Source organism: Mus musculus, chromosome 13 (genome assembly GCF_000001635.26).
Source record: "Mus musculus strain C57BL/6J chromosome 13, GRCm38.p6 C57BL/6J".
NCBI classification, from domain to species: Eukaryota; Metazoa; Chordata; class Mammalia; order Rodentia; family Muridae; genus Mus; species Mus musculus.
The window spans coordinates 101,585,899-101,655,046 of NC_000079.6; the positions used below are offsets into that span (position 1 = coordinate 101,585,899).

At 41.4% G+C, this 69,148-nt stretch overlaps 1 long non-coding RNA gene across 2 annotated transcripts; it reads left to right on the forward strand.

Annotated features, from left to right (window-relative positions):
* The first annotated feature begins 3,934 nt into the window (after nt 1-3,934).
* Gm36553 lies at nt 3,935-27,384 on the forward strand. 2 transcript variants are annotated; one of them, XR_382830.1, is made up of 2 exons: nt 3,935-4,216; nt 26,935-27,384. It is a non-coding gene; the product is annotated as a predicted gene, 36553 (long non-coding RNA). The 2 variants fall into 2 exon arrangements; XR_001780847.1 differs by lacking the exon at nt 3,935-4,216 and adding an exon at nt 25,917-26,204.
* Nucleotides 27,385-69,148: the final 41,764 nt, after the last annotated feature.

Consider the following 69,148-nt stretch of genomic DNA (forward strand, 5'->3'; position numbering starts at 1 on the left):
AAATGTATGATACCTTCTAATATAAGCCAATCTCATCACCAGAGCCCTTGAGGGCACATTCCCAAGTCCTGTGTAAGGACAGGGGCCTGTCTTTTTGGAGACCTTTATCTAACCACGGCAGAGTCATTCCACACGAGTAGGGAATAACCTTACTCTCTGAAAAAGCTGTGTAGTATTTTATAGTAAGAATACATTATGCTTAAAGATCTCACCATTAGGGCATGCAAAAACATACATTGAGACTAGAATGACAAATTTGTTCTATTTGTAGCTTTTCTTTGGGACTGCTTGCCAAAATACTCTTCAGCAGCTCCAAGGTTCTTATGATATTGGACGCTTTAAAAGGGGCGGGGTTGTAGTTCATCCAACATACAGATGAGAGTGCCCCAGGGAGGCTTCCAGTGTGCCTGCTCTTGCAGAGCATGAAATCTCCAGTAGAGAGGTGCTATGGCTAAACATATCTCACCTCATCAGGATTCTGCCTAGATTGGAGGAGTAGCTCCAGGTCTCTCTGATCAGACTGTAGGCTGGGTCCCTTGTTGGCTCTTTCTCATCATTCTTTAACCTTGTCAGGGGACGTGAGCTGGCTTAGATATGAGCTGATACATAAAGATTGCTGTGGAATTCTTGAAGAAAGACTCACAGGTGAGCAGGTATGCTTACATTTAAGGACAGCCTCTTATCTCTGGGAAGGACAGATGTCCCCAAACCTGTTTTCTGCTGAAGCTTGTGCTTGCCCAGAATGGCAAGTATCCTGCCTCATCTCCACACTATCTATAACTGTGAGGACACTACTCCACAACAGGTGGCATTTGGCTACATCTCTGTCCACGTGGGGCTTCCCAGGCTGTCTTATGGTCACTTATTATATACCTGCACCAATTGACCTGCTGAGAATTTTGGAATGGAAGCTTGGCTGATTTCCTCTTCCTTTTCCCTGCAAGACACACACCCCTTTAAGAGAAATCACATCAGGTGAGGAGGACTATTGTGTTTCTCAGGTGAGGCTTTTTAGATAAAACCTTGAGGTGAAACACAGCCTGCTTACAGTGGCTTCTAGCCCAGAGGCAGTTTAAACAGGTTCTATTACACAAAGGCATAATTCAGGTAGGGCTCCTGAACAAGGGCATATTGTCTCATTGTCACTGTGTCAGGAGACCTGTTAATGCTTTGCATGTACCACGTCCTCCAATTTAAAGCTATGTGTTCCATTTGGCAGGCGAAACAAGAGATCTCCTGACCATCTGTGTAGACTGGCCAACTTCAAGGAGCCCTTAAAATCTGGGTGCGCAGGCTGCCTCTCTCCTTCCCCCAACTGCTCACTCTTCATTCTCTGTGCATGAGGCAGCAATCAGACTCTTATGTCCGTCTAAGCCTTCAGAGTCCCACTCATAGATCAGAGCTAAGTGAGTAAGTAGGGCCCAAGAAGTGGGGTCTCAGCAGCTCAAACCAAATGAGAGAGCAGCCCTGTCTCCCACAGCCAGGAACTACTTGCTTAAGTCACTAGTTAGATGTGAGCTTCTGGCTTTTGGAAAGCTGGGATGGCCTGTGCTGTGTTCTCTGCAGTTTGTCCAGTGAGGTACTTGGGTGACACCACAATGTTGGATTCTACCTCCTACTCTTCGGGAGACACTCAGGCATCTTCCCCAGAGCCAGGTCCTTCGTGGGCATTTTTCCAATTCATCCTCACAGGAATATGTGTGACAAGGGAGGTTCTGTGACTGACATAATTGGTGTAGAAGAAACAACAACAACAACAACAACAAAAGAGAGATTGAAAAGGTCACCTCCTAATAAGGGGGAGTTCTGGGGTCAGTGCCCATGGATGGTGTAGAATGGGGCTGACATCCTCACACTGGTCTTGGGTGTCCCCATTGTCTTCCTCCTCTTTATTCCAAGGTAATGAGTTGGGGGGTTAAAGGTCACGATGGGCACAATGTATCCGTGAAGTTCTTCTGCATTGCACACTCTGTTCACAGGGAGCTGGGCCCCCGGTGACTTCCACAAAAGATAGGGATGACGAAGAATCTTCTCTTTGCAAACAGGCTGCTGATTTTGAGTATAGCTTTTTCTTCCCATAATGCTCTTTGAGTTTCTATTAACATAGAATAAAAATCAGTTCCAAGACCCTCTTTTTATGGAGCAGCACAGTCCTGTTCAGAGGTCAGAGGTATAAAAAGAACCTTTTTTGGTCTTTCATGGCAAGAGAGATTATACTTGCAAAGGCTGGCCCATTATTCATGGGAGTAGCCCCCATGCCTTTCCCATGATTAGTCACCTCCTTAGAGTGTATCTACTCTTGGTGGCAACAACTCACACCATTAGTTGCCAGTAAAGTGTTTTTCTAATGAGCCCCTTGGTTCAGAACTAGGACATTTATGTGTCCAGGAGAGCCTACAGTATGTGAGCTAAGAAGAAGTGGCAAAGTTCTCATTTCTAAATACCTCATCACTTCATAAGACTCCTAAAGCTCTCAGAATGTTGAAAATGAATGCAATTCCTAGGTTAAGCCTGTCTCTCACCAAATCTTTTATCAGTTAAGGATGAGTTAGTTTGTATGCAACAGAAACCCAACTTTGTAATAGTGAAATGGTAAATTCAGAACTCATTTATTTACTTATTCATGGCAAGAAGCCTAGTTATAACCAGTGCCAAATGATGCCCCCACCTGACTCACCCTTCTTCCAGCTTCCTACCCAAGCCCCTTGTGTGTGGCTTTGCTGCTGTCACCCATCACAGCTGGATTCTGGGTAAGAAGAGGGGAAGGAACAGAAGCAACACTGGCCAGTGGCAGCCAAGCTTGTCTGTTTTTATTAGGCAGGAATTTCCTTCCCCAATCCCCACCCCTCCTGTTTCATCTCCTATTCATCTCTACCTGAGAATGTTGTAATGTTTTAAAGGGTCAGCATGTGTAACTGGGCACACTGCTTTCCCAATCTAGGGATTCTGTTCTTAGGCAGAGAGGGGAGAGTGGCTCAGATGTGTGGAAGCCGTACCATCTGAGAAAGCATCTCCCAAACAAGAGAAACGTGTTTGGGAAGTCGGCTTGCTATGTCGTTAATTCTGCAACGTAAGGTGGAGTGAGGTAGGCAGATACTGTTTTCTTTCAACTCAAGGCTGCATCAGAACACTGGACTCTTTGTCAGGAAAAGGAAATAAGTTAGAAATAGAGGACGACAGTGTTCCTCTCCGCACAGATTTGCTTAGGGTGTGGGCCTTCCTCTAGGATGTGGTTAAGGTTGCTCTGATCTAGGCTTCTAACCCCCACCGCCACTAACAATCTGAACAGGTCGGCTCTTCTGTGGAGTTTTCCTGTGTTCTGTAGGTTGTTATCCTGTCCTCTGCCAAAAATGATGCCATTAACATTGCCTCTTTCCCTATAGCTGTTATAAGTGAAATCAAAGCATCCCCCAGGCAAGTACCAAGATGCGCCCAGTTAAAATTCAGTAATTGGATCTATTCTACCCCACTAAACACTGCTGATGGAACACAAATCTTTTTCTAGTTTTAAAATGAGAAAGGTAAGAGTCACTTACTTACCAGTTGGAATTCCCAACCACTGAGCCAGTAACTGGGGTGCCTCCTAGCAAAGTTTAAGTATTGTATCTGGACTGGGCTTCTACTAACCCAGCCACCATGGCACCTATAATACAACCTTCGTATTTAAGACCACCATCTCATGGGCAGAATTTACAAAAGCAAAACAAGCTAGCGGTAAAGCCACTTAGCAAATAGAAGCACAGGATGGATAGTTTAATTCAAATCTTAGATAGCTGTACGAAAGAGAAATCCATAGCAGCCCCAAATGGGAGCAACATACATGTTCACACATTCAGTATAGATAATTCCAGGAATTAGATTTTCTGGCCACACTTCATGGATGTTCACATAGTCCAGCAAGTACTTTCTGAACCTATCAGCAAATATGCTGGTGCCAAAAGCTGTGGCCAGGCATCATTGTATGTGGGGGGTGATGCCAAAGATATTGGGCCCTGAGACTATAGCACTCATGTCAGATCTTGATGTGAAGGAGGCCCTTTCCTTTTTGCTCAGGAGATAACTTAACAGTGACAGTGGCTTACTCATGCAACTGCATGCTAGTCTTTGTTTTCTGTGTCTAGGAGGCAAAGAGACTATGAGACCTGGGCAGTGAGATGCCATAGAAAACCTGTATCGGCATCTGAACCTCAATGGCCTGAGTATCAGCCGTGAAAAGGTAAGGCCCATTTCTTCTTCATGTGCAGGGATGGAAGTCCTACCTAAAGATTCTCCAAAAGTGTTTCCAATCAGTATCCCATGATGGTTGAGCCGGCTGGTATGCTGTGTAGAGTAACTGCCTATGATCTGCATTCCACAGTGCTGATCCAGGGTGTTGTGTTGGATATCAGTGTGTGAAGCCTGGAGAAAACTAGCTTTAAAGAGGTCTACACCAAGGTTTCTCAGAAGTATCTGAGTCGGATGTTCGGGCATGGTTAGTAACTTACTAGAGTCCACTTAAACATTCACTGCCCATGCCAATGATACACATAGTCATAGACATTTGACAAATATTTATTATGTGTATATACTGTGCTGACCCAAATGTTTAAGGTAAGAACATTTGTTGTTTTTTAAATTATTAAATCAATTGTACATATTTAATCACCTATAATTATGTTCTCAGCACCAGAATCCCCTTGCCAAAGCTCTGAGAGGACAGAGCAATGATCCTCTTCGTTGCGATTGTGTCACTGGCTCCCAATTATTCAGTAACTATTGTAAATGCTCTAGATGGATGAGTTGAGTAGAGGGCAGTAATGCCCAGTCCGCACTTTGAAAATTTCCCAGCTGGTGCAATAACTCCTCTGGGGCTGCAGAACATACTCACAGGAGAGTGTGTTTGAGAACCCAGGGCCTAAGCCATTAGCAGTGGAAGTTACGCGAAAAGACAAGAAGATACTACTCAACACATGAAGCTTAGGATTGAAGCAATAGCCTGACTATGGCACACACACACACACACACACACACACACACACACACACACACAATGCTTTAATTAGAATTCTCTTTTTTACCTACACAGATTTTGTGTCTGGGTCTAGATTGTGCCCTAAGAGACCTCAGGCAAAAAGCCACTTGGTCTGGCTGCTTAGGAGCACACTGAAGGACAGGGAGCTTTTCTTCCTAAGGGACAAGGATGGAGCTTCTCTAAAAGTAAAACTAAAATATAGCCTACCAAAACATGCTGGTGTGGTAGAGATGGAAATGGTAGCTCACAGTTCTAAGAAGGCACTTCATTAGTCCATTTGAACAAGCCTGTGTGCTTCAAGAATAGAGACGGGCTCTGAGCTCCCTCTATCCATGTCATTATCCAAGAATGCACATGCCGCTGTACTAACATGTGAAGAATTATTAGCTTAATACTGCTTCTGAGTCCTTGCATCCTCAATAGCTCATTCCTTGGAGAGGGCTAACCCTTTTCCCTTCATTATTGCCACCTATTGTTTTCTTACACAATTCCTAAAAAAGAAAGAAAGAAAAGTAAATAGGTTTCTAGTGGTTACTAAACAGTCGGCATTCACACAATTCCTAGGTATAGATTCTAGCAACAACGTAAAATGCCACTTAAGCATTTGGAATATATTTTTGATATAAACCGAAATATTTTCAGTTGAGCACTCTTTGTTCTAGCCAATTTCCCGTATTATAGTCAACATGGAAATGGAAGCAGCTGCTCTACATGGCTCCTTCTTTTGGTGTTCATGATTTCTCAAACTTTAGGACCTAGTAGGCACTGTCATTGGCAAGGGCACCCTATACATTGGTCACTTAAGAGACAGAATGAGGGCCCGACCCTGGGCAGTTTGTGTGTGGTGGTATCTGTCTCTTGAGGCAGACCAAGGAGATTTTGTTTGTGATGGCTGAGAAGACCCTGTACTGCTAGCTCCCTTCCTGGTGGCAACAAAGCACACATGCCAAGCCCATTGGTCTCCAAAGACTCCTTTCTTAGCTTGATCCTGGGGGGAATCTGATCTCATGAGAATCTACTGCTGGCCTTTCTAAGAGCACAGTAGCCTGGAATCCCTTAAGGTATTCTGCAATGCTCAGTAGCATACAGCAAACGTGAATATGTAAGAAGCAATCTCTACCAGTTTTCTTCATTAACTTCTTGTTTGTTCTTTCTTAACCACCTTCTTACTTTGGGTCTAATGTGCCCTTCCATTTCTGGCTTCTTCAGTATAAGTTTAACTATCAATCAACTCTACGAATCAGTGCTATATGTTCCTATGTGTTTCCATAACTGTATCCACAGAAGTTGATGTGTTTGGTTTTATTTCAAGGGTTAAGAAATGTTTTTCATTTCCCCTGAGCTTTCCTATTTTAGCTCCAGGTTATTTAGAAGTGTGTTGCTTAATTTTCAAATACTTGTGGATTTTCCAAACTCTCTTTCTGGTTACGACTTCTGCCATCATTCTGTCATGCTTGGGGAGAGTACTCTGTGCCAGGATTTCTCATCTTTTAAGTGAGTCACATTCAAGCAATGGCCCAGAATATAGCTTGCCTTGGTGACAGTCCATGTACACTTAAAAATAATGTGGCTAGATAGCGTTCTTCAGGTCTTTGTTCTTAGCAAATTTGGGCATCACTTCTGCATCATTTCATAAGAGAGGAGTTCCTCTTCAACACTGCAGGTCAGTTCCTGTTTCTCCTTCAAGCACTCTGGTGTTGGGGAAATTCAAGCCTAACTCTTGTCTGACCTTTTCTTTACTATGGAATGCTCCTCTTTATTGCCCAAGGAGAGGGCTCCTGTTTGCCCCAGGTTCAGCAGGTTCTCAGAGTTTAAGGTCTAGCTCCCAGCACTGTGTATCTTTCATGTTATAGCCTAAGAGTCTGAGCAAAGCCACAAGCCTTGTTCCCAGTGCCTGCTCTCCTGGCCACAACTCCAGGGATTACTTCCAAAGATTTCTGCCAGTCTTCTCTGTGAGTGATCCCTGAGTCAGTACGGGACTCCATGAGAATTTTTCTTATGGCGATGATCCTCACAGTTCTATGCTGCCCTGTATTCCTATATTTTTTCATTAGTTATCTTTTTATTGCAATAACTAAATACCTGAGATAATCCACTCACAACCAGGAAAGTTTTATTTGGATTTGTGGAGGTTTTTTAAAATTCTTTAATTATTTAATTAATTATGCTTTAATTAATCTCATATTTATTTATTTTCATGTTTATTTGTTAGTACATGATATTAAAACATGATCATATTACTTTATTTCCTTTCCTCTTTCTAGCTATTCCCCATAGGCCCCTGACTCTTTCCATGTCCCCCACTCTCAAAGTCATACCCTCTTATTCCCTGATTATTGTTACATAAATATATATTGTAAAGATATGTATATATATGTATATATACATATATACATTTAAACAAATATATAAATACAACTTCCTCAGTAAACTTTTGTTATTTGTGTGTATATATTATTTCAGGATTGACCTCTTTGTACTGGATAACCAATTAGGGAGATAAACCCTGGGAAAGGCACAGTTTGAAGATCTTAGTTGCCTAGTTACAGTGGAGACTGTGACAAGCCTATACACAGTGATGGAGATGTTAGGCTGAAGCAGCCCTTTCCCCATGGTCAGAAGTTAAAGCAAGAAAGAGGAATAGGTTGGACCATAATCCTTACAAAGCCATGTTCCCAGTGACGAGAAGGTTTCCCACTCAACCCCAAATCATAGCATGTCCACAACTCTCAATAGTGCTGAGAGCCAAGACTTCTACCTATGGGCTTTTGAGGAACGCTTAGCCAAATATCAGCCAGCAGTTGGACACCACTGATGTATTTATCATTCATTTTAGCCGAATCATCCTCCAGTGATATCAACTCTTTTTAGTGAAGACATTTTATCTCTTCTTGTAGCCATTATCTACCATAGATATATCATAATATACTTGTCCCATGAACTCAGTTCACCAATAAATTTATAAAACCATGCAAATGTACAATTGTCTGGTTTGTTGTTGTTGTTGTTTTAAGAATGAGACTGAAGAGCATTTTAGCCTTATATCCTATATGTAAACTAATATATGGACTAACATTTTTAATGGTTATTTCCTTTCTGAAGAGGAATTTGAAATGACAACTTAAAATGACTGTCAAAATGCAGCCTAGTGTGTGATCTATTCCTTTACTCATAACTTTGGAGTTAGACACTCTGGAGGGAAGACAGAAGAAAACATGCAATAGCTACTAATGCAACTTTCTGCTTAGTTTTCCTCCTTTCTTTCAGAGATCTTGAATGTAATAGTGTCAATATTTAAATCTCTCAGGCTCTGGGAACAACTTGGCTAAGCTAGGAAACCCAAACAGTGTCTAGCGGCCAGAGAGAAATTGAAAAAATTCTTGCTACATCTAAATGAACTGAATGAGAACTGTCAAAATGTCTTTAAGGGATTCAACGTGTAGGAGAACAATTACTACTGTGTAGATATTTTGTCTTCCCTCCCTTGATCCATCCCCATCCCCACCCAGTACACATGGGGTCTAAATGTGTTTCCCTATGGGGAAAGGTCTGGTGTCAGGTCAGAGTGGGAGATGAAACACTTTTCCCTTCTGCCACTTACATCTGTTACGGGGTAGCTTCCGGCCATTGCATCACAACACACATCATTGGCTCGCCTTGACCCCGACACCATTTTTATCGGCTTAATAATAATAAATCTATGTCCTGAAATAGTTTTGCAGATTACAGCAATCAATCACAATTCAGGGAGCCCAAGACCATTAATGCCATCAGCAGTGATGCAGACCCCGGGAATCCATCTACATCAGCCATTACGATGGAAAGTACACCGGGAGAGCCTGAAGTCGGGGGCATAGATGGGAGGGTAAATTGCAATTCTATTTTTATCAGCCATCAAGAGATGATTTTCTTGGGGAGGCTTTGTCTCTTTGTCGTAGGAAATGCTTTTGGGACTTGCTAATTCCTGTTGCAAATGATCAACTATGAGGCTTTTGCTCGCTCTGGGGCTGTGCACTTAAATGCTGCCTATTAACAGTCTATAAGCCAAAGCCCTAGGGAGGTTTCTCCACAACTCCCCAGTGAGCTAAGTCAAGGAATTATTCTCCACCTCTTTTGAAGATGATCCCAGCTGTTGACATATTGCCTTGCCCAGACAAGTCTAAGGGGACACTCAGCTGGGAAGGACTTATAGCCACATGGAAGCCCCAGGCCCCCCTTATTGATGAATGCACCTGATTACCAAAACTCTGAGGAATGAGGACTGTGGAGAATAAAAGGGTTATTCATTAGACCTGGAGTTTAAAATGTTCTCTAAAATCTAAGGCTTATTTTCTCCTGAATACAGCATGGTGAGGTGAAAGCAACTGAGACAAGACCGGAAAAGTGAGTTCTTTGCTTGGCTCTTCTGCTAACTAGTTGTATGATGTTAGGCAAGCCATCTGAACTTAGTAGATATTATTTCTGTTTCTGTTGTGGACAATTTTCACTAGTTCAGATATTGTAAGCCATTGGCCCATATGGCCATTTGGGTTGGTGTGTATGTGGTGTGGTGTGGTGTGTGTGTGTGTGTGTGTGTGTGTGTGTGTGTGTGTGTGTGTAGGGAGTGATTTAAACATGAAAAAAATGTCCATTAAAATTGCATTTTCATTTTCAGAAAGCTCAAATGAACCATTAATACCAGACTGAATCTTTAAGTAGCAACAGTGACAACCCTAGGTAGGTGCTCCTGTCTATAGACCTCGTGTTCTCCCAGCCCCTAGTACCTGACATGTTTTCCTCAACTCTAGAATGTATTCATACTAACAACTAATTGCTGGCAGCATAAGTTTTGGTAACTCCTGAATAAGAGGATCTACAGACACAGTTCTACCTAACTTTAATCTAACAAAACAAAGCTTATATTTTTTAAAAATTTTTAAGTAAAGTATTTTAAAAATAAAATAAAAAGTAGGATCCCAAATAGCTAGGTGTGGTCTTCATCTCACCTTTTTATCCTACCATGTGAGTACCAGTACGGACTGCCACTTACCAACTTCTGGCTTCTCGATTTACAATCAGAAAATTAGAGCTATTTCCTATGTATGGCTTCTTTCATTTTAAACCAGGCTCACACATACTAAAACACCGAATCATAGGCCCAAGGACATATGAAAGTTGGATCTTTTCATCAAAGGTCAAGGTCTTAAGTCAACAGGACTGTGCTCTACACAGACCTTACATGTCTCATGTGTCTTCTGCTGGTAGCACTTGCTAAAGAATGCTCTGGTCCATGTCCTCAGCCTCTGGGGTGGCTTCCTCTGCTGGGTCATATGTTTCTGCTCTTCATATAAGCTAGTTAGGTGGTATCAGACATAATGCTTTTACATTAGTTTGGTGCCAAGCATAGTCTAGAACCATCCTGAGTGGCCAGTACATATATGATGATGAGTTGAGCTGCCTTTATAGTGAGACTGTCCCTCACAAGTAACCAGCCAAAATATAAACCCAAGGCTCTTAAGTATCTGTGTATCCAAACTCCACGTGTACGTGCATGCTTAGGAACCCATTCTGAGAATCCACATCCATATTTAAAATCAAAGCCGTACGTGTGGGGGCTAATTGTGGGTCTAATGATAAATATCCTTGGACTTGCTGAATATTTTACTGTCTTCTGTAGCTAAGCTGTCTTTACCCAGTAAACCCCATTCCCTTCTGCCACCTCAAAGCCTTCCCTTCCTCTGTCTTCCCTGCGGATTTATAGTAGCAAGGTGTGTAGAAATTTTCATCTAAGAAATGAACATAAAGATAAATCATCTGTCTTCTCACTCCTTTACCCCTGTAACTGTTGTCTCAAGAGAGCTTGCAAGCCTTTATGCTTTTTCTGATTGAGGGAAAGATTGATTCCATGGCAGAGAGTGGTGACCTTGACAATGTCAAATAATTTAATATGCCATTAGACTCCAGGCCTGACTTTTGGGTTCATTCGCAGTCATTGAGGGCTCTGTTTTCTCTGAACAATATGGCTGTTGAGAAGGACTTGGGAGGTGGTCGTTCATGCAGTCAGCTGCTAAAGGGGTCTTTCAATTTCACTTTTAATAGGAAAATAAAATCAGTTACTGTATCAGCAAAAGCTTTTCAGAAAAATCAGGTCATTCTATGGTCCGTGGCTCTTTTATTATGATTGGAATCATGTCAGTAGATCCACACGTAATAAAATGCTGCCTCGTAGGTCTGCAGAAACAGGCAAGAAAATTGGGTTTTCAAGTTTCCCCCAATGTTACTTTCTTAGGACAACAAACTATGGGAGTTTTAGGAAGAGAACAGCCATGAAGTTGAAGTTACGATGATCTTTTTGTGGCCGGGAAGAAAAGACAGGTAAAAGCTATGAAAGCACACAGCCTGCTTCCCCTGTCTGGCAAACCAGGAGTAGCCACTTGGTCAAACCTCTGTCTCTCTCCAAATTCCCACTGGCCACCAGCCCTTCCCTTGGGTTTGCAGTCAGCCACATTGGACTCTGCTCATGTGCTCTCCCACTGACTGGGTGACCTTGTGCAAATGACTTAGTCCTTCTGGAGCCTCTATAGGAATTAAATGAGATCATGCCAGGAGAGCGAGCTGTGCTCACAGGATCTGGCTCAGAGCCAGTGGTCAATAAATGGAGCTGTGATTAGCATCATTATTATTATTGGGCTTCATCTTCGGTGCCTTAATTATCTGTGGGCCCCACCCTATCCGTGTCTCTCTGCCTCTCAGAACAGCCTTCCTTCTGTGCCCAGGTTTCACTGTTGGGCCACTGCCAACTTCTCCCTTCTAAAGCAGTGAGGGAATGGTGTCGTCTCTGCATCTCTGGGTTATGGATAACTCCCAGGCACTTTCAGATTCCTCGAAGTCGAGCTGTAATCTAACAACAGCTGCTTCCTGGGCTGTGGACACTCAAAGTCTGAAGGTACATAGCAGAGCATAAACTGTCTGAGATCTTTTGACCACCCAGGTTGGAAATTACAGGTCTCTGAGCGTTCCCAGGAGCCCTGCGCCTCTGCAAGGAAAAGCGTAGCCGAGTATCTTTTGTTCCTGCCCATGAATGTACTTCCGAGGTGCACGTGGGCTTTCTGTTGTAGCTGCAAGCACCTGTCAACATCTGTTGAACACACAGCTCCGTGTGACCTACTTACATGGTGATTGCTGGTGGCCAGCTGTGGCTTCCCAGAGCCTAATGTTGGAAGTTATTTTGTGTCTCCGCGAGTGCTGTTGAATGTCACTGGAAATCGAGATTCCCAACATTAAAAGAAAACCAAAGATTTTTACATTTAAGTTTGGATTTTTTTCCAGGAGATCTAGCAATCCCGAGCAAAGGTCAGGATTCATAGACTTGGAGTCTTGTTGCTGCCTAGCAACGTAAGCACTCAAACTACAATCATCTTACCCCTACTCCTGACCGAAAGGTCAAGCAAACAAAACTAATAGCAGAAGAGTGACTTGGGTTCATAGGCTCATCCCTTTCTGAGACGTCATATTGTCTGTATAGCTAGAGATAAATAATGTTGGAATGAAGTTGCCAGTGGAATCCAGGTCAAGCAGGCAAAGAGCAAAATCTTCCTTCTTCAATGTCCTTTATAGAGGCTGTCACCAGCAGGTGTGGCCCAGATTAAAGGTGGATTTTCCCACCTCAAAAAAAAAAAAAAAATCCAAATTAGATGTGTGTCTTTCCACTTCAAATGATTTAATTAAGAAAAAGAAATACAAAAACAAAATCAAGGTGTACCCGGCCACTCGGGTTTTAGCTAACTCCACAGGTAGTCTAGTTGACAACCAAGAATAGCCATCACGGCTTTCAAAAGAACTCCCACACTTGGAATCTAGGTGGGTGACGTTGCCAGCCATGACTGTAATATACCTCTCGGGGCAGATTTTTGACACATGTAAGGAGTTTTCAGTATTCAAAAGTAGTCACAAGAAAATGATATGCGGTGAATAAACAGTAATTTCAAGACAAGAGAATTGTGGGTAGATTTGCCATTCTAAAGTATGATACAGACGGTTTTCAGAGTCATAACTGCCCAGGAAACTCTGTGTGAACTGAACAAAGGCAGGTCTGTTTTCCATTGACCATCACTCGTGTGTGTGCATGTGCGTGTGCGTGTGCGTGTGCGTGTGCGTGTGTGTGTGTGTGTGTGTGTGTGTGTGTGTGTAAGGAGCACAGCAGAGATGAGAGGAAAGAGGAGAGACATACATTCAATCACCATACCTTTAGACAAAGGAGTTCGCCTCACAAACAAGCTGCATTGCTTGAGTGACCGCTGTGTGGAAATGGCCTGTGTGTAGAAGCTTTCGCCTCGGCTTTAGTCTGACAGGCCATGTGTTGTTGGCTGCTTTGCTGGGGCGACAGGAGATCACATCTACATTCTTCTCCCAATAATGAATCCCTTAAAGGTGGATTTCAGTATTCTCCTATATTGGCCATTTGGGGCTTAAGACTCCACGTAGTTTATCAAATTCCACTCCACCTACCAAAAGTGGAACTCACCCATCTGCTTTGGAACACACCATGCTCTATCTCCCAGACAATTGTATGTGCCCTGTGAACATTGTTCCTTGTCAAAGTTCTCCATCCTCAATCAGCCTACTGTAAATTCGGCTTCCCAGATGTAGCATCATGCAGTTCAGATGTCTCCACAGTCTTTCTTAGATGCCTGCATCCTCCTAGTCTAGGAGAATCTTGGACACTTTATGCATCTCTGTAGATTTTTTAAAAAATGAATTTTTAAGCTCTGTGTACTTCCTTGTAGCCTTCTTTTGGCACTGGGTAGCCTTTATTCACATCTGTGCTGTCTGTTTTCCCTGTCATGAAAGCAGAGTTGTTTATCATCATATATGATCAGTAAATACCTTTCGCACACTTTGAGGTACTGCTGTTGACAGTCACTGTGGTCTCTAGTCATTTATGAAAACCATGACTAAGTCAAAGACTTTCGCGGGGAAGAATATCTGTTATTTCCCAGTGCCACTTTAGAGACCTGAGAGCCAAAAGATATGCCATGATTCTTGTTTTTAGGAACCTTTATGTTTTGCTCTGGCAAAGATCTATGAAGATCAAGGACTGACCACCAAGTACCCCTTAATCCTAACCTAGATGCCAAAGCCATCCAGATGCCTTGCCCTATGGCCTCTGGTGGTGAAGGTGTTATTTCTGACAAACACTGGAAGGTGGGCTGTGAAGGAATTCCAGGAACTGCGTTATATTTAACATCTAGGTTCTTGTGCTTTAATTATAACAACACAACAGACACAGCTTTGGCATATCCATTCCCATGTGCATGCTTGTCTGTTGGACTCACCAATAATCTCTGTGCCTACAATGTCAGAACAGCAAAAGTGTCAGAGGAAGAAGTGGAAAAGAGAAAGCTTAGACTGTTCCTCCATGAGAGTTTAGAGTTTGAAACTCTGTTGAGAGTTTGCTGCAGTTTCTTTTTCTTTCTTTTTTTTTAACAAACAAATACACCATTCCCTCCCACCCAAGACCCCCAGATTCAAAGCCTTTGTTTCTGCATATAATTTTATAAAAGAAGAAAAATCAAAAGCAGCTCCATTTCCCCTCATAGACATTATCTGCTATTAATCTTTTCTTGTTTCTCTTTTGGAAGTATTTTGTCTCCACATTAAGGTATTTTGCCCGCTTCCGAGAGAGAGAGAGAGAGAGAGAGAGAGAGAGAGAGAGAGAGAGAGTTAGGCCTGTCCTCGGAAATCCATGTCAACTGCATCTTATCAGGCTCCGTTCCCTCAGAGCCTTTTGCAATATCACAGTCCTAAAAACTGCTTGTGTTTTCTTAGCCAAGCTGATATACATGCTCTTCTAATTCTAACAGTTTGCTAATAAAATGTGTTAGGCTCAGCATTCACTCCTAGCTAATTCTTGGCCTTTCTAGCCTTCTCTGTAATTGGCTTTGAGGCTGATTGTCTGGAACTCAGCCCTAGGGTATGAAGCCTCAGGCAAGATCTCTCTCTCTCTCTCTCTCTCTCTCTCTCTCTCTCTCTTGAACAGTGATGAACTTTGCTTAGAATGGCCAAATTTTGCTCCATTCTCAAGGGAAAGAATTGGGAAGCAGTTTGAGTGAGTACCCCTGGCTATTACGAGGTGGCTTGACCTGGAATTTGGGATGTATCACTGTCTTTTCTCCCATCTCCTCCACTCTCTCAGTCTCCCCCCTCTCCTCACCCGACTTACGCACATTTCTAGAGACTAGAGTAATAATTCTTGTCCTGATGTGGACCATCGAGCATTTTAGAGCCAAGAAGATCTGATTCTGAACACATCATTTCACCTAAGTTTTGTTTTCCTCACCAAATAGGGGCAATACTACTTTCTGGAAGGGACTATGATAAAGGTGTGGAATAGTGACTATGGAAGTCTGGATACATTGGCAACATTAAATTAAGAACAGCATTGCATCATTACAGCCAGCTCTTCTGTTCCATTCAAGCCCTCCATGAACAACAGCAGCATCTATAAAGCCATTATTATGTGGGACCTGCTTTGTGTATCCTGAGTCCAAACTGCTGTTGTATAGTGATCTTTCTTTACTGCTTTGCCCAGCTCTTCTTGGATCTGCCTTTTCTCCATTATTTTCTCCCAAAATGAGGTCTTCCTTCAGATTTTCATGTTTCAAAGCCGTAACAAAACAGAAAGCAGAACTTATTTTGGTTAAGCCCATTCACCCAGTGCTCCCTTTGATCCAGGGTATTGGTCATATCTGCACTGTGGACCAGCATTCTTCAGCCGCAGCTGCACTTGACCATCATACATAGAGCCTTTCATTGCCTCCATGCTACACCAAAGGAGCTGACACCATTGGGAGTGGAACCAGAAAAAGCCTGGAGAATCACCTCACTGGAGGGTCTTGTTTGAATGTAGGTTCTGTTCCTCCCATGTTGAGCAGCAGAAGTGGGGGCCTCAGAGAGAAGTAATGCTATAAGCAGCAAATCCAAGCTGGCCTGACCCCTTTGCTAAACATTAGCTTCCTATTGACACAGTTGTAGACTCTCAATGACATTTCTACTCTTGTTAACAGCACTCGAACTCTAGGTTCCAGGGGAAGGATGGATATAACTCTGGAAAGGAAAGATGGCAGCTCCAGTGTCAGTGAGCCAAAGATTTCAGTTAGGAACTTTTTACAGAACCGAGGACTTGTAGATCAAGGACAGCCATCACCAAATGCATGGGGACATCTTAAAATACGAACTTTTCTCATCCTACCTTTGTTCCTAAGTTATGGACCATTCTTTACGAGGTCCTTAAAAATAGCCCACAAGGGAGTAGTGAATTCTAATTTTGTAGCTGTCACTTTCCTGAAGCAATTGATGCCAAAAGATTGCCCTTTGTGTGACCTCTATTCTGAATTTAGCAGTAACCACCTAACTCACTCTTTGTAGGACTCTGTTCATCACTTGTCTCAGCAATGTTCATGGGTGTCCAATATAGGCACATCTGTTTGCAGACTTCTTGAGTCATTTAAGTTCTATTGTAAGAAACAAACCTAAATCCACCTCCCCATCCCACCCCAGGAAAATGCTGGGGGAAAAACTATGATACTCCCTAATACAACTTCTTCATTTATAATCTGAGATGCTAGACTCAGCTTTTCTCTGAGGATCGCTACCAAATGCATCTTTGTGTATTTTGAGCAGAGATCAGACATCAATCATCGTATAGAGGCTTCAACAACCACAACTCTGAAGGTACTCATAATTTCCCAAATGTACATGGCTTGGTTCTCTTCTCTCTCAAATCACTCCTTTCCTTAAGGATGACAGAGAGAGCTTGTGGGTATACGACGGGGTACACATCACAGTTGGATGATCTACGAAATCTTAGTGAACAGGTAATTCTGGAAGAAGAAAGCTTGATTCTGGTCCTAATCATGCCTTAGCTATGTCCAAGGAGGAACAAAGTTAGGTTTTTCATAAGTGAAATGATTTTCCTTTAGCATTTAGAGTCCCCTCTCCATAAATAATAGATTCAACCAGGTAAGGCTAAAATAAAAACAAGTATATACCTTTTTGGTTTTTTTTAAAAGCTGACTGACTCACTCACCTACTCAATCCATCAAAATTTTTAAAAATTCATCTTACACGTCGACTCTTCTAACACTTGGCCCCTTAGTTTGAGACAGTTTATATAGACACATGATGACATATTTCTTTCTCCTTACTGGAAGAGCAGTGGTATAAGGAACATTTCCTGTGGGATGAATCTGGACTGTCCAGATGAACTAAGACTTAGTTGACCTCTTTCAACATTTCCATAGTACCCAATGTGATTCAACATGTGATTAGCGCATGTCTAATCTCGTTCAAAGCCAAGCTCCTGGGAGGAACCTGGTGGAGGCAGGAAGTGCTAGGAAATTAAACTCATATTTATTTTGGAAGCAAAGGGCCAATACAGTCCAATTTTTTGTTGTAGGGAGGCAAATCTGGATAAAATTGTAATTCTGGATCTGTGAGTGTGGAAAAGGGGAAACAGGTCTTTTGGCCAACCCAAAAGCCCTGGACTGAATCCTGGGCAGGCCTCTAGCTATTTTCCAGACTGAGTTTTGTGATAACAGCAGTGGCATCAGGTAATTTTTAAAGACACACAATTAGGGCATAACCAGTAAGCATTGCTATGATTCTGAAGCCTTGATTATATAAGTGCAGCCTCTCTAAAGTGAGGAGTGGGGCTTTATATTACTATAGTGAATACTGTCGTGGAAATGTTTTAATCCCATCCCAGGGTTTCTACCCTGACTTTGACCATTTAGTTCCCAGATAAAAGACATACGCAACCTTTATATTTACAATAAGCCTTAAACAGCATAAGAACTGGGCTGATACCAACCTTCTGTGGTATTAGAATCTACTTTTCTATCAATAACCCCACATTATTACTTACTTTGTTTTATCTGGGCTGCTCTTAATTCCAATTGGCCAGTTCTTGGGGCCACATTTTTATGGCTTATCTAACCCATGGTGGCTTCTCTTTCCTCCTCTACCTTCTTCTTTGCATGGTTCTCCTCCTACCCCAAACCTGGGTAACCTAAACCTCATGCCTCTTCTATCCAGCTATTGGCCATTGACATCTTTATTTACCAATCAGAAATAACTTGGGGTCAGGGTCACAGGTCTATGTGCAGACTCCAGATCTTGGGAACCTGCACTTAGCACTACAATAGACAGCAAGACCAATCCTCAACAGAATACAACAATTCTCTGAGCACCTCCATGTTTTAGCATCCTTTCCCTATATTAGAATATCCACCTTCACCCTCCCTCCTTCCATAATAAACACGAAAATGGACAATATCATTTTGACTCTCAGATTTGGGCACTTGCTTAGTAAGGAGGAAATTAAATCTGTGAAATTGCCTTGGGTATTACTCCTACTTATTACAAGTGAATAATTTAACATAGAGGTAGGTCACTATAATTAAGCAAGACTCATAGATAGCTACTCCAAATTTTAAGCTGTATTTTAGGTTTCATGTCTGCTTTTAACAGGTGAAATTCAGAGTAAATGATAGACAGTCCTCTTCCTAGAGAATGCCTACTCCCAAAATAAATTTTATTTTGTTTCTATGTTATGAAATCTTGAGCTTTTTAGCATATAGGTTTTTTCGTTGTCCTCAAATGGAGAAAGTAAACTATTCTGTGTTGGTAACCGCCTCTTCAGGTCCTGTGTGTGATGTACATTGACCTTAGCGTAGAACTTGTGCTCTGGTTGATATGTTGAAAGGTTCTGTGAGGTTCTAGGTCAGTCCATGTATCTAGTTTGAGTTACAGTATGGCAAAAAATGGAAAGAAAATTCCATGTAAAATATGTAGGAATTGTCTGGGAAGAGAGTCAGAGTCAGGGCTGGAGAGATGAGTCAGCTCTTAAGAGCACTGGTTGCTCTTCCAAAGGACCTGGGTTCAATTCCTAGCAACACAGGTGGCTCACAACTGTCTGTAACTCCCCTGCCAGGGGATCCAACATGCTCACACAGACATACATGCAGGAAAAATAACAGTGCATGTAAAGATAAAAATAAATAAATCATTAAAAAAATTAATGGGATAGCATTTGAGAAGTGAATGGAATGATTAATAAAAAAAATTAATTAAAAAAGGGTCAGAGTCAGCCCTCCGCAATCATCATGACTCGGAGTCTCTGATCTCCTACCAAGGAGTCCTTTCCCAAGGGCTGGTTACCTGGAAGGGGCTGGGCATGAGCCTGCATGTTACCCTCTCTGCTTTGTAAGCTGGCCTTCTTCACAGAAGAAGCTGGCCTTTCTTTTCTCTGTGCAGCTGTAAACCATTCCGTATTCCTTCCAGGTATGGCTCATTTCCAAACTCTTTCCTCACCTTTGCCGGCTCCATCTCTGGCTCATCCAACTGGCTCTGCCCCACCTCCTCTCTGGGTCTCAGACGTGGAAGCCAGGAAATAAATAGCCCTTCTATGGACTGGGAAGAGCAATGAGAGATACCTTCCTTGTGCTACTTTGAATGGGCTGCTGGGGGAGGGAAAGAGTATCCAGTGAACACTTGTACCTTGCTCCTCTTAATGGAAAAAAGGAGAGAGCCATACTATGTGAAATTCACACCCTTCTCTGAAATGCTGATCTAGCATGAACATGCATATGCATGTGTTAATAGTGTGAAGGGCATTGAGATATTTGACCTATCTAAAAGATAAAAAGAAAACCCATATGGATCAACCTGCAGCCTTCCCAACTTCCGCTCCCTTAGCTCCTTCTGCCACCCCCCAGGGAGGTGAACGCTGGATTCATTTGAATGTGCAATCAACAATGCTGTTCTTTTCCTTCTTATTGTCTATGCCAAAGACAATAAGAGGTGTGAGGTGAGGTGTGATGGGATTAAAGGCACACAAATAAAAACCAGCCTAGCATTAAGGTTAACTGCCTCTATGATAATCCCCCTAACATCCAGAGAGAGGCAGGTACCTTCCAACAGCTGTACAGGCCATAAATAAAGCTTTTCTGACTTTTATGCCTGTGTGGCCTCAATTATAAATGTCTCATTAGCATCTTTTTTGCATAGCCCATGAGAGACGAGTTACTCTTCTGACGGCTTTGTCCTTTTGTGGATTATACCTAAGTCACATGGAGCTAGATTTTGACTTAAAGTTTTGAACGCCCTTCGAATTGAGAAATTTCTTGGAATACTGGGGTAACTTCGAAAGAAGGGGGTGGGTGGAGAGCCTGGTGGTTAGGCAAAGAGCCAAGAAAGAAGGTTCCCAGAGACTGTTATATCTACACTCCACCCTGCTGGAAATGTTGTCTCTTTGCTGAATGTGTCCATGTGATGAACTATTGTCTTTCCCAAGTCTTAAAAGCTTTCAGACTTTATGTATTTTACAGTGCTTTAGAGCTGAGATGCACATGGTTTGTTCTTATAATACACAAATTAAAACAGGAACAAACACATAGGGAAGGCAGAGTTGGCTCTTGGACCAGACTCTAGCTCCCATAGTCATAAAGCTACAGACAGGTAGATCTATCACTTTAATTTAAAAATGAAAATCCCTTCAGAAAACTGGCAGTCATTCAGCCCTGACCAAATGGATTTGAAAGCATTGTGATTTCTCCTGCTGTCAGCTGGCTCTGGGAGGGTTGCAGCTGGCAGGCCCACTCATGGAGTGATTTGCAGCAGTCACTAGTGAACAAGCACTCCAGACTGAGAGTGGAAAGAAATGGGGCTATAACTATGGGTGTTTGCTGAGTATCACGTAGTACTGCTTGCATCACCTTGTTACTTTTCATTTAAAAAGAAAAAAAACCCACTATTATTTTAATAATGATCTTAAACAGGTGCCTCTTGTATTGCTGTTGTAACAATCACTACAAGATGATCTACAGCAGCATAAAGATCTCACAGTTCTGTAGAAGTTGGTCTCCAGTTTCAGTGGACAAACCTTAAGGGATGCAAAGGGTTCTGTTCCTTTCTAGAAGCAGTCAGAAGTATAATTTCCTTCCTTGTCCAGCTTCTAGAAGCTACTTATGGTCCTTGGTTCTGTGTCCCCCTCCCTCCCCTCATTTTCTGGACCAGCAAAGATTGGTTGACCGTGCATTCTGTCACTGAGTGACCTCTTCTCTATTCCTGTTCCATGTAGAGGGACTTGATGGTGACATGGCCTTGACCAATGTGGGCAATGTAGGGCAATCTACCCATCTCCATGACAACTGACTCAAACCCTAAGCATCTTCAACCTCAGTTCCATTTTACCATGTAATGCTCAACTTTAACTTTCTAGGGTTTAAGATGTGGACATGTTTGGGGAAGGAACATTATCCTGTAATCACAGACAACACCAGGCAACTGAGGGTTTAGGGCTCTTTGGCTAATTAGTATCAGGGTAAAGACTAGCTCTGAGAGTCAAGTCTAATCTGAAAATAAGACATGCAAAAAGAAGAGATGAGAGAAAAATAAAATCGAGGGTGCATTTTCTACATGAAAAAAACAGACATTTATAATAAATGCTTTGTTGGTTATGATTCACTGAGAAAAGAAGGAAATGGATCTTTATGAATGCCCTTAGCTAGTTCTTGTATTCCCCTGTTTGACCTATAAATAGTTTGAATAATTTGTAGTTCACCAAAGTGCATTGGCTGCACTCAGGATGTTGGTCCTTCTGGTGCCATAAAACACACCAGGGCAGGGAAATTGACCCCACAACAGACCACACACAGCTACAAAGACCAGTATGAAGGTCTTTGTAGGTGTGTATGTGCACACATGCGCTCTACCGGAGCACTTACCACAATGCAAGCTAAGCAAGCCAGGAGGTTCGATACAGCCCCGGAGCAGAGGGTTTGAATTAATAAATGTAAGGTACAGAGAGGCATGGTTAATGCCAAGTCAACCATTTCTACCAATCAAATATAAAATAAATAAAATAATATAAAATGAACCATCTAACAGGACTGTGCCTCAGGAATTATCAAATGGATGTTGTGGGACCTGGTAACCCCAACATTTTAAAGCTACGCTATGTGTATTTTCACGTGGGTTTTGCCTTTTTCTTGTCTAGAAGGCATATGCAAGGAGGGCAAAAAAGAAAAGTATGTAGCCTTCTTGTAGCTCCCCCTCTACCAGGTACAATTCACAGCAAAATAAGAAAATTTAGAGACTTAAGATTCTGCCATAGCCCCACCCCCCTACCCCCACGCCACACACACACACACACACAATAAAAATATTGAAATTTAGAATGTCTGAGAGATGTGGAGCCATACCACTGACCTCAGCAGATTTGGTGGGACAAAGGTCCTAACGTTCAGTCTGCAAGAGAGGAGAAAGCCACATGAAATGTGTGCCGACGTCCCCTGAGGAGGCGGCCAGCTGGAATCTAGTGGGAGCTTTCTGGGAAACTCCAGAACAGTAGCTTTTCCCACAGTGTCCACATACGTGACTGTCTTTGACGTATTTTAGGGGCTAAGTATGTGTAAATAAAAAATGCCTGCCCTTAAACATCTGCAAATGTGAAATCTACACTTCATATAGGAAAATCTTGCTCCAGCAGACACTCTTGGGAGCTCAGCCTGAAGGCTGGTAGATATGAATCCCCAGGATAAGACTTCTCACTAATACTTGAACCATCCCAGAAATCTTCGTTCTATGTAGTTTCCAGTCATCATAAGACATAGTGGGGAGAGGCTCAGGGCCATGGAAAACATAAGTTGGCATTTTAAATTTTTTCTGTTAAAGATACTAAAAACAAAATGTACAGGGTGTAATAGTTTCTCACATAGCTTAGGGACTTTGACTCAACAACAGGTATCTTGGGAGCCATCTGATCTGGCTTCACAGGACAGTGCACTAACCCTGGAAGTGGTGGTTTTGACATGCTTGCTACAAGATTTTTTTTGTAGATTATGCTGACCATCAAAGCCTGCACCTTGCTCTTGCCTTTACCAAATTATGTTGGAAAATATTTGGTTTCTAAAAGGTTCCAAGCTCTGAATTGTACTGGAAATCCTCATGTGCAAATGAATATATTAGTCTGATGTTTATATTAGTATATTAAACATTTACATTCAATTCCTTATTTTGTCTCATCATAAAAAAAATGTTTGCTCACAATGAATATTTCAGTATCCTGGTGGTATTGGTTGCATAAAGATTGTGTCCCTAAATTCAAACTCATTTAGTTTCCCTCCAGGTGAAATCCGCATTCACCCTGATAGTGGCAATAACTACACCCACCCCACCCCACCCCTGAGGGAACTCACAGGATTCTAATCTGCTATCTAAGTCAAAGGGGAACTCCTCTCTTTGCACACCAATGGCATGACAGGAGCCTTTCAGTCATGAGTACATAGGGATTATCCACGGAGTAACATCAAAAAGTGTCTCCAAAAACAGATTTCTCCCAGGACACATCAGCCAAAACAGATTCCAAATGGAGCAAAGTCCCCAGTGTATGAAGGGACCCACCAACATGATCTGCTGGCAGTCCAGCCCAGCAGGTGAGGTGCTGTTGTGTGGATGAGTAAATTCTATGCCTGGGCCTCGTATTATGCTGTACTTGCTCTGAAGGGTATGAACTCACCCGATGTGGTATATGAGGATGGTGGCCTTTTTCTCTCCAAGGTGGAAGGATGGAGTCTTAATCTAGTCAGGAGGTAGAGGTGAGGGGACTTTCAAAGCTTTATAAGTCTACTCTGCCCTGTTGACATCAGAAATTGTAGACTTCTCTCCTAGAAGGATGGGACACTTAAATGGAAAGGGGAAAACACTGTGTGAGTCTCATAAGTGACCTCTTAATTCTACTTCTGGGTACATATCCCAAATAATTGCAAGTGGAGTCTTTCGAACATAGCTGCCTTCCCCTATTCCTACCAGTGTTAGTCACGAGTCAAGAGAGAGAAGCGATTGGTTTCCATGATTAGGTGAGTGGATAAAGGAGATGTGATGTACACATTCAGTAGAATATACTCAACTTTAAAAGGAAGGTCATTTGAGCACGGGCTACCAGGTGAATGAACCTTGAAATCATGTTTAGTAAAATAAGCCAGTCACAAAAAGAGAAGTCTTCTGTATATCCACTTGTTGAAGGTTAAAGTGTCAACTTCAGAGAAATCATCAGTAGAAGAGCAATAGCCAGGGTTGGAGGAGGGACAAGGGGAGATTGTTGCTTCATGGGTATAGAGTTTCAGTCTTGAAATATAAAAAGTTCTGAAGGATGGTTGTGCAAGTCTATGAGTGTGTGTGTGTGTGTGTGTGTGTGTGTGTGTGTGTGTGTGTGTGTGTGTGTGCACAATGGGTACCGTGTTGCTGTGTAGCCTAAGGGGTCTGAAAATTTGCTATATAGCTCAGGCTGTCCTCAAATTTACATTCATCCTGCATCTAACTAACCAAGTGCTGAGATTGTAGGCATGTACCATTTATTGCTGTTGAACCATAGACATGAATGATGGTAAGTGGTAAGGTTTTTGCTTTGTGGGTTTTTCCAAACTGAAGTTTAAAATAAGATTACCAAAAAAAATTAAATTTTAAAAAGCTGGGAAACAGAGCAGGAATCAAGCAAATCAGGAAACACAAGCAAAAAAAAAAAAAAAAAAAAAATGCCATGGTCTTTCTAAGTTGAGAGAAGTTTGAGAGGTTGAGAAGTGATTGTAAACTCTCTGGCCCCTTTCCATGATCAAGCCTGAGGAAGTGGGCTAAGGAACACACAGATCCATGCTCCACACCTACACACTTCTCTGTCTCTGCTGGTCTCTGTCTAGGAAGCCTAGGAAATGTGGTGTGTGAGTGGACAATGTTGGCTTCTTCAATCTACCCATCTATCATTCTAAATGTACAATTTCAACTTCATCCTCTCTAGGGCACCTACCTGCCCTTCTCTATACTATTCAACATATATTCCTGTCTCCACACTTCTTCCACCATTCTATAATTACTTGTTAGTCTCTGGTTCTCCGATCTTTGAGTTCAACAGTGGAGTTTTTGACTACCAAAACAATGTCAGGCATATGGTTGGAGCTTAATAATAAATGGCATCTCATGGTGTCTTGGTAATTACTTTTATGTTCACAGACTAAGGATGGTTTGTGAACTAAAATTCCTATTCTGCTCTGGCTCTAGTGTTGTGTTCATACTTAGATGTCTTTGAGATCCACTCTCAGTTTCTATGACTTGCCTCATTTCAACAGTCCCTCGTCCTTTCCCTAAATGTGTGTATGTGGTTTCTGTTTGATTTGTTTGGATTATACATGTCCTTATTAGTCCTGTGTGGTAGGGTGTACGTGTGTATACAATAGAGATTGTGCACAGTAGGAGAGGCATAGAACAGTTGTCTAAGAGAGGCTGGACTTGGAGAAATGCGATCAAGAGAGCAAAAATAGAAATATTCTTCGATTTCCTTGGACTAAAAGCCTCATTGTGATCCTGTGTCTTCGTATTTGTTCTATGTTGCTTCACCCAAAGTTTGGTCTTGACTTCTAACAAATATTTTCACACAATATTTCAGTTATGTCCTTCTTGTTTACCTCATTATTTCCCTCCAGTGACTGACAGCCAGACTGGGGCTTTGTGTGCCAGGTACCATCCCTGGGAAGGAGGGTGTAAAGGAAGTGGGATTTTGAAAAGATTCTAACAACTTGTTGGGAATCAACAGAAGATCTTTCAGTCCATTAGTGATGTCTATTGTGGCTATAAGAGTGTAGAGCTGTGGTCCTGATGCTGAACTTTTGCTATTCCGGACCAATATAAATGCTTTAGTCTTAGTGCTTATTTGTTTCATTTCTTTCTCGTTCCATGTGTCCTACCCAATGAGCCAAAGTAGACAGTGTAGCAAGGGAACCTCTGCATGGAGCTAGCATCATCCGTTTTGCAGCTTACAGTGGGAGCCTCTACTTCCTTCCATCTCCAGGCTCATTCATGCTTAGGAGCTGAGTTTGTCCAGATGAAGCTGGGAAGTCTATCAGTTAACTCAGTCCCTCCAGAGGTGGGGCCTGGCGTTTATCTTAGCAACCCAGAGACACTCTGTCTGCTCTGCCCCAAGTGAGCCCTGGGTGTCAGCTGAATCCCCAGGTTACATCATTTCTTATCTTCTGCCTGCTTCTTCGCCCTACTTGCTCACCGGCCCATCGATGGTCTGAAGCACTGCCTCAGGTCACATGTCTATGCCTACATTTGACCAGAATTTGCTTGTTCCTGCTCCCAGGAATGAAAGACTTACCAGGTACCTCACTCCCGCTTCAGAATGGGTTCTGTCCACCGATGCGCAGATTGCCCACAACGGTACTGGTATTCCTCTAACAGTGGTCCAGACATCAAAATAATTCCCTTCCTAGTTTTAGAATGTTCTAGTCTCTGCATGAGACAGTCACATTGTCTAGACTCATATGTGTAGAACCATTTATCTCGGGCCTAGAGAAGCCAACAAGTTCTCTCCCTCCTCCCCGATCCTGCTTAGATTCTTTCCTACAAAGACCCAGAATATCCTGTGCTTGAGCTGGGCAATGCTAAGAGACCATTTGTGGAGCACCTGCTATATACCCGAACCCTGAAGCACGTGCCTTAATGTGTTCCTTCTTCTCAATGGGTCTGTGGAAGTATGCAACATTATCATGCTCACATTGCAATGGAGGAGATCCAGGCTAAACTATTTTGCTTTAAGGTAACCTACATACCACAAGATGCATGAATCTGAATTGATATTCACTGAGTCTAATCTATTACTCTCCTAGAGGTTGCCATCAACACTCTAGAGATTGCAAAGTTACAGAGCATGGTAAAATGCTGACCATGGTTCTATTTGAGAATTAGGGATTTTTGTTGGTTTTTTTGTTTGTTTGTTTTTTTGGTTTTTTTTTTCTTTTTTTTGCTAATTTTTTTTTAATGAACGTTGAGCCTTATTTGTAGTTATATAAAATTGGATCATCTGACAGCATGACTTTGATATCTTTCAGGACAGAAATCAAATGAGCTAAGAGATGTCTGTTCTTCCCGTGGAAATAACCCAGGCTGCCTGTCCTGGCTTTTCCCTGTTGCATCAGTTCTCAGATGTTACCATCCATCAGAACCATGTGGAGATAGCTGGGCTCTTGCCAGAGTTGGATTCAGTAGGTCTGAGGATGGCCCAAGAACCTGCCTCATTTCAGTTCCATCATTACTTTCTATTTCTTATAATATTAATGCTGTCACCACGTTTACACTTGATTCATCTGTCTACAGTGTTGACTGTGGGTGTGTTGTAACTAAGTTATACCAATGCCAAGGAATTCCTGGCCCTTCCATCTTTGCTGAAATGAATCTTAAAGTTAACTTGGATTGCTTATCATTCCCCCTTTCTCTTCCAAGTCTTTAAAAAAAAAAAAAACAATGTAACAGATTTATTCAGTTTTGCAAGGGAAGAAGAAGAGGAGGAGGAAGAGGAAGAGAAGAGGACAAGAAGGAGGAGGAGGAGGAGGAAGAGCTGGAGAAATGGCTCAAAGCTTAAGCACACTGGCTGCTTTCCCAAAGGTCCTGAGTTCAGTTCCCAGTAACCACATAATGGCTCACAACCATCTGTAATGGGATCTGATGCTGTTTTCTGGTGTGTCTGAAGACAGCAACAGTGTACTCATATATATATATAATATATATATATATATATATATAAATTAAATAAATAAATCTTGAAAAAGAGGAAGAAGAAGAAGAGGCGGAGGAAGAAGAAGAAGAGGAAGAAGAGGAAGAGGAAGAAGAGGAAGAGGAAGAAAGGCACCAAAGCAGACATGTTACAGTTGCTTCTTTCCCTGAACTGGCAGAGTCCAACAGAAAGAGGGCTTTCTTACACATGATAGGCAGGACCTTCTGCTAGCAGCTATCCTGTAATAGATTTCTCGTCATAGAGTTGGGCTGGGGATGGAGCTGAGTGGTAGATTGCTGACCTAGAGCCCCATAATTTAACTTGCAACTACCTTACCATTCTGTTCTTTGGGGAAAGTCTTAACTAGCAGTCTTCTCTGGCTATGGAAAAGTCAACCCATTTCAGTAGAAACCTACTTATCCAGTTATTCAGGAAACAATGCACCAAGTCAAAAATTTTAAAAAGTGTGTACCAAGTTTCTGCTCCACCCAGAGTGCTCTGCTGTAATCCTTAAGGCTCAACTCAGATGCCCTGTATTTGAAATGTCCTTCATGCCTAGACAGGGCAGGAATAATTCTTTCCTTTCTCAGAACTTCAGAACTTACATTTTGGCCACTTCTACAGCAATTGTCTCATATGACTTGGGAATAAAAATGATCTTGTTTCTCCCATGTCTTCTATAAGATATTGTTAGCATAAGGTGAGACCTGTATAACTAACTTCACAGTCTGCATGGTGCCCACTATACTGCTATGCTTGGTGAACAGACATGGTGCTTGGTGAATGGCCGGGCTGGAGAACAAAGTCATAAAAAAGGCAAAGAGCAGAGAAGACCTTTAGAGCATGAGATAACTTGAATTCTCAGTGGCTAAGAGACTATTATGCGTCCAGGGCAGCTTGGGTGCTGCTGGAAACAGTTGTATAAATTAATGATCTGCCATGAGAAAGCTTGCAAGAAACATGAACAGGGCAAGGAACGGAAAGCCACTTAAAATATGAGAGTTATACTACATGGCAATAATTTCAAAGAAATAAATACACATTTAAAAGGGGGCATGCATAATCAGAGTGGGGTTGTGTTCATGGATAGGACAGCTGAGTCAGGTATTTGACTAGGATTGACCTTTGCTCCCAGGGTCAGGAAGATTTTCTCCCTTGCTACCTTCTGCGTATCATCTCAATTGTTTGAAATGTGTTGATACCTCCATTAGAACCAACATGGAGTCATGTTTAGGCACTATCATAGATTTACCTGATAGGAGTGTTCATTCTGCAGTTGTTAGACATATCAGCTATTCAGCAGGGGTGTGGATTTGTTCTTAGAATTTCCACTTCATCATTATTCATCTTTTAGTCCACTTGTCCTGTATTTTATTGTCAGAGTTGAGTCTATTTCAACTTCTAGATTGATCAGATTCCCACATATGTAAATTTAAGTATCTCATGGCATGCCATTAGTACATATAAATGTATGTCTTTATCAATGTTTCTTCCTATGAAGTGCACTGAATTTGATGTGACTGTACTCTCTATTTGGTTTCTATTGAATATTTTGCCTTTTATTCATTTTTCTTTCAATCTTTTTTCTGTCCTATGAATAAAATGTCTCTTTTGTGAGCAGAATTAATTTCATCTTAACTATATTCATTATCCATTAATTGGGATATCAAGTCATATAACTTAATATGATTATCAATATAATTTTATTAAAAATTTCCCCTTGCTGCCTTGAAAAAAAAGCTTTGTGTCTGTCTCTCCATGCCTCTATTTCTTCCATTCTCTATTTTTCTATTTATCTTGTTTAATCTGTATCTTCTTGTACTTTTGGAATTATTTTGATTTTTCTACTTTGTACTTTCTTATTTTTATAGCTCCTTGTTATTTTAGCCTTTCTGCTGAGTTTTTCATTTTGAAATCATTACACTAGAGATTGCAAGAAGGTTTCTTGAACTATTTCAGAATAACATTAATTAGCACCTTTATCTGGACAATATATAAACTTTCCAATACAATGCAATATATACAATACAAAATATCTCATTTATCTTTTATCTTTATACTTATGCTAATTTTCTCATTCATTTTAAATATACCAATTAAATCCCCCAAGACTCTAGGATTCTTCTTTTTTCTCCAGATGCACTTAGATTGATTATCTATTGCTATTGCCTTTCAGAGTCATCTTCATCCTTCTTGTATTACCGTCCATCATCTGGAATCATTTTCTCTGGCTGCCTGGAGAAATCCCTTTCACGTGTCTTTTGGTGTACTCGTGACCAAACTTCTTGGTTGCTGTCCTAAACATCTTAATATATCATAACTTTTAAAAAGTTGTTTCTTTTAATATATTTAAATATTTTTAAAAACATATCATTAAGACTCTAATTTATGTTATGCACACAAAAAAGATCGTTAGCATCTTAGCTGTCCCTTTGGAAATAATGTGTCATTCTCCATTTTCTTTCGGCTGTTTCAAAGGTTCTGCCTGTATATCTGTGTGTCTGTTTCTCCTTCTTGAGTTCCTTCCCACCTTTCACTTGTAGTTTTACTACAATGTATTTACCAGTGATTTTCTTTTGTTAATTTTAAAGAGTTTTTTAATGTGGTTTTTATGAGGGTGTGTGTGTGTGTGTTCATACGCATGCATGTGCTGTGTGTGTGCCCATGCCTTACAGGCCAGCAGAGGACAATTTCCACTGGATATGGAGTTACAGACAGTTGTGGCCTCAGGTAAGGGTCCTGGGCACAAACTCCAGTCATCCAGAAGGGCAGGAAGCTTCCTTAATACCTACTCCATTTCTCCAGCCTTTCTACATTCTTTGGTTTGGGATAACTGACTTTTTAAATTTATAACTTGATATCTTCCGAGAATGTTGAAGAATTGCTAATAAATATTTTCTCATATTTCTTCTGCCTCATTGTATTATCTTTCAATTTTTTGATTGCACCTACTTTATACCTTTTCATGGTGCTCTGTGTATCTCCTTTCCTAACTTTTTTTTATTCTTACTATTTTAAAATCCTCCTGTGTATCAGTTGATACATTTTCTACTGTGTTTTCTTCTGTCTCGTGAGCATTGCCTTCTGCTATGTCTTTTTGTGTTAACAGCCACATGTTAAATCTTCGTTTTGATTATCATCTTTTGTAGTTGGATAGCTTTATATGTTCTAGTTCCCTAGCAACACTCTCCATCCTTTCACCCATGCTTTTAAATGGTTTTAAACACATATTTTAGCAACTGTGCTCGATAATTTCAAGAGCTGAATCATACTGAATCATGATTCAGCCATATCTACTCTCATATGATTCCTTCCATATCTACCCAACATCTTCCCTTTAAGCATTTTCCTCCCTTGTGGTAGCATATCTAATGAGTTTTTCCTGGCAGGTCTATTTTATAGCATTATGGAGCTTATAAATGAAAGTTTGAATGGTATAGATGATGTTAGAGTTCTCCACAGAGATTTCTTTCTCCTCCAATAGCCTGAGATAGTCTGTGTGACTTGTGGGTTCACCCATTAAGGATCTCTACTGAGTGCATGGTACTCCTTGAGACCATTCCTCGATGGCGGCCCTGATCAACAGTGTTCTTCTTAGCTTTGCATCTTTTCAGATGCCACCTCAGGCTTGGTGACTTAGCTCTTCCCAATCAGCCAACCTTTGTGTGGGAGAGTGATCAAACAAGATTTTCACCTCTCTGTGTCTATACCTTGGTTACTCTGAAGCGCAATTTTTTCTCTCTCTATTTCAAGGGTATTGATGCAATCACTACACCATAGCATTTGCTCTTCAACAAAACACCCCAAGAGGAAAGGTTAAAAGGGGGCTTGTCAGTGTTCCTCCCAAAGCTTTTCTTTTTTAAATGTACTTTTATTAATCATTCCATTCTTTTACATCTCAAGTGATATCCCCCTTCCTGGTTACCCCTCCACAAACCCTGCACCTTACATCCACCCTCTCCCCCCTCTTTGCCTCTATGAGAGTGTTCCCCTACCCTCCCATCCATTCCAACCCCACCACTCCAGCATCCCCCTACACTGGGGCATCAGTCCTCCACAGGGCCAAGGGCCTCCCCTTCCATTGATGTCAGACAAGACCATCCTCTGCTAGATGAGTATCTAGAGCCATGGATCCCTGTGGAGAGCCGTGCGGTGAGCAATCACCATTATAAGATGGCGCTGGCTTCCGCTGTGCCTAACTAGTAAATAAGCCTTGTGCGCAAGTGTGAGAGTGAACTCATGCCTAGTCACTGCCCATCTCAGGGTGTAGTAATGAGGTGATGGGCGAGCAACAAATCAGGAGCTGACACGCCACATCAGGTGCTGAAACGCCATGCTGAGGGCTATATAAGCAGCACCATTTTCCGGGGTCTGGGTCTTCCCTCCTTAAGAAGCAATAAAGTTTCTCTACTTTAAAACATTTCAATATCATTTAATGAGGATTCAAGAATTTTTTAAAAAGATATAAATGTTGTTACTTAAGGCAAATATATTTATCATTCATGGGAAAAAAATGTTTTGTATGTATATTTTGACCTAAATAGTCTAGACCAGCAGTTCTCAAGCTGTGGGGGTCATGACCTCTTTGGGGGTTAAAGGACCCTTTCACAGGGAGTTACCTAAGATCATTAGATTAGAAAACACTTTTTTTTCCTTTTTTCTTTTCTTTTTCTTTTTTTGGTTTTTTGAGACAAGCTTTCTCTGTGTAGCCCTGGCTGTCCTGGAACTTCACTCTGTAGAGCAGGCTGGCCTCGCTCGAACTCAAATATCCACCTGCCTCCGCCTCCCAAGTGCTGGGATCAAAGGCATGTGCCACTACTGCCCGGCAGAAAACACATTTATAACCATAGCAAAATTACAATTATGAGGTAGCAACTAAAATAATTTTATGGTTGGGGGTCCCTACAACATGAGAAACTGTTTTAAGAGGTCTTAGCATTAGGAAGGTTGAGAACCGCTGGTAAATGAAAAAGTTGGCCTGGGGGAATAGCAAGAAGACTTTTAAATGTCATGTGCTGTCAAACACCATTGACACTATTGGCCCATGGGCATTCAAAGCGATCCATGGCTTGCCTTGATGAAAAGAAAAGGAGCAAAGGCTCAGATGAGGCCTTTTTTTGATAATAAAATCCTGTGAGTGCTGTTGCTTTGTAGAGTTTTGATCTGTTCCATCTGACCTTATAAAATGCATCCGATCACAGTTACCTGAGGTGGATGTCCAGCAGTAGATAACAAAAGCAGGGAATACATCTGGGCTTGTTTATTTTACCAGAAGAAACCCTAGCCAAACTCTTGTTGATGAGTTTTGCTGTATCCTTTATTCCTGAATAGGTTGGCATCAGGGCCATTGATTTCCAATTAACTATTTGTCTATCCTTATGATATTTTAAAATCTATGGCTATGTATTTCCTGATGAGTAGTTACTGAAGGAAACATTAAAACTCCACTCTCCAGAGTGGCTGAACTATTGAAGTATTACCCATGGGGTTGAATGATGTGTCAACATTGAGAACCATTGTTCTAAAAGAGTATTTAAAACAATAGTTTGTAAAGTAGATGCCATTCCTGTTAGAAACCTGCCCAGCATTCAAATTGCTGAGCCAGTAAGTGGGAAGGCTCTTTTCAGAGAAGGCTTACTTATTGGCTTAGAAAACAATGCCATTCAGGTTTTGTTTCCCTTTGATGGCCCTGGCCTTTCCTCCAAGGCTTCATGGAAAACATTGAGACAAGGAAGACTCCTATCTCACTGCTTTAAAAAGCAGTGGAATTTGGGAGTGGTCTTGGCAGCTCCTTGGTAGGAGTAGGAGGGGATTGGATGAACAGAAGAGCAGAGGGAGTTTTGGGTGGGTGGTAGAGCAAGCCACAAGGAACAGGTGGGGCTGGGGAAAAGAGGTTGCCCAGTGTAAATTTTCCTGTGGTGGGAGTGGCTAAGAAACTTTAGGACACAAATGTCTAATATTAAGCTTTGTGTTGTTGTCTGTGCTGGAATGAGAACCACATGCAGTACATTAGAACTGTTAACCTAAGTACCTCCAACATGCTACAAATAAAATAGCGTTGTTAACTCTTACTCTCTCTACCAGTTGAATTAGTGAAAACTCCAGCCAACCTGTAACGTCAAAAGTGTGTCAGCCCTGGTCTAGCCCACTCCCTGTCTTTTCATCCTTGTCTTTGTAGAACCCTCTTCTGCTCTGTCCCGTTCGTATTCTTTATAGCCAAGTGCAAGGTCCCTCCCTACTCAAAGATTGTTTTTTAACATTAGTTACAAAGAGTGCTGGCTTTGGTCTGACAGTGTTCAAACTCTATGTCTTCTGTCTCACTTGTGTTCATGCTTTTTACCAAAAGAATGGATTATATCCTGGAATTCTGGCTAGAGAGAACAGCTTCTCGTTTCTGACCATTCCCCATAAAACTCTCCTTTAGGAGTTAGTGGCTGTGGTAAGGCAGAAGCAAGTATTACCATTGCTGCAATTTTTGGTGCAAATCCTGTGATCACATTTTAATCCAAAGTAATTCTTTAATTAGCTACTACAACCTAGACTCCTTTCCTTTCCTGTCTGGCCCCTGCTATTCTTGGCTGTGTTTATTCTGTAGTCACTACAGATGTGGTTGCTGGTGAGCCATAGCATGTCTGTTGTCTAAAAGCTTTCAGCTGCTGCTGGGATCCCAAAAAGGATCCTAGGAAGTGTCAGGGATGAAGGCCTACAGATAGATGCAAGGAAGAACACACGGGAAAGAAAAGATGCTACCTCTTTAATTTTTTCTGTTTTCCTTTGTTGTAAATCATCACTATCACACACCTTCACCACCATAGCCTTGTTCACAAACAGGAAGGCTTTGTTCAGCCTCCTACTGGTCCCTGGGTGGAAGATGGTGTTTAGTACATCACCTCATCTCACTATCCAACCCCACCTGACTCTATGCTTTAGGATGCCTCTTCTCAGCATTTTGGTTGTACTCTTAGCTGGATTCTGCTTTATTTCTTTCTAATGATTTTATCATCAATCTCCTGATTACAGTTCAGCACGCTGCCCTGCTTTTCAGCTCTCTCCCTTTCTCTCTAAATATAGTTCATTTACATCCCCAGGCCCCCAAACTACAAACTGGAGTAAATATCCTGTAACTTGTAGTGCTCTCCAGAAAAATCAATTGTTATATACCAGGCAGTTTCCCCTGAGAGCTTCGTTTGAATGAGATCTGAATATTAATTTTCACAAGGGTGGAATAGTAGCAACCTCCATAACATTAGCACATTGCCTTGGCAGGAGTCTGTACCCAACACTTTTGACCTGTTATTCCTGTGAGGTTTTTCAGTAATAGAAGCTGTCACTATGAGGCAAGAGGAGGGTTTGTAAACTGTTCCTGTTTGGTGGGGTGGGATGGGGTAACGTCACCCAGAGCAGTCCTTCTCAACCTGTGGGTCACGACTTTTCACAGGGCTTGCCTAAGACCATTGGAAAACACCAGATATTTACATTATGATTTATAAGAGTAGCAAAATTATAATTATGAAGTAGCAACAAAATAATCTTATAGTTGGGGGTCACCACAACATGAGGAACTACTAAAGGGTCGCAGCATTAGGAAGGTTGAGAACCACTGCTCTAGAGGCTAGAGCAAAGGCATCAAAGTGACTAACTTTTAAGTATAAGTTTTAGACTTAGTGTTGCCTTTTTGCAGATTTTCTAACTTGGTGCTAAGAATACATTCAAAATGCATTCGATGGGAGGAGAGGCCCTTGGTCCTGTGAAGGCTCTATGCCCTAGTATAGGGGAATGCCAGGGCCAGGAAGTGGGAGTAGGTGGGTTAGTGAGCAGGGGGAGAGGAGAGGAGATAGGGGGTTTTTGGAGGGGAAACCAGGGAAGGGGATAGCATTTGAAATGTAAATAAAGAAAATGTAATAATAATAATAATAATAATATGAATATGAATATTAATATCGAGCCAGGGACCATAGAGCATTAAAGGAAGTGTTAATCCATTCCAAATGCAGGTGATCACAGGCTACATGCCACTCTGAGTTTTGTTAGTAAAGCCCCTGGCTTTGAGAAGTAGAGTAAAGCTAGACGTGTCCCTGGTTTGGTTATAGACTAGCATCCATTCATACAATGTCATTATGGCCCCATGACTGGAATTATGATTAAATCTAAATGCTAGTAGACCTTTTCTGAGTTTTATAATCTATCTTTTTAAATTCTTTATACAAAACAAAAGCTAGAGATGCAAACTGCTCCCTCTTCTACAAGTCAGAGTAGAGTGTTTTCCTTTCAGGCAACTCTCTATGCACACAGTGGATTCCATCAGAAAGTCTTGCTTGGAAGCCTCCAGGGCATCTTTATCTCTTTTTCTCAATTACCTGGACTAAGAAAGCTAGGTGGTCTCTAGAAGCTCAGAGCAGGCCAGATCTGTTAGCCTTACAGATTCGGCATGTTTGCTGCTTGATCCCTGAGTCAGGTTAATTGAGGGGGAAGAGCCTTCCTCTTTGAACACCAACACTACTTAACCCACTATGGGCTAAGACATAAAAAATTAAAGGGTCTCTTCCCTCTCCATTTGGGCCTTAGATTTCAGACGGGGCCTGCGCTGTGGGCTTTCTGGTTCTGCAGTTCCTAGATTTACACAGAACTATTCTATTGGATCCTGTGATACTCCAGCTCAGAGATGTCTGTCGTGGGGCTTCTGAGTCTCCATGATTCTGTAAACCTACTTCCTTAATGGATTTCCCCATCGTATGGCCTATTGGTCTGTTTCCCTGGGCAACCTTAAATGATACAATTGGTGACATCTTGCAGAGAAAGGTAGATGAGTGACCCGGTGGCACACACTGTGGTAGTGAGCGTTTAGCCCAGAATTTGCTCAGGAAAGCAGAGTTATTGGTAAATGAAAGATGTGAACACCTCTGAAGGTCACAGAAGCTGGCTTCGTTAGACACCAAAGCTCCACCTGTCACATGCTTGCTCTGATCCCCACTGTGCCATTCTCCACGCCTGAAGGTACTCTTTACAAATATCCCCATGCTACTCATTTTCATGAGGAACATTGAGAGTCTGCAAGATGAAACCAGCCAGCCAGGATGTAAACCAAGTGTTTGGGCCTCTAGTTCCTGGGCTCCTCATTTCTACATTCTGCTTTCATTGGAGTTGAATCAAAGTTGGCAGGGTCCATACTTTCAAACTGTGATGAAGCCTCAGTTTAGATCCCAACAGAACTCATTCTGTTTTATTTCTCCAATGCAGAACATATATTCCTGTTTCTCTGTCTTGGCAGAGTTCTTATGGCTTTCAGTATAAGAGGAGATAAGGCCCTGGTGGCAAAGCCTGCCAAGGGATTGCTAAAGGACCTTCTCTCAGAGCTGGAGAAGTGACAAGGATGGATGGTGGCCATGGCAGAGGTTGTGAGGTAGGATTGTTTAGATGCCCCGCAGGCTATGCTAGCTGCCCAGATGCCAGGGCAGAGGTAGACTCTTCTGAATACAGCTTGAGAAACTCATCCCGAAACTTCAAGGTTGTAAACCTAAAATGAATTCAGTTCACTTCAGCATAGCTAGGGTTGTTTGGGAGTTTTCTGTTTGTTGGTTGGTTGGTTGGTTGGTTGGTTGGTTGGTTGGTTGGTTTAATGGATTTTATTATTTTTTTGTACTAGAAATGACCCAAGCTGGTCTTGACCTCATGATGCTATTTCCTCTTGCTCCCAAGTACTATAATTGTTCAAGTATACTACCATACTTGGTAACCACTCGTTTCATAGCCCTATATACGGCTAATTATGAATGAGAGGGTACAGGGAATATCAAGGTCTTATTAGTTCTTAGAATCCCTGACAGTCTCGCCCTGAGCAGATCATTCAGTGGCTCTTTGTACTGTTTCATCATCCAGCCCACTGGACATCCCCCTGTGGACAGCCATTATGTGAACTGTTTGACAACTGAGATGCCTCTTTGGAATGGGAAGGATCTTGCTAACTCTTCTATGGTGATGATATTGAGATCAGAGATGAGGAGCTGAGAGTCACGGGAGCTTGGAATGGCAGAGCAAGGCCCTGAACTTCAGCAGGAAACAGCATGTACCTCCTCCATGCTATTCAGCTTCTGCTGCGGACATTTCCTCCAGGTTTTCTTGATTCCAGACTTCACCTGAGCTTTCTTCCTTTGCTGCAGGCTCTGAGGAAAGCAGATAAATTCTCCATTGGCCGGCATTTCCTCACACACACTGTAATCCTTCCATATGGACCACTGCACATACTGATAGCTGCTTTATGGACGACACAGAAAACCTCCTCTTTTTGACAAGGGCATGCCGAACTGATGATAATAACAACCTAGTCTGCTCTAAAGCATCCATTAAGTAGATATCTTAATCTTATATCTACATTTACCAATAAGGAAGCCTATGAAAATAAAGGTTTAAAAGATCTGCCAGAATCATGCTGTATATGGTGATGTTAGATTCCCAGTCTCAGTTCCCTTAGGAGTTCCCTCTGTCTCTGTGCCCTGAAGATACCATGATCTTAAAACCTCGTTCTCATCCTTGTTATCTTATCAATTATTTTTATAATCCCATGGTGGATGAATTATTAATCCCATTGTACAGATAAGAACAGTGAGTTGCAGAGGTCAAAGGCTTAGACTTTTTTTTTCCTTTTTGGTAAGGTGCATTTTAACGAATGTTCTGCTACAGAACATCATGAGGAGAAATGGGAACCGGTTGGTTCATGAATATGGAAGAAGCAACTCGAGAAACCAGTTCAGAAGAATGACTCCTCCTTCCTCACCTCCACCCCCAGCAGCAAGGGGAAATAAAACTTAATCATCTGTTGGGAAGTGCTGTTTTCAACTGAAGTGAGAAAGGCTGGACCCCTGGGAGCAGAGAATTCTCTGGTGGATTTTACAGAATTAATGAAGAGGTATTTAAATGGGAGGAAATGGGAGGGGGAGAGAGAAAGAGGCCTTCATTCCTGCGACCTTCTGCACTGTGCCTTGCCTCACAGGAAAACCACATACACATTCTTTTAATTGAATTGAATCCAGCTCTTTGGTCCGCACTTTCCTCTTGAGCGACTAATGCTAATTCAGGAGTAAGAACAGCCTGATTCCTAACACATCCAGGCTTCTGCAAGACCTAAGGTCCCTCCGACTCCTACAATTACCCTCATATTATTGCTACATACCAATTTAGTGTCCAGATTGAAAAATGTAACAAATGATTACCAGAAACCCACATGTCAACCTCAAGAATGAGTCTGGGATGGGAGACAGTATTCTCTGAGTTGAGGGATGTAATTTTACCACCCGGTGTTGTCGGCTCTTCATCAATTGAAAATCAATAAACTTCAATCAGTGCCTTAGAGCCTATTGCCTTAACCTTTGGATGGCAAAAGGGACCCTTTTTGTCCCTGACACTGCAGGTCTAGTACAGCTTTGCCTTTTCTGCACAATAAGCCAAGCTCAAACTGTTTCCTGATGGGGGAAAATTGTTCTGCAGCCTCTGGCAAATGATTGGAAATTGTTTTCCAGTGTTCAACAATGGCACAGGAAGTGAATTCAACTGGAGGGGTCAGGTTCTCATCATCTCTGCAGACTTTGCTGTTCTTTTCTTCTTGCTTGTGATTCATCCCCCCCCCCCCTTCTCCTCCGTGTTTACTGTGGTGACAAGGCTATGTAGGCCACCATCTCTTCCTCCCAGGGATAAGATAACCCAAATAGAAACCAGATTCAGCAAAGACTTTGGCTTGTAGGCACCAAAGTTTCCACTGCCCCAACCCCTAATGCACTAGAACATGCCAAGATCCTGGTCAACCTGCTCAAATGTAAGTGGAGTTCTTGTACTAGCTAACTCTAGTCAACTGCTTTTGGGATAGTCAGGTCTTCCGTGTGTCTGTTCTTGTTGCAGATGACCACAATGGGTTCCCATGTCAGTGAGTGAAAGCCAAAGCAGCAGAATCAGGGTCTCAGAGTGAAGGAAGATTAGTCATCACTATAGCTGGTAAGGTGGGCAGCACTGGCATTATTTGCAATACGATGCCTTCCCAGAACAAAGGGAACACGTGGGGAATATTTTGTTAAGAGAACCTATATGTATTTATAGGGAAGCACTTTAGGATGGACACATTACTGAGCATGCTGAGTTTAATGAGTATATTCCTGAACGTGCTCAGTTTAAGCAGAATGAGAGGTGTCAGACACAATACTTGACAAGATCACCTAAGAGTTAGGGAGCACATGTTCACAATGCTAAGATGACGTATGTAACAGAGTGCTCCCAGGGATGCTCAGCTCTCCCCACCCCCCAGAATGCCTTCAGCTGAAATGAAGAAGGAAAGGCACTGAAGGTGGGTTAGTGTGCGCCTAAAGATGCAGTGTGCACCTAAAGATGCATGCCACACTTTGTGGGCCATGATATGTTTATTATTTTTATCTGAATGCTTCCAGGTATTCTCCAATGAACAGAATTCTTTACCTTTTTTTTTTTCAGAATATCTTTTCATCATATTCACATGTTTTGGTCATTTCAATAGGAGCCTGGAGAGAAAGGAACAGCTAATGTGCAGGCTCAAATTTCCAACGTAGAGCGGAAGTCTTGACGTCCGTTTCAGAAACAATTACTAATACAATTTATAGTCCTGTTTATGGTATAAGAGTAAAAGGCCCATGTACATGCTCAGCGCTGTAGGAAGTGAATAGTTTATTAAACTGTTGACTGTGCTCTAATCCTGGCTTCAGAATGATTAACTAGCAAATTCATCATCTAGAGGAAAGCTGGCTTGGCAGAGATTAATTCTTAAACTATTCTTATGAGGGGCATTGTTTGGCTTGAATTGGAGAAAACTTCAAGAATTGTTGAAGGGCATTGTATGAGTGTATATTTTTAAGTTAAAATAGAAGTAAACTGCATTGCTTGAATGACTGTAGATACAGCCTTCACTGTTTTAAAAACTGGTTTTGGTCATTTAAATAGTTGAAAAGCACAAAACTTCCAACAAGGATTTCTCAAAGTACTTCATCTGGGCTGAAAAGATAAATAGGTATCAGTTAGGGTGACTGGCAGAAGGTATCAGAAGCCCCCATGATAACTTAGGTGCAAAGAGTAACTTATTAGAAGGCTATAATGGGTGCACAGAAATTGCAAATACAAATGACAATATTGGAGATCAGTGGTTATCTATTCATCTGCCAAACACAAAAAGCTTTGCCTAAGGAACCTCTACTTGACTAAATTAAATTAAAGTTCGGAGGTTGGGGGAGGGATCCTGTGTCAGTTTGATGTCTTTAAGTGACTTGTAATAGCTGCTTAATTTTCACAGGATGACTTTATATCTGCTTTGCTTCCCTGGTCATGAGATGTACCAATGATTCATGAGATGATCGCCTCCTGTCTTTCTCAGTTCTCAGAGTATAAAGCAAACCCTTGTAGCAAACCTTATCAGAGGCTGAAATGTGATTTGGAAAGCAAAACGAGATAGAATGAGGGGCTGAGTGGACATGTCAGTTGGTAAAGTGCTTTCTCATAAAGTTGAGGACCTAGATTCAACTCCCAGCATCTATGTAACAGATAAGCTGGCATGCATCTGTAATACCAATAGTGGGGAAGAAGAGTCAGGTAGTTCTCTGGAGCTTGCTGGGTAGCCAACCTAGCCAAGTCAATGAGCCACAGGGCCTAGACAGATACCCTGAAAGAACAAGGTAAACCCTGTCTCAAAGAATATCTGTAGATACATGAGCAGAGATGGGGGGGGGGGGAGGAGAAAAAGGGAGACGGAGATGGAGATGGAGACAAAGAGACAGAAAAACAGAGAGAATGAGATAGCAAGGGAGTGGAAGAAAGAAAATAAAACAGAGAGGCTTCAGGAAGTTTTTGTGAGCTACTGTGTTGGGACTATCTGGGAGGGCACAGCAGGAAAGTCTGTCTACCAAAACTTCCTGTGCCTAGAATTTAGCATAGTCATTCCTATGTGATCTAAACTCCCCCAGTTTCTGACCATATACCCAGAGTTCTCTACCATGCGAGCCATGGCCTGCGCAGGAGCAGTAGGGCCAGCACATAGGTACTGTCTTAGTTAGGGCTACTATTGCTGGAATAAAACACCATGACGAAAGAAATGTGGGGAGGAAAGGGTTTCCTTGGCTCATGTTTGCTCATTGTACTTCATCATTGAAAGAAGTCAGGACAGGAATTCAAACAGGAAAGAACCTGGAGGCAGTAGCTAGTGCAGAGGCCATGGAGGAATGCTGTTTGTTGGCTTATTCTCAGGATCACTAGGTCAGGGATGGCACCATTCACAAAGGGCTACGTTCTTCCCATCAATCCCCAATTAAGAAAATGCACTATAGGCTTGCTTATATATGGCCCCATTTTGTGGAAGCATTTTAAAATCTACATACCTTCCTCCATGATGGCTTTTAGCTTGGGTCAGGTTGACAGAAAACACGGCAGAATGGGTACAGTTATATCCTTGCTGGGTTCTTTGACTTTGGCAACAGCATTGGTAGCAGCAAACCAGATCTTTCATTTTGGGAACTATGTAGCTGTTGCTGGACTCTTGTTGGTCTATAAACAAAGAATATCATAGATTGGTGACAGCACAGAACCCAAGTCCAGTTAATCATCCTTATCCGGGATGATGCTTCTTCCAGAAACTTCTGAAGAGCAAGGAAGACCTTTTCTTTGAATCCTCATATATATGCCTTGCCCTGTTCAGTACCTTGATCTGTCTCTGAACCAATGTGTGCATCCAGGGAGTAGGAGTATATTAAATTTATACTCTAATTTTCTATGCGTTCTCGAGGACTTTTGGAGTAGCTGTGAATCTCAGAGTGAAGACTGGAGCAGCGTTCAAAAGAAGAAAGAGAATATTATGTAAATGTAGTAGATTTGGGGCTTGGGTTTAGGTTTTTTGAGACAGGATCTCAGGGCATAGCCTTGGTTGTCCTGGAACTGACTCTGGAGACCAGGCTGGCCTCAAACTCAGAGATCTTCCTGCCTTTGTTTCCCAAGTGCTGGGACTAAATGAGCACACCACCATGTACAACTGATGTGGGGTGGTGGTTTAATCCTAGCATCGAGGAGACTGAGTGGGGAGGATTGCTGAGTTTGAAGCCAGGCTGGGTTATACTTGAGAACGTGACTCAGAAAAGATAAAGCTCTATTTCCCCTCATACTTCTCATGCTTTCTTTCATATCCAGGATATAAACTATGGTCAGGAATTGGGAGTAAATTTAATTGTTACAGATCTAGTCATATTTGGTGTGACCAAATCTTTCCTTTGTAGTATACTGACACAATTCAATTCATGGCTCCTTCTAGACCAATCCAATTGCAGCCCAAATGTGCACACCCAAAGAATGCCTGGTAGAAGCTTACTCCCACAAAGGAGCCATGTGGCTAGGAAGAGTGTGACTATAAACAAATAATATAACATGCTTGAAAGGGCCATTTTTTAACTTTTTTTTTTTAGATTTATTTATTATATGTAAGTACACTGTAGCTGTCTTCAGACACTCCAGAAGAGAGTGCCAGATCTCATTACGGATGGTTGTGAGCCACCGTGTAGTTGCTGGGATTTGAACTCAGGACCTTCAGAAGAACAGTCGGTGCTCTTAACAGCTGAGCCATGTCTCCAGCTCCATTTTTTAAGTTTTAAAGATCAATAAATTCAACTATGCATTGCCTACAACACAGCCTAAGCATCTCTGACTCTGTTTAACCTTCCTGGGTACTGACCACATGCAGCTGAGGATTGTTGGGTTGCTTCAATTTTTATTTTATGAATAATGACCCAACACCCACCTATACCTGAAGGTATTTACTTCAAACTTGGGTTGTGCCTGCCTCACAATTTCTTGAAACATGAGAAAAGCTACTCTTAGTCTGAGTGGTCAGTATATTGTGAAAAATCTAAACACAGTATCTTAGAAATGCAGACCATTGCCTTTAGAGACCAGGATAACAGGTAAGTTAGCACAGGTGCACCACCACTGTTGACCGAACATATTCTGAACTCTATCATTTCCATGTTGAATATATGACCATATAAAGGACTACAGTTATGGCTGCCCTATAAAGTGAAAGTCATAAAGAGACCTGAGGACAAATCTAAGAACAGAGTGTCCTCGAATATGCTAGTGGATAGTATTATACTCTGTTTTGTTCCACTGGGAACAATAGTTCCACAGACTGGAAAATGTGTAAAGAACTTTGCTTAGGAATCAAGGAGATAGAAAGATCAAGGGCCTTCTTGTCTAATGATTTCGTGATATAAAGCAAGGGGGTCAAGATGGCATGAGGTAGGGTCAGGGAGGAAGCACGCCACACTTTTCTCATTACATGGCTCCCTCTTCCACAGTAACATCAATCCACTCACTAGGATGGCTTCCATGATTTAATCACAGCTTAAAGTTTCCAACCCTCCAGGGCTGCTATCTAGGCAATCCAGTGTCCAACCCGTGAACTTGGGAGGATTAATTTAGACAAGTACAGGTAAATATACTGCACTCTAGCTACACAACAGAATGCTATTTGGCAATAAAAAGAAGTGAGCTGTAGAGCCATATAAAACAGAAGAAGTATAATTGCATTTTGCTAACTGTAAGAAACCTAGCTTACAGAAGTAAATACCACATGCTGTGCACATCCATTTTGGCCATTCTAGAAAAGTCCATAGTTATAGGAATTTGGGGGAAGAGAGAAATGAATGAACAGAATACAAAAAATAAAAAGGAAAGAAAGAAATATTTTAGAAGGAATTATTCTGTGATGATGGAGACATGAGCTTATGCTCTGTCAGGACATCCAACACTAATGGTGGACCCTAACATAAACTATGACTAGATTTTCTCTCCTGGCTCATCAATTATGGCGAGCATATCACACACTGATATAAGGTGTAATTAATAAGAAAAATATATACTAAATGTCATATGGGGATTTTCAATTTTCTGCTTCAGATTTGTCTTTAAGGATTGATTAAATTTATAAAAATAAAAACCTAATACAACAAGGAAGAGAGGAAGGAAGAAATGGAGGAAAGAAGAAAGGAAGAAAGGGAGGGAGGAAGAGAGGGGGGAAGGGAGGGAGGGAGGAAGGAAGGAAAGAAGGAAGGGAGGGTAGAAGGAAGGAAGGAAGGAAGGAAGGAAGGAAGGAAGGAAGGAAGGAAGGAAGGAAGGAAGGAAGGAAGGAAGGAAGGGCTGGGGCAGCCTTTCTCTGTCAGCCATTATTCTCTGTCCTTTGTCTCAGATCCAAAACCAGGCACCAAAATCTCCCATGAAACCATGGTTCAAAATAAGTATATAAGCCTTTCCTCTTTCAATTTGTTTTTTTCTTCAGGTGTTTTCATCACAGACAGGAAAACATTGACTAACACAGCTGTATTCCCTGTTCTCTCATGCTCTCCCATCTCCCATGGTTTGTGAAACCTGGCTTCTGACAGCGCATCCTGCATGGACTCCATTCCCTCTGATGCGGTTGGGTTGGTGGTGGAGAGGATTTGTGGTACAAAGCCAATTAGACTCCGGGATTTCACCTCTTGATTACAGGTGCACTCGAATTTCCATGAACAAAAATCTGGTCTAAGCAAGAACTGTGCTGTCAGGAAATAGATAGTGCTACCCTTTATAAAGGCCATACTGTTTTCCTTTTGATGTTTTGCCCGATCTAGTATAATAATAACACAGGGAATATATTAATCCAGGTCTCCAGAATATAAGCTCCTTGGAATGATAATTTCACCTGCATTGTCAAAAAAAAAGTCTATGATAGCCATGAAGCCCGTCTTTGATTATGATAGAGGAGTAGGCTGTTCAGCCATTTTTAACCAGTCCTGCCACTTATAGAAGAATTTTTCTCACCTTCATCTTTTCATAGATGTCAAAGGGATGAAGCTGAGGATTATCTCCATCCCCACCACCCCACCACCCCACCACCACCCTACCACACATAACCTATACTACTACTCAAATCTGAGCCAGAGTTAGAGGTTAGAAGTCAAACGTCACCTTTGTTCAGCATCAATATCTGCCTAGTGTTGGGTCACTGCTGCTGGCAATGGGCAGATCACTAAGATGAGCAACACACAAACTTGCCTCCTTACAAGGTCATCCCTGGGCTTATTATTTCACTTTCTTTCAAATGGCTGAGGCTCCTGCACAATGCGTACTGTCTCTTCCTAGTCTTCCTTCAAGACAAGGAGCCAAAATTCGGGAGTCTTCGCTCATCTGAACAATGCCAAGGCTTTCTTTCCACGGTTCGCTGGAGAGAACTCAAAAGCATCAGCAGCCAGATCTGTGCCCTCCCCCACACCACGCTGGCTGAGCTTCTGGGCATGAACAAGAAGGCGTCTCAATAAACAGAATGTGGATTGGGAAGACAATTGAGAAAATGGGAGTAATGGCCTACAAATGAAAGACAATTGAAATGGAAAGGGGAATGAAATCTGCACTTTTTAGAAAGGAGAGGAAACCATGCATGACAGCATCCCCTTCCAGCTCCCACGCTACATCCCTCTACCTTTGCACCCTCCTTCACGTTTTCTGATCAGAGTTGATACCACTTTAAAACTCTGCTGCTTCTGCCAGTGCGTCATTTAAATAAGGACACGGCTTCTAGGCATCCATGATGATACCATAAACGAGACTAAACTTTATCCTGTTTGTTCTTGCACAGAGCCTGCTGGGTGTCCAGGGAACCTTGTAGAAAATTGAACATATAGCGGTGTGTCAGGCAAGTGGCATGGCATTAAATGATTTGTCTGATGCCAAATTATTTGAAGGTGCAAGGTGGGTGGCTGGCCATAGGGTGGAGTTGCTATAGGAGAACCTTTTTTTTTTTTTCTCTGCCCTAAGAGAGTCAGGGTACAGTGTCCGCATTCTGGTTACTCCAGCTTGTGGGGCTTAGATTGCTCCTTCTGGGGCTGTGTGATTAGGTTCACACAAAACTAGGTGGTGGCTTAGCTAGGGATTACTAAATTTCACAGATCATAAACATCCCCCTGGTCTTGTTGAAGTGCAAAGTAGAGTTGAGTAGGTCACATGGGACTAAGGATCCTGTATTTCTAATAAATACTTCCATTTCATGTTTGCTCCACACTTTGAATCATAAGTACACAGCGTTTTGATTAACTATTAGCATAAAAAGAGAACAGAAGGGCACGAACCCCCATAAGAGCAAAACAAAACGAAACTCTCACGGATGGACTCTCTGTGATGCTCAAGAGTAAGGCCTTCCTACCAACCTTTGGTCCAAGTACCTGCCAGTGAGAATCTCAGCAATGCAACTAAGAAAGGGATCAAATAGAAGTTGTGAGCCCTCCCCTTTCTAACACCCTGGTTTGTTAGTGTTGCAGAGGTAATTTGACAGGCTCAAGGCACACCAACGCTGGGAAAAGCAGATATCAAAAAAGACTAAGCTCAAGCCACAGGCCAGGAAACCCTGACACCAGGCACGACTGATGTAAATCAGCAATCACTGCCTTCATGGGGTGGAAGAACCAACTGGAACCTGCTCTGGTGACTCATCTGTCACCACAGTTGCCAAGACTACGTAAGTGCCTGGTACAGAAAAAAAAAAATCTCCCAATAAGATTTTTTTTTCAAAGAGCTTCTGTATTTCAGGAAAAGATCTAGCTAAGACCCTCTAATCAAGGCGAAGTGACACAGAGAATTGTGCTGCCCTCTTTGAACAGGAAACCTAGCCCTGGTTGTTATAGTTCCTTAGGCCTCCCAGTTCCATACCAGAATTAAAGATTTCTCTATAGCCAGGTAAAGATCCCTCTCTATGATCTCCTATTTATCCAAGTAAGTGAGGACTGACACTCAAATCTATATACTCAGGCATACCAAGGCCAGCCCTGTGTGCTAGGGGGAGGGTAAGTGTGCTCTGTTGGAAGCAAAGTCCTTAAAAGATTTCTCAGTTGAGGGACCCTCTCGGACATACTTGAGCGCTCTCTCTCTCTCTCTCTCTCTCTCTCTCTCTCTCTCTCCTTCCCTCTGTGTGTCTGTTTTTGTCTCCCCTGCTTCCTTCTTTCTGCCCTCTCTCTCACTTAACCCCTCTCTTGATCATTCATTCTGGCTCACACAGTTATGTCTTCCAAGGTTCAACTCCTGCTGACTGCAGAAGCCAAGAGTAGCTAAATAAGGATTTTTTTTTTTTCATGTTGACATGTCTTTTGAACTATTTGCTCTATAGGAAAAGTGTTCTCAAATACCAAGTTCCTGGATGGAACTTATAATAGCAGAAACATTTCTTTGGGAGGCTGAAGGGTGTAGCATGTGAGAAAATTATCAGTGTTGGCTGGCACCAGTCTTGGAACCTTTCCTAAGGGTGTGACATTGTGTTAGGAGTTAATAAGAAAGAACAAAAACTATGCCTCAAGTCTTTATCATCTATTATGGAATAGGACCTGCACATTTGGCATATTAGATAATGGGCTTTTCTGTAATAGTAACTATATGGATGGAAGACTTTCCTTCAATCATTTGAAGGTTCTACACCAACAGTAAGTGTAGTAACAGGCTAGAAGGCATGCTAATATATTATGTGTACAGGGTTGTCATAGAAAGGAGAAGTGAAGACCTCCAAGCCCAGTGAGATCTGGAAACTCAAATACCATCTTAATAGGGGAGAAAACAGGAAGAATGTAGGTAAACTAGTAATGAATAAGTGATCTTGAATGGGCCCCGAGACAAGTGAGTGATGTTATAGTCTGCATGTGCATAGTATTAACCTCCAAATTTGTATCTTACTGCCTGAATTCATCTTCTGAGGAGATTCCCAGGATGGGTTTATGTCTATTCAGCGCCATTCAGATCTGCCTCCTCCAAGCAGATGAGGGGAGCTCTTTCCTTTATTTGCTCTGCTTCCCATGACCTTTGTGCAAATCTCCACCAGACACTCAAAACAAACAAGCCAACAAATGACATACACAAACCCCACACACCCCTTATCATCAAGTACTTTGTTTTTGTTTTTAAGATTTATTTTTATTTTATGTGGGAGACTGAGTATATACATATAATAATAGGTGTCCTCAGAGACCAAAAGCATTGAGTCTCCCTGAAGCTGAAGTTGCAGGCAGTTGTGGGTTGCTCAAAGTGGAGGCTGGGTGCAGAAGTCTGTGCTCTGGAAGAGCAGGAAGTGCTTACATGCACTGAGTCATTTCTCTAGCCCTTTAGGACTTCATTTAGCCATCCTCACATGTCAGGTTTAAAGGTAAATATGAGCTTCTTGGTGTGCCTGGGGTGAACTGTATAAGGATCAGGATATACTTTGCCTTGAGTCATTTGCCAGTCACCATTTTGTCAAAATCTATGCTCTACTAAGACAATAAAGATCACTTTGTCTTGCTCACTGAGTATTCTGAAGTTGAGCGCATGTCTTCTCTATCCGTGTAGTTCCATGAAGTAAGTCTTAGGGCAAAGCTTTAGGCCACCATTCATAATGCAAATCAGAGTAATACAGAGCTATTAAAGGAAAGTTTGAAAAGCTACTCTGTGTCAGAAAATGTCACCAGGATTCTCCTGGAGGGAAACTAAGCTTCTAGAACATAGATTGTACACTGCCCTTAGGACTGTAGTTGCAGGATCTAGTTCCTGGGTGGTAGACGAGGCTCCCTGAGGAATGCTCAGCCAGACAAACCACTTGTTGAGTGTCCTTCCCTTCTGTTTTACCCAGCCATAGGATGGTCAATCACATTTATCACCAGACCGTAAGAGGATCAAAGATAAGGGATTGGCCTCTATCTCCTTCTGCAGACTGAAATCAGGTCTACATATTTTAAAGGTGTCCAAGGTGGATATAACTGGTTATATCCCGCACTGTCACTTGAGACAAGAGTGTGTTTGGAAAGATCATGTGAGGGGTGGTGAGATCATTCCTGGGGCAAGGCTTGAATCTGAGTCAGGCCCAGTCTGGTCACATTGTCACAAGGTACCAAGAAAAATATTTCTAGGTGACCCTGGGACAATTCTGCATGGAGTATAAAGTTCTGAGTCCATCCTGGAGCCATGGTAGTTGGCCTGGGAGATTCCAGGAATGTTTCAGTTAAAGGTATAAATGGAAACACCTCGTTTTTCATCTCACCACTCCATCTACCATTTTTAATAGCAACATTTTGTCCATTCTCTAAACATGTTGGCCACTGTGTTGAGTCTTTCATGTGGGCCAAATAATGTTCTTATATAACTCCTAATAACTAATGGAGGGGATATATGCCTACCCAGCACTGTCTTAGCAGCTAACCATCCTCTTCCCAAGCCACTATGCTCTCTCTCATCTAAACCCACAGGTCTTCTGTTGAGGAGCAGGGTGACTCAGCGAGACTTCTCACCCAGAGACAGTCTGACCCTGTCCAACACTGTTTCCATCCTATGTCCAGCTGGCATCTTTGCCTTGTTGGACATTTGTTCAAAGGACTAAAATAAGGCCTAAACAGGAAGTCTAGTGGGATGGGGGAGGTGGAGGGTTTATTAATGGAGTCAAACATGTCCCTTTCTGCTGCAAAATCTGCCCTTTGCTCTGCACTCTATCCTGACCTCTGTGGAAGACAGGTAGCCCCTGGTCAGAGCTGAACAGGACAAGGGTCAGTGGAAACACAAGCTCAGACTACCTCGTGGATGTGTTGATTTTGGCAGGATCTGATAATGTCATTCTGTATGTGACATTGATCTCTTTATTCATATCCTTTGGGGGTTGGGGAAGACAGAGAAGAAATGAAGACTGCATTTAACACAAGAATAATTAAGGTGCAAAATTTGGAGGACAGCCCTGCAGGGTAGTCATTTTTTCTATAGACATTAGTAAGTTTACAGATTAGTATAACTATAGCATTTTATTTAGCATTTTGTTCCTATCAGATTCAAGGCTCTGAACAGAGTTTGAATTTGTTCTCCTGGCTTCTTGTCTTCTTTCTGTTAACCCACTTAAGCAAGATACTTAGCATCTTTGCCTCAGTTTCTCACGATGCGTTTGTGCAGAATGATATGTGCTTAAAAGAGAGAGCTGTGAAGATTAGAAATACCGTATGTAGGGGAGAGGCTTTTAACAAATGGTGTCTGGTGTTCAAACTCTGGAACTCATTTCCAAGATTAGTGAGTTATGTGAAAGGCCTAGACTTCTGGTCTTTATGAGTCCAGAATGCACAGAGGTCTGTGTTTATTCCTGTGACTGTGAGCACACAAATGACAAAGAAACAGTAGTTCTGCATGTGACACCCCACTCGATCCTTACATCATTCCCAAGGCATAAGACATTCTTTTCCTCACTTAAATATCACAGTGTCAAAGATTTCCAAATTCAAGTGGTTTAACTTTATAATTTACAAACAACTCAGTCTTCTGAAGCTAAACTCAGAGCTCAAATTACTCAGCTTCATTAGAATTTTCCAGTCATTTCTGTATTGCCCTATGAAGATACATATTGAGGATATAAGGTAGTAGCAGAGTACCCCACTTGCCCACCTTGAACAAGGCCCGGGTTCCATCCCTATCAGAAGAAAAAAAAATCTGATCTTTCATTATATTTATAAGTATAGAAACAATGTACCAGAGAAGGAAAGATACGTTTATTTAAATGATAAAGAAAATGAGCAAACTGAGTGGGACCTTTGGAAAAGGATACTTTAGTATATAACAAATATATTGAGCAAAGCCATCATGAAAATGCCCTGATGCTGCTAGTTAATAGCAGTACAACTGGACAAGTTAATCTTACCAGGATGATGTTGCTTCGGTTCCTGAGTTGAGAATGAAGAATAAAAGTGTTACTGTGGAGACTAAGGGAGCTAAAGAGAAGCACACCAGGGACATACTTTTAAATGTTCCGTAGATGGTGGGCCTCCTTTACTTCATGCACTAACTTGACAAATGAGCCCTCTACAAATCTGGTAAGTAATGCCTGGATGTCCTTCTCATACCCATGAATCAGAAGCTGTGGGTTCTTAGTGTGGGTAGCAGTGTGTGCCAGCAGCTCCTCACTTCAGCTGTCCTTGAAGGGGTGCTGAGAACCTTCTGGTCTCTGTAAGGAGGCTGAGTCCCTCTGTAAGGGGTTGCTCGAAAGGGTGCTGATGTGATTCAAATGTTGGAGTGGCTTATCTGTTCCACATCACTTGGATGCTGATAACTGGTGGATGTGCAGCCACTGAAGTTCAAGCTTAATGGGAACACATGCTCTCCTAAGAACAAGACTGGGACCATTAGCTTCCCAGCAGGAAGTCTTTTGAGTCTCTGCAAAATGATCACAGTGTTTCACTTACTATGCTACTCAGAGCTGTGATGAATTCGAAAGCCCATTACCAACCATGAAAGCCTCACTCCTTGGGCCCAATTTGTATTCTACCTGCATGTTGGGACCAACTCAGAAGGAGAGATCCATTTCCAAAGAGGAAAGCATTTTTCTGATAGTGTTTCTTCTTGTCAGATAAGGTAGCTGAAGAGATTAAAACCCTTCAGCTTCCTCTGTATGTGTGTAAGCTTCTGAGTTACCTGTAAAAGAACACTGTTTCATAACCATCTCCTGTGTGACTACACTATAGGGCACACCCAGGGTCAACTCATTAGCAAAATTACCTTTCTCAAGTCCAGGCTGTGTCTGTACTGTTCAGTGTAGGCTCATTAACTAGGTCTGTGGGTTTGGCCCTGAATTCTTGGCTTACAGAGTTCCAGTTCTTGCAATGCCCCACCCAACCTGTCCTGCTGAGAAAAATACCCAGTTGTTTGTTTCTGTTTGGCTTTGGTTTACTGTGTTCTAATTTAATATCTATATTTAAAGTCATAAGGGAAGTTAGAGAATAGACCACCTTGATCCCAGAAGGGACATAGTAGGCCAAGGGAACACCAAGGTTTCTAGAAACTCTTTGCTCTTGGCCTATGTATTTATCGAAGGAACCATATCATCTGATGTTCTTGTCTATCTAGTGGTCCTTTCATGCCCAGAGGCAGCCTGGAAGCATCTACAGGTCTTTATTCTTTCTAAGGGGCTTGGTCCTGTCTAGATCCTTTGCTTTTCCTATGGGGTGTGAATCTCAACATTAGTTTCTTACTGTTGCTATGATAAATTAAACTCACTAGCTGAAAACAACCTACACTCAACAATTTTACAGTTTTAGAGATGAGAGGTAAAGCTAATTTGGAGGAGCCACTTTGGAATTTTCTAGAAACTCTAAGGGATACTCTTCGCTTATTTTTCCAGCTTCATACTCTTGCTCTCATCCCTAACTCCCCATTTTCATAGCTAGCAAGCCCAGAGTGAGTCCATTTCTTGCTGCCATGTCTCTGATTCTTTTTTTGTTTATCACTCACAAAGAACCTGAAGAGTACATGGGTCTCATTGCAAAGCCTACCTAACTTCAGTTCAAAATCAGCAGTTGGAACCTTCATGTCACCTCTCATATTAATTCTTCATTATTCGTGACATATAATATGCATAGGTCCTATTGTGGTAGTCAACAATCTAATATGTCATTCCTTTGCATCTTGCAGACACTATCACTTTCCTATGAGGAAGAACTTGAATAGGACCTTTGCTGAAACAGGCCAGGTCACGTGCAATATGGAGGCAGCCTCGCCCATTGAACTGTCTCTTGGTCATTGATAAATGCTCTGAGTTGGCTTCTGGAGATCCCAATGTCCTTTCCCTTTCAGATGACAGATGCTATATGCTCTTAATAATCACCCATTCAGTCAGTTTCAGCTTGGACGGAAATTTCACTCCGAGAAAAACATGGCTGAACAGTTGGATCTGAAGTTTTAAACTTCTGATTGCTTAGCCTGTTCCAGGCAGAATATCAGTCCTAGGCTTGGCCTTGTAATTGTAAGTATCTCTGGAGTGTATAAGTTGAGCTCCTTTGACAGCTGCAGGGATGGCATAGAACCTATGACCAGAAACTAATACATACAAGTCTTTCTTTGGCCCCAGTGCTGACCTAAAGGTAACATATGACATCAGTCACGTTGGCAAGGTGAGTGATGCTAATCGGACATTCTAGCTTTTGCCTATATTCCCTGTCAAGGTGCAGTTAAGAAGGGCCCTGTGGTTAATTCTGGCCAATACAACATGAAGCCAGTGGGGCAGGGTAGTGAAGAATGACTGTACAAGCACAGATGCGCTATTGGTCAGTCCTGAAGTGAAGCAGTGAGAAGACCTCAGCCTAGCTGAGCAGTAAAGACAATGGTCTGTCTGTCCTAAATGGTGTGACTTCCAAATGGTAGCATGTCCACTATTCTAGATCTCAGACAGCCAATGGCATCCATTGGTCATGTAGTATATACAAAAATTACACTGGAGTGTCGAGTTCTGGATCTGAGATTAATGGTAATAGCGTTAACTAACTGATCCTAACATATTATCCCCAAAGGAGGGAGTCTTTTTGAGACTTTCCATAGATATATAAGAAATCTCCTCCCTCTCCCTCTCCCCTTCTCTCTCTCTGTATTGCATATGGTAATGGCATTTAAAGCTTGAAAATTCATTTGTCAACTTGCTACAAAGAGGACAGGACCCATGCAAACATGAAACCTTTCAGATGTATAGCAAGGACATGGAGATGAAGAATCCTACAGGCCACATTGAAATCTTTGGATATATCGGGGTAAAAAATCTGCTTGACCCTTCCTCTCTCTTACTGTTGGGAAGAAATTTCTGGTTTGCATAGCTAATCTGAAGGATGTTCAGCTCTCTGGAATAGCAAACACCCTCACAACAATGCTGCTTTGCTGACTGACTCATATGGCCTTCTAGAAATAACCCTTTTTCTTCTCAGAAACCATTTCTCACAGATAGCAAGCTCCTATATGGCAGAGCTCTCAATCCAATTTGTTGCCCTTAGAGATGGTAAGTTCTCCATATTCTGTAGGCAATTTCCGTAATTTCATTCTTCTTACCCATTTCCTTTGAAGTGAAGGTTTATTAAAAGCCAGGGACTCTGAAGTGCTCTTGTTTTGGTGTAAGCCAAGTTGCTAAAAGGCACAAATTCACCAGTGATCACAAATTAAACGATGATAGTGAATACTAATTGATATCATGACTTGAAATAAATAATATAGAGAAAATGGTATCGCCTTCATCTTCCTATAAAACTCTTTCTAGGCATTTATTTGCCATCTTGCATTCCCCTAAACATGAGTTTTGGCCTCTGAGCAGGAGGATTTTGTGTGTGTATGGGTTTTGCCCTGCAGACATGATGACTATATACAGATTCACCCACAGCCTCTCATTTGTTCCCAGTGGGAGCAAGAGACAGGGTCCCATAGGAGTCCATTTCTTGGAAAGAGGCTAGTGTCTTTGGCCATGGAATTCTACCAACATACAGGTTCACTGATGGTCAAACCACTAACCCTGACTTCATCGCCATGCTTTAACCAATGGTGCCAAATTCTGACCAGCACCCTTGGATAGCCGAACCACATTCAGGTCTGGCCTGAACTGACCTATCAATCCATGCAAATGCTCGCCCATGTTTTCTCAGAGATCCTGAACTGACCAAATGTAACCTCCAAACTTAGCAATGGTCATTGGTCCGCAGGGGGATGCCTCAGACTTTTTTCAACTTTGACCTCAACTGTGAGTTGGTGGACAAAACTGAGTTCCTACCTCAGTCCTTCTGGGTATTCACTTGGGAATTCAGCAAGCTCTGTAGGAAAGACTTCGGTGAATGCAGAATGTCTTAATTGACATGAACTTCCTTGTGTGATTGTGTATTTGTGGCTGAAAGTCTTTTCTCAACTTCTTTACTCAACAGACCAAAGCTGAAGTATGTTCTAAAAGGATTAGCTGTCCATGTAAAGCATTACTAACTAGAGGTTTGTTTACATACTGTCTGATAAGACGCTATGGAAGAAGAATTTCCTTAAGTAATTTTTCTCCCTCTTCCCCTTCTCTCCTTCCTCGTTTATGGGGAGGTGATAGGGAGAGTGAGTGCCTCCATGAAGCCTATGATGGCCTTGAATTTAACATTCTTGACCCAGCCTCTTACGGGCTAGGATTATAGTATGTACCATCATACCAGCTTTCAACCTTTGACATTATTATTGATAACTATAATGTTAATGTAACACACTTATTAGTTGGAAAATTGTGATTACCTATGTGAACATCTACATAGAGAATTGTAGAATTTCATATGAAGGGATCATTTAGCCTACATATTCAATTATTTCCTGCAGTGCTGGCCACTTAGAGTCTTCACCCATGTTAAGAAACAGTCTACCCCAAATGCCACTGAGACCCTGACCCACGTCATATCACCTTGGCTATGCTGCTATCAATTGCAGGCCAGGCAAACATCACTTAGAAAAGATGTTTTCTCAGAACAGCTGCTGTGTACTTTGCATATTTCCACATCTGCCCAGGAACTGCTTAATTTTCCTTTTCTGTTTAACTTCCCTCTTCCTCCCCCCTCAGTGGCCTGCAGTGGCTCTCAAATAATAGCTTTTACATTCAACTTCTCACCTTCAACTTCGGGAGAACTCACACTGAGGTACAGTTTATTCTGTTGTGGTGGTGAAGAGTATGGAGTGGATATGCCTTGTATGACACCAGCTATGTGATCCTGGGCCCAGTTCTTAAGCATCTTTCCCCACAGCTTTTATTTATTTTTTATTTTTTAAATGTGTATAGCAGAGAGAATGACATCACCTACATTCTCGGGTTACTATAGCAGCCATAGTGCAGGAGTTACTCCTTATGATGAGGTGAAATCTGCCATCCTATACATTAGGTCTTTGTGGGGAAATGGCCAAGCACTTCAGACCATAGCACAGTTAGGTTAGAGGGTGAGACAGATAACACATCAATTTAGTGTTTCCTGAGAGTCACAATTCGGCTGCTAAGCTATTTCTCTGAGCCTGCTTTGCTTTGGGTTAGGAGGCCATTTGAAATCAACAATTCTCCTAGCTCTTGATTCAAAGAACAGGAGTGAGACAGATTATTTTAATAATTCCTGTAGTGAATGGCAGTTAAATGTTACAGAAATGCTAATAAAAAAAGATACCTAATATAATACTCTTTGTATTTTCCATTCTTTCCTGACAACCTGGGTTTATTACTCTAAATACACTGCTAATGGCAGTTGGCCCCCTTTGATGTAGAGCCCAGCACCATGTTTCCATTTATTTGTGAGTATGTAAAGTAAGTTTCAAGAAAGTGTTTAAAAACAGGGGTTGGGAACCACAGTGGGTGTTTGCTGTGGCTAGTGGGTAGCTGACTGTGTGTGCAATGGGGAGTACAGGAGAAGGATGCTATTAAAATTTCAGCCTTCTTCTATGCCTTGCCCATCCCACTACCACCCTGCTGGTTCACCTATTCATTACTCCTTTTGGAAGATGCCTTGACAAGGTATGGATGATGCACCCAAAGTGCCAGCAGCACCAACAATCTCATTAGAGCAAGAGAACCCTGGGTCCTTCCTAGGGCCTCTTGAAGTCTATTTTTCTTCATATCTTCTTGTGTTCCTAATTTGTACTGTGATCTGAGAAGCTCTGTCTCAGGCAAGGAGCTCTCTTGCTTGCTGATCCCTATTCATAAGCATGGGAGTCCACATTGTCCCTATGCTCCCCTTCAGAGTGCCTAAAGGTGGAAATTGAGAGCAGTTCCCCGTCCACTGTTTTTCCCTGGGGCAAATAAAGAAAGGAAACAAGGGGAAATAGGACAGGGAAGCCAGGTAGCTACTAGGCACTTGCAGGTGAGAAGTATACAAAATGGCTAGAACTTCTATTTCTTTGTCCTGATTACTTTTTATGGTCAACTTGACACAACCTGTAGTCACTTGGACAGAAGGAAGTTCAACTGATGAATTGCCTCTTCAGTCAGATTGGTTTGTGGCCATGTCTATGAGAGGACATCTTGATTGAAGACTGATATGGGAGGGCCCCACCCACTGTGTCACTAATTTAGAAAATGTATTACAGCCAGAGCTTACAGAGACAATTGAGGTTCCCTCCTTTCAGATACCTCTAGCTTGTGTCAAGTTGACATAAACCTATCCAGCACAATTAACACCTTGTCAGCTTTACTGTTTAGCCACAAACTTTCCTGTCTTTTTCATCCCCAAGATCACACATTAATAACACCACAGTATAAAATATTTTACAAACGTAAAACTCCCAGTCTTTACAAATTCAAACATTTTAAAATTCAATCTCTTTACAAATCCAACGTCTCCTTTAAAACTTAAAATCTGTTAAAAATCCAGGCTCTTAGCTGTGGTCTCCTGTAAAATTGACAATAAGTCAAGAGAGACCTACAGTCAAAATCAGATCAAAATAATGTCTAGTATCTGGAATTCACTCATGATCTTCTAGGCTCCTCCAAGGGAGTTGGGTCACGTCTCTAGCTCTGGCCTCTGCAGCACATACAGCTTGTCTTCTAGGTTCTGGCTGATGCCACAGCTGCTGCTGTTCTTGTTGGTCATCCCATGGCACTGGCATTTATAAAATGCCAGTCTCTTCTGCTGCAATTGGGCTGCACTTTCACCAATAGTCCTTTCTGAGCTCTTTTTGTGATACCAAGCCTCAGCTTCTCACATGACCCCAAAGTTCCAAAACCCTTCCACAATCCTCTCCAAAAACAATATTCAGCAATGGCTGGCTATGGACAGAAAGTGCAAGAATTCACAGGTTTCTCCATTCATGAGACTGGGTGTCTCAGCTCATCTTCAGTGGACCCTGAACTCCTAAAATCGTAGGCTCTGAAGCCAGTGAAGAAATGGATGAGTTAGCAAGGCAAAGGCAAGCAGGCAAAGAACAAAAGCTTCCTTCCTCCCTCTCCTAATATAGGCTTCCAGCAGAAGGGGTAGCTGAGATTAAAGGTGTGTGTCTTCCTACATCGAGATCTGGGTTAGAAAGAAATCTTCCTACTTTAAATTAAGAGGGAAAAAAACAAAAACAAAAACAAAAAACAAACAAACAAACAAAAAAAAAACCCAACCTGTCACTGATGTGCCTTCTCTTTTTGAATTTTAGTTGATTCCATATGTAATCAAGTTAAGAACCAAGACATGCCATCACATGCATGATGCTCATCAACACTATTTCCAGAGTGCTGATGTCTCCTAAACACAAATTCTGTGCCTGATAACAGAAGCATCTTGCCCCCCTTGTGCTCTGGCCTCTGATCATTCTATTTTATCTTTCACCTTAGCTCATTTGTTTTTAATTGCTGTACTATATTTCTTCAATAACTACCTTGTATATGATCTATTTCTCTAGTGGGATAAGAAAATGCATTTATTTTCTATTAGTATCATAACTAATAACTATAGTAGCTTAGATAACATATACTATTATTCTATAGTTCTGCAGTTTCAAATTCTGGCCCATTTCTCTCTAGGCTGATGTCAAGATATTAATGGCTGCACATTCTTTTGAAGCTCTGGGAAAAAAATCCCATTTCTGGTCATTTTTATTTTTTAACTAAACTTTTTTTCTTTATTGAAAATAGATTTTTTCCTCACATATGTCCTGATTATGTTTTCCCCTCCCAGTTCCTTTCCACTTCCCTTCCATCTTAGATTCACTCTTTTTCTGCCTCTCATTAGAAAACAAACGCCTTCTAAGGGAATTAATATAATATAAGCAATATAACTAGAAACTAACACATCAGAATTGAAGAAAACAAACAAACAAAAAGAGCTCAAGAGAAGGCACAAGTAACAGAGGCCCACACTCAGGAATCCGATAAAAACACTAAACGGAAAAGCCATAATATATACTCAGAAGACCTGGTGCAAGCCTGTGCAGGCCCTGTGCTTGCTGCTTCAGTCTCTGAATTCAGATGAGCATTGATCATGTTGATTTATTGACTTGTTTTCTTGGTGGCCTCCATTCCCTCTTCTTCTTACAACTCTTTCTGCCTCCTCTTCCTCTGAGTTCCCTGAACCCTGTGGGGAAAGACTTGATGAAGACATCCTGTTTTGGGCTGAGTGCTACAAAGTTTTCACTTTCTGGATAATGTCTGGCTGTGGGTCTTGTATTGTTCCCATCTGCTGCAGAAGGAAGCTTCTCTGACCAATGTTTGGATCTATGAGATTCTATAGCAGAATATCATTAGGAGTCTTCTTATTGCCATATTTTTGTTGTTGTTTTGGAACAATTGTATTTGATTTTACCCTAGGTCCTTGAGCTATCTAATCTTAGGTTGTTGGTCTGCTAAGGAGAGCTGGGTATGGGTTCCATCTTGTGAAGTGGGCCTTAAGTCAAATCAGATATTGGTTGGTTACTCCCACAAGCTTCGGGCCAACATTGCTCTAGCAGATTTGCAGCCAGAACACCATTGTAAATCAAATGGTTTGTGGCTGGCTTGGTGTTTACAGTTCCCTTTTGGTAGCATGCAGAGTACCTTCCTGTACTTTCTCAGTATCTCGTGGAATTGTCTCCAAAACTAACCACTTACTCGAACACAAAACAGATCTCACCAGATATGAGCAAGCCGAAAGACTCCTACATCTTATCTAACCACTATGGATTAAAGCTGGATGTCAACAACAACAGAAAGCTTACAAATTACTAGAAACTGAACAACTCACTACCGAATTAAAAATTGGTAAAGATAGAAATTAAAGATTTTCTAGAACTGAATAAAAATGAATACAGAACACACTCAAACTTATGAAACACAATGGAGGTGGCTGTAAGGGGCAACTAAGTGCCTTCATAAAACAATTGGAAAGACCAAATACTAGTAACTTAACAGCACACCAGAAATTGCCAGAGCAAAAAGAAGGAATCACATCCAAAAGAAGTAGATGGCAAGAAATAATAATAATAATAGTAATAATAATAATAATAATAATCAGGGCTGAAAGCAATAAAATAGAAGCAACAAGAAAATATGAAAAAACAATTTAACAAAGTTGTTTCTTTGGGAAAAATCAATAAAATTGACAAAACCTTAGCCAAATTAATAAAGGTGGAGAAGAATATGCAAATTAACAAAATTAGAATTAAAAGAGGTGTTGGTAGTGGTGTCACATACCTTGGAGGCAGAGGCAGGTAGATCTCTGTGAGTTCAAGGCCAACCTGATCTACAGAGCAAGCTCCAGAACAGCCAAAGCTAAGCAGAGAAACCTTATCTCAAAAACCAAAACAACAACAAAAAGAGGAAGAAACAAAAAGATAATTTTCTCAATATATACCACTTAGTGAAGTCAAATCAAGACTAAATAAGCAATTTAAAAAGACCTACACAGATTTCTGAGCTCCAGGCCAGCCTAGTCTACAGAGTGAGTTCTCAGACAGCCAGGGCTATACAGAGAAACCCTGTCTCAAAACAAACAAACAAACACAACAAAAATAAATAAATAAAATAAAAGACCTACAATCCCTAATGAAATAGAATCAGTAATTAAAATTTTTCTAACAAAAATCAGTTCATTGCCAAGATGGTTTTAAGCTCAGATTTATACTAACCTGAAACTAGAACTATTAATGCCAATACTCTTCAAATTATTACACAAAATAGAAACAGAAGGAACATTATGCAATTCATTTTTTGAGACCATAGTTACCCTGACACCCAAACCACTTAAAGTCCCAACAAAGAGAATTACAAATTTTGCTCATGAACATAGGTACAAAACTTTTTAATTAAATATTTGAAAACCAAACGCAAGGACACATGAAAAAGGGCATCCATTATGTTCATATAGGCTTCATCTTAGAGGTTGAGAGATGATTCAACATATGTAAATTGATAATTAAATCCATCATATGACAATACTGAAAAAATCCACATGATCATATAACTAGATGCAGAAAAGGCCTTTGACAAAGTCTAACACCCCTTCATGAGAGTAATCTTGGAGAGATTACAGCTACAAGGGACATAACATCAACATAATGTAGGCAATTTGCAGCAAGCCCACAGCCAACATCAAATAAATGAAGAGAAACTCAAAGCAATTCTACTAATATTAAGTCCATTAAAATAAAGGTTGTCTACTCTTTCCATACCTGTTGAATATAGTACTTAAAGTCTTGGCTAGAGCAATAAGACAACTGAAGGAGATCAAGGGTATACAAACTGGGAAAAGAAGAAGTTAAAGTGCACTGGCTGGTATCCTGTTTCCACTTGACACAAGCTGGAGTTATCACAGAGAAAGGAGTCTCCCTTGAGCAAATGTCTCTATAAGATCCAGCTGTAAGGCATTTTTCCAATTAGTGATCAAGGGTGAGAGGACCCATTGTGGGTGGTCCCATCCCTGGGCTGGTAGCCATGGGTTCTATAAGAAAGCAAGCTGAACAAGTCAGGAGAAGCAAGCCAGTAACATCCCTCTATGGTCTCTGCATCAGCTCCTGCTTCCTGCCCTGTGTATGTTCCAGTCCTGACTTCCTTTGGTGATGAACATCAATGTGAATGTGTAAGCTAAGTAATCTCTTTCCTCCCCAACTTGCTCCTTGGTCATGATGTTTGTGCAGGAATAGAAACCCTGACTAAGATACAAAGTATCTTTATTTGAAGATGATATGATAGTATGTATAAATGACTATAAAAATTTCACTGGGGAACTCCAGTGATAAACATTTTCAGCAAAGTAGCTAGACACAAAATTGACTCACACAAATCAGTTTTTCTATATACAAATGGCAAACAGACTGAGAAAGAAATCAGGGAAACAAGAATTTTCACAATAGCCTCAAATAATATAAAATATCTTGTGGTAACTCTGACCAAGAAAGTGAAAGACTTCTATAATAAAAACTTTAAGATATTGAAGAAAGAAATTAAAGAAGATATCAGAAGATGGAAAGATCTCCCATGCTCATTGATTGGTAGGATTAACATAGTAAAAATGGCCATCCTACCAAAAGAAATTTACAGATTCAATGTGATCCCCATCAAAATCCCCACATAATTCTTCACAGATCTTGAAAGGACAATTTTTAGCTTAAGATGGAAACACACACACACACACACACACACACACACACACACTCCAGGATAGCTAAACCAATCCTGTATAGCAAAAGAACTGCTAGAGGTATCATCATCCCTGATTTTAAGTTATATTACAGGGCTACAGTAATAAAAACAGCACTATGTTATCACAAAAACTGATACATTACAATGATCAATGGAATCAAATTGAAGACCCAGATATAAATCCACACCTAGAGATGTCTGATTTCTCATATAAAGAATCCAGAAATACACACTGGAAAAGATACAGCATCTTTAACAAATGGTGCTGGTCAAACTGGGTAGCTACATGTAGAAGAATCCAAATAGGTCTGTAATTATCACCTTGCACAAAACTCAACTGTAAGTGGATCCAAAGCTTCACATTAAAACCAGATAGAGCTTGATAGAAGAGAAAGTGGGGAATAGCCTTGAACTCATTGGCACAGGAAAAGACTTTCTAAACAGAACACTCTTGGCACAGGCAATGAGGCTGTGGGACCTCATGAAACTGAAAAGCTTCTTCAGGGCATTGGAAACCATCATTTGCACACAGCCTACAGAATGGCAAAGATTTGTTTGTTACTAAACTATACTTCTAATAAAGGACCATCATACAAAATATATAAAGAACTCAAAAAACTAGGTATCAAGAAAACAAATAACCCAATTAAAAAGGGGATACGAGTGTAAACAAAGAATTCCCAATAGAGGAAACTCAAATGACTGAAAAACACTTAAATAAATGTTCATTTTCCTTAGCCATCAGGGAAATGCAACTCAAAACTACTTTGAGGTTTAATCTTATACCCATCTGAATGGCTAAGATTAATAAAAGAATGACAACTCATGCTTGTGAGGTTGAAAAGAGAACACTAATCCATTGCTGGTGGGAGTGCTAACTTGTACAGTCACTCTGAAAATGAGTGTTGTGGTACCAAAGGAAGATGGGAATTGACCTACCTGAATATTCAGCTAGACTACTCTCAGGAATATACACAAAGAATGCTTCCTCCCACAGAGATACTTGCTCAACCACACTCATTTATGCTCTATTTACAATAGGCAGAAGTTGGAAACAACCTAGATGTCCCTTAACAGACGAATGGATAATGAAAGCATGGTACATTTACACAATGGAATATCACTCCACCATTTAAAAAAAAAAAGGAAATCATGAAATTTGCATGTAAATGGATGGAGCTTAAAAAAAAATCAACCTGAATGAGGTGACCCAGACCCAGAAATATAAATATTGCTTTATATGTGGATGTTAGCTGTTAAGTTATTGATAATCAAGCTATAGTCCATAGAAGTACAGAGGTTATGTATAGCATAAGGAACTAGGGGGAATGGATAGATCTTGTTAGGAAATGGAAATAAAATAGGTAGTTATGGATGGATGGGGATAGGCTGGAATGGGAAGATCAAGTGGGGATGGAGAGGAGAGATGGGGGAAGTGATATAGCAAAAGACAGAGACAGCTAGAATCAAGGGCCATTTGGGAGGTAGTATGAATACCTAATATGGTGGAAGCTCCCTAAGATATATAAATATATATAAAGTTACTCTGAATGAAATCACCAAATAATGGGGTAGACAGAACCTCAAGTGGCTATCTCTTGTCAGTAAATGGAACTTCTAGTATCAGGATTAGTTAGTTACATCTAATTGAGTTGTTGGTCAAAAGGGATCCATGAGAATCCTCAAACAACCAAGGCTGTTGCCAAAGCTGTAGGTTGCTCTCCACAAATTGACAGCAAGGCCCCACTGCTGAAGACAATACCCACACAACTCACTGGACATGGAAAAATCGAGCTGGTGTCTACATAGAGTCTTCACCCCTTTTTTGGTCCTTTCTATCAGCCCTAGGCAGTTCACACCCCTTGAACTCCCACCTCCACTGTGAAAGGGAAGAGTTTGGTACCATGGTAGCTCTGTTCCCATTGGTACACCTTCTCTCTAACTGTCATGTTTTGTTTCCCTTGTTTATTTTTGGCAACCCATATGATTATATTGGGCATTCTCAGATCCTCTTCCAGTGTTACAGTCTTTCTTCCATCTGTAAATATATTTTTTCTCTTTTGCTATGTGGTAACTTACAAGTCTAGGAGTTAGGTTGTGAGCCTCTTCAGAGGAGCCATTATTTTCCCTATTGGTTACTAGAGCAATCCAACAGTTGAAACATGCCTTCTTCTTCATGCTCATGTCTGTGAGTTCTCTGGGCAGTACATCTGCCGTGGAACTCTCTGTCCCTTCTTTGATTTTGAAGGTCTTTTTTGGAGTCAGATCTGTTCTTTATTTTTGGAACAACCACTAACGAGAAGGATCCCAGAGTGCTCAGGTTCACTCCTCTCTCAAGTGAATGGAGGCAATGACACGGCCCTTCGGGTCAGGCTCTGGGTTCACTCCCTTCCATGATTATACTTTGGAAGTTTTATGGTCCTGATAACTGAGAGGGAGGCTAGAAGGTTCCACAGCAGACCAGGGAGGGATTTAAGGCAATGTTCTCTAAGTTGTGTGCTAACAGAGGAGCTGCCTCGGTTCCTGGAGGAAGGTTGGCTGAGAGTTGATTCTTGTAATTTCCTTAAAACCCAAAGTGCATTCTTTGGCAATTGTGAGAGGATGGAGATATTCATCTTTTTGAGAAAATGTTTATTTTAAGTAAAAAAAAAGTGACAAGTCATGTCCTATAAAAATGAGGTTATTAGCTTAATAATAATAATAATTTTGAGGGTCAGAAAATGCTAAGGTTCATTTGTTTCTATGTCTTTGGGGTAGGCAAAGTGATCCCCTACTTTAGTTTCCTGTGGTTGGGTTTTGCATGGTTATAACAATTTAATTGATTACAGTTAGTGAGCATTGTTTAAAATAATATTCTTTACAGGTTCTATAGATGTGCTAAGATAGATTTAGGTGGAAAGTCCTTTAGTAACATCAGATGCTTGCTGATGAAAAAAATTGGGATAGGAAATAACAATACTCAGAATAAAGGAAATTTCTTACTTTTATAGATTTGACTGGGAGAGGTTGCTCTGGCTTAGAGGTGAGTTGAGCAGTTAAGTGAAAGAACTGGGTAAGATATAAGATGGTCACTTAGCAAGCTAATCCTATTGTCCCACCCTGCTTTGGGTTTAATGGCTTAAGGAAGATACTGAATTGGATATAAGGTACAGTTGATCTCCTGTACAGTGGAAACATCTGTCTTCTAACAGGGGTCTTTCTCTATGTGCCTCAGCTTGTTCCATAATTATAGAATTTGGTTCTAATGCCTTTTCCAAAGGGAAATAAAATCATTCCCAAGCAGAAGCCCTATGAAGTGCCAGCTCTCTGACATCCCTACTTTTAAGAGCCCATCAATGGAATAGTATAAGTTTTAATGAGTTTTCTTCTCTTAACAAATGCCCAAAAATGGGTCAGGAAGATGACTCAGTGGGTTAAGGCACTTGCCACCAAGCCTGAGAACTTGGCTTTGATCCTCAGATCCTATATCTTAGAAGCAGAGAATTTATTCCCACAAGTTGTCTTTTGACTACCACATGAAAACACACACACACACACACACACACACACACATTATTAAATGTAACAAAAATAATGGTTAAGCAAATGATTCGCTCTCCATACTTCTTTTGGCTTCATTGTAGTTCATGGGCATAGGACAATGGGCATTGGAACTGGGGATAACGGTGACTGGGGATGAAATGCCTTCTGTTCATTTTATGCAGACGGTCAAGATGAGTTTCTATGACTTATTCCTGCTGCAGATTGTTCTTAGTATAATTTAATGTGACTAGGCTTTATCACAAGAAATAACATTGTGTGTGGAAAGGGACTAAAGGAACATACATAATGTAATATGTCCTGGTTTCTGCAGGGCCACAGGAATGGCCTTGACTAGGGGCATGGTTGTCTTCTGGGGCCAAGATAAAAGTAGAATGGTGTGCTGAGTTATGATATTATAATGAGGGTGTTTTGAGAATAGAGTGTGAGAACCATTGCTTCTAAGAGGGCGGGTCACCCCAGTGTGTCATCGACAACTCCATCCTACTGGGGAAAATATCATGGTATCACTTTATAAATGTGACCTTAGTCATTATCATAATATATTTTCCCTGAGTTTGCAAAGGGCCAAAATACTTCAAAGGGACTTGTGGCTATTGATGTAACATCATTAAATTCTATGAGAAACATGAAGACATAATACTGGCACTTCAGACTATTTTGGGCAAAAGAATGTAAATAGACAATGTTTCCAACAGAAACATCCCCAACCTTCAGATATCAAAATAACAACTTTGCAACAGGCGGTATATCTGGGGAGTTCTGGCCACAAAGAACGTCCAGTGGAATCACAAAGCATAGTGATAGAATACAGGCTTAAAATAACAGTTTCAACTATTTTTAGAATTCTTTTCCTCCAAAGGAGGTCAAAGTAATGAAGATGTGCGATTATTTTCTCCAGTCTGCTTCTCCTAGAGAAGGAGGTATAGGAAGGACTGGGCCAGAGAAGGATAGGAAAGAAGTCACTGCATGACCTAATATGTCTTGCCTGACTGTTGTGTGCAGGACAGGGCACAGTGGGTAAGCAACAGACACTGCATCAACATCCCCAGCACTTTCCAGCCTCAGGGACTAACTTTTCTCTGTGCCGCCTCCCTAATAGTATTCTGGGCTAATCACAGGCTCCTTCATAGGTTTCTTGTGAGGCTTGTCCATGTAAAGTACTTTATATACCTGAGTTCCTCAATATCCTTTGGGGGTTGATTGATTCCATGTCTCTCTTGATAACACAAGCCACAGGTATCTAAGTTCTTATGAAATATTATTATAATCATGTATTTCATTCCTTCTGTGCCTTTAAACCCTCCCCAGATCACTAAACTCATACAATGTGATATAAGCCAGAAGTTGTCATGCTTATTTACAGAAATAAGTATCTGCTCATGTTCAGTACACACACATTTCTTTTCTGAAATACGTTCAATATGGGAGTGCTTGAATCTTCAAATGTGGTACCCACCAGTGTGATGGACCCACCGAGAGAGGCACAGAATAGGCATTCAAATGCCACAGTTACAAACCAAGTCTTTAGGTAAAAGTATAATTGCCAGCATAAGCAATGCATGATGGAGAAGAAATCGTTTCTACAGGGAATGAAGGAAGGAGAGATTTCAGGCTTCCTGTGGAGGAATCCCTCAAGGAGAAAGTGGGGCATGATTAGAGAAATGGAGGCAGTTGCACAGACCCACCTTAGCAGAACTTAGACTTTAGCCAAAAATATCTTTCTTTTTCCTTCCATCCTTTCTTTTATTTCCTTTTTTTCCATGGGGGGACTTATCTGGAAGACACTGAGTATGTGACCTCTTGTCGTTCAATAAACATCAAGTGAGTAATGTAGATAAAGTAAGCTACTGAAGGTCAGAAGGGATTCCTTGGGCCACAGTGGTGATATCAAAGAATGCTAACTTGATGCTTCGTTTTATTTTAAATCAAGGCAGTTCTATTTTTGGAGAGGAAAAACACCCAGCAGTTGGTTAAAATGGAGAACAAACAAAAAATAAAATTTGACACTGCCATTCGTAATTTTTGCTTGTGTGCGAAATTCCATGAGCCCGAGAGGTGAATAAGGAGAGATAGTTTTAATAATAACAACTAACATTTGTCAAACACTTACATACTCTGGTACTACTGTATATCAGTTCTCTTAATCCTTAGTTAACTAGATATGTCGTTACTATCTTTGGTTTGCAGATGGGCAAGAAGAGAACAGAAAGATTATTTTATTCACTCAGAGGATTAGTCATTTTATTATCATTATCATGATTCTATGACTAGGTTCTGACCTGCTATGAGGATGGCAATGGTAAAGATGATTGATGATGATGATGGTGGTGGTGGTGATAGTGATGAGGACAATGATGGTGATGATGTGGTGATGGTGATGATGATGGTGATGGTGATGGTGATGGTGGTGGTGGTGGTGGTGGTGGTGGTGGTGGTGGTGGTGATGGATGGTGATAACACCACTATTTCCACTACTGTGTGGGGACCGACAGCCTTATTCTTGGGAGGCTTTACTCATTAGTCTCCTTTAGCTGAAGTTAAGATGGAGCTCAGGGGTATTAGTATTGGGAGTACTGAGCCATAACTGTCCCAGTTTCAAGCCTGTGTGCTGCTTGGGTACTTAAACTGTCACACACTAGCACCTGCAGCATTGGTTCAAGCCATTGAACCACTAATTCACCCAGGAGCCCCTCCATGATAGTCAGGAAGCCAAGCAGTCAAAAGTTCTGGAAATTTCAAGTCTGCTTCAGTCTGTGCCTGCTTTGGGCCATTGGGTCACTATTAAAAGGGTCGTAAGTCCTCCATAATTGAATCATTGCCAGAGCAGGTTACTATATCTGAGTAGATTTTCTAGCTTTCTACCCAGGAGTTCCCTGTGTATACAATTGCAGTTGTCATGGCACCCACCTTATGCACTCAGTATTCATTAGTCATGGTTTCTGGAAATCCTCAAGCCTTCGTGGGGATATTAGGTACTGGAATCCAACCTCAACTTAGAAATGATAAATGATATCTAAGAACAAGCTATAACATGATTGCAGAACAAGGCTGGCACAAGCTATTTCACAAGTATACCACAATGCCACTGAGCCGTAAAGCGAGCTCCTTC